Source organism: Chiloscyllium punctatum, chromosome 21, assembly GCF_047496795.1.
Source record: "Chiloscyllium punctatum isolate Juve2018m chromosome 21, sChiPun1.3, whole genome shotgun sequence".
Classification (NCBI taxonomy): domain Eukaryota; kingdom Metazoa; phylum Chordata; class Chondrichthyes; order Orectolobiformes; family Hemiscylliidae; genus Chiloscyllium; species Chiloscyllium punctatum.
In genome coordinates this window covers 74,624,025-74,696,113 of record NC_092759.1, presented here as the reverse complement: position 1 = coordinate 74,696,113, position 72,089 = coordinate 74,624,025, and positions in this window count along the sequence as shown.

The following is a 72,089-nucleotide window of genomic DNA, read 5'->3' as shown; positions in this document are numbered from 1 at the left end:
CTCTGACTCTCTCTGACAAACCCGGAGAAACACTGCCACACTCTCTGACAATCTCTGACACATTGTGACACTCTCTGAGGCACTTGGACGGCTCTGACATTCTCTGACACCCTCTGAGACACATGGCGATACTCTCTGACTCTCTCTGACACTCGCTGAAACACACTGTCACACTCTGACACATTGTGACACTCTCTTACTCTCTTTCTGATAACCTGTGACACTCTCTGACACTCTCTGAGACACACTGTGACACTCTCTGACGCTCTCTGATGCACTGAGACACTCTCTGACACACTGTCACATTCTCTGACTCTCTCTCTGACACACTGTTACACTCTGAGACAAACTGTGACACTCTCTGACAGACTGTGACACCCTGTGACACTCTCTGACTCTCTCTGACACACTATGAGAAACACTGCCACATTCTCTGACCCGCTCTGAAACACACTGTGACACTCTCTGAGACACATAGGGATACTCTTTGACTCTCTCTGAGACACGCTGTGAGACTCTCTGAGATACACGATGACATTCTCTGTCTCTCTGAGACACGCATTGATACTCTCTGGCACTCTCTGAGAAACACAGTGATATTCTTTAAGTCTCTCTGAGACACGCAGAGACCTCTCTGACTCTCTTCGGGACACGCTGTGACACTCTGAGACACACTGTGACATTCTCTGATTCTTTCTGATGCACTTTGAGAAACATTGCCACATTCTCTGACTCTCTCTGACAGACACTGTGACACCCTCTCACTCTCTCTGAGACACACAAGCATACTCTCTAACTGTCTCTGAGAAACACTGTGACACTCTCTGACTCTCCTCTGACACACTGTGGCAAAGTCTGACACACTGTGACACTCTCTGATGCACTGGGACGGCTCTAACATTCTCTGACACTCTCTCAGACACACAGCGATACTCTGTGACTCTATCTGACACTCTCTGAGACACACTGTGACACTCTCTGATCGACTGCGACACATTTTACCCCTCTCTGAGCGCACTGTGACACTCTGACACAATCAGAGACAGTCTGTGACACTCTCTGACACACTGTGATAAACCGTGCGTCTCTCTCTGTCACTCTCTGAGACACACTGTGACACTCTCTGACACGTTCTGAGACACACTGTGACACTGTCTGACTCTCTCTGAGACACACTGTGATACTCTCTGACACAATCTGAGACAGTCTATGACAGTCTCTGACAGACTGTGATAAACTGTGACTCTCTCTGAGACACACTGTGACACTCTGACACAATCTGAGACAGTCTGTGACACTCTCTGAAAGACTATGATGAACTATGACACTCTCTCTCTCTCTCGCTCTGAGACACACATTGACACTCTCTGACACAATGTGACACTCTCTGAGATACTGTCAAACTGTCTGACTCTCTCTGAGATACACTGTGACACTCTCTGACACACTCTGAAACTCTCTGACTCTCTCTCTGACGCACTGTGACACTCTCTGACACTGCGATAAACACTGTGACACACTCTGATTCTCTCTGACACTCTCGCAGACACAGTGTCACACTCTCTGACGCTCTCTGAGACACACAGTGATACTCTCTGTCTCATTCTGAGACACACTGTGACATTCTCTGACTCAATGTGACTCTCTCTGAGACACACAGTGATTCTCTCTGTATCGCTCTGAGACGCACTGCGACACTGACAAAAAGTGACACTCTCTGAGACAGTGTGACACTCTCTGACTCTCTCTGAGACACTGTGACACTCTCTGACTCTCTGTGAGACACACTGTGACAATCTGACAAACACTCTAAAACTCTCTGACACATTGTGACACTCTCTGTCTCTCTTTCTGATAACCTGTGACACTCTCTGAAACACTGTGACACTCTCTGACTCTCTCTGAGACACACTGTGGCACTATCCGACAGACTGTGAAATCCCGTGACACACTCTGACTCTCTGACACCCTGTGACACTCTCTGAAACACTGTGAGACTTGCCGACACTCTCTGAGACACAGTGACACTCTCTGACTCTCTCTCAGACGAACTGTGACGCTCTATGACTCTCTCTGAGACACACTATGACACTCTCTGTCACGCTCTGAGACACACTGTGACACTACCTGACAGACTGTGATACCCCTGACACACTCTGACTCTCTGACACCCTGTGACACTCTCTGAAACACTGTGAGACTTGCTGATACTCTCTGAGACACAGTGACACTCTCTGACTCTCTCTCTCTGATGCACTTTGACGCTCTCTGTCTCTCTCTGAGACAAACTAAGACACTCTCTGACACGCTCTGAGACACTCTATGACACTCTCTGACGCACTGAGACATTCTCTGACAAATGTCACACTCTCTGACCATCTCTGCCTGAGACACTGTGACACTCAGAGATAAACTATGACACGCTTTGACAGACTGTCGCTCCTGTGATACTCTCTGACTCTCTCTGACAAACCATCAGAAACACTGTCACACTCTCTGACTCTCTCTGACACTCTGAAAAACTATGACACTCTGGCTCTCTCTGACACTTTCTGTGACATACTATGACACTCACTGACACTCTGTGTCACTCTCTGATTCTCTCTCTGACACCCTGTCACACTCTCTGACACGCTGACACACACTGTGACACTCTGTGACTTTCTCTCGGACCCACTGTGACACTCTCTTACACACTGACACACTCTCTGACTCTCTCTCTCTGACACACTGCGACACTCTCTGACTCTCTCTCTGACGCACTGAGACACTCTCTGATACTCCGTCACACTCCCTGACTCTCTCTCTCTGACACACTGTGACACGCTCTGACAGACTGTGACACCCTGTCACACTCTCTGACTCTCTCCGACACACGATGAGAAACACTGAGTCACACTCTCTGACTCTCTCTGAGACACACTGTGACACTCTGTCACACACTGAGACACACTGTGACACTCTCTGAGACTCTCTCTGAGACTCTCGGTCTCTCACTGAGACACTGTGTCACTCTATTTCTCTCTCAGAGTCACTTTGACACTCTCTGATTCACACTGTGACACTCTCTGAGACACATAGTGATACTCTTTGACTCTCTCTGAAACACACTTTGACACTCTCTGATACTCTCTGAGACTCTCTCTGACATTCTCGGTCTCTCACTGAGACACTGTGTCACACTATTTCTCTCTCGGAGTCACTGTGAGACTCTCTGAGACACACTGTGGCACTCTCTGAGACACTCCGTGAAACACTTTGAACTCTCTGACACTGAGACACACGCTGAGACACACTCTGACACACTGCGACTCTCTCTGAGACACGCTGTGGCACTCTCTGACACCCTCTGAGACGCACTGTGACACTCTCTGTGATAAACTGTGACACTCACTGACACTCTGGGACACGCATTGGTACTCTCTGACACCCTCTACGACACACGGTGATACTATCCAAAACTCTTAGGGACTCACTGTGACATTCTCTGACAGATTGTGACACTCCCACGGTCACACTGTGACAATCTCTGACACACAGTGACACTCTCTGACTCTTTCTGATGCCCTATGAGAAACACTGCCACACTCTCTGACTCACTCTGAGACACACAGAGATACTCTCTGACTCTCTCTCAGACAAACTGTGACACTCTCTGACTCTCCTCTGACACACTGTGTGAATGTCTGATACTCTGTGACACTCTGACGCACTGGAACGGTCCTAGATTCTCTCTGACGCTCGCTGAAACACACTGTGACACTCTCTAACTCTCTCTGACACTCCATTACACTCTCTGAGACACACTGTGACAGTTTCTAGCAGACGGTGACACACTGTAACACTCTCTGACTCTCTCTGAGACGCTCTCTGACACTCTCTGATGCAATCTGAGACAGTCTGTGAGACTCTCTGACGCACTGTGATAAACTGTGTCTCTCTCTGTTTCTCTCTGACACTCTCTGAGACACACTGTGACACTCCCTGAGACACACTGCGACACTCTCTGACTCTCTGAGACACACAGTGATATTCTCTAACTTTCTCTGAGACATACTGTGACACTCTCCGACACACTCTGACACGCTCTGGTTATCTCTCTGACACACTGTGACAATCTCTGCCACACTGTGACAATCTCTGTCAAACTGTGACACTTGCTGACCCTCTCTGAGACACACTGTGACACTTTGTGCCTACCTCTGACACTCTGAGACATGCGCTGACAAGCTGTGGCACTGTCTGACTCTCTCCGACACTCTCTGAGACGCGCTGTGACACTCTCTGACACACTGTGACACTCTCCGACACTCTCTCAGACACCCTGTGACACTCTCTGAAGCACTGTGACACTTTGTGACTACCTCTGACACTCTGAGACATGCTCTGACAGAATGTGACACTCTCTGATTGTCTCGGACACTCTCTGAGACACATTGTGACACTTTGTGACTACCTCTGACACTCTGAGACATGCTCTGACAGTCTATGACACAATGACTCTCTCTGACACTCTCTGATACGCGCTGTGACACCTTCTGACACACTGTGACACTCTCTGTCACTCTCTCTGACACACAGTGACACTCTCTGCCACACTGCGACACTTGCGGACCCTCTGTGAGACACACTTTGAAACTTTGTGACTACCTCTGACACTCTGAGACATGCTCTGACAGGCTGTGACACTCTCGGACTCACTCTTTGACACCCTGTGACACTCATTGAAGTACTGAGACACTTTGTTGACACTCTGTGACTCTCTCTGATGCATTGTGACACTTTCTGACTCTCTGAGACAGACTGTGACAGACTCTGACACCCTCTGAGTCACACTATGGCACTCTCTGACTCTCTCCCTGATGCACTGCGACATTCTCTGACACACTATCACACTCTCTGACTCCCTCGCTCTGACGCACGTGACACTCTGAGACAAACTTGGACACGCTCTGACAGACTGTGAAACACTGTGACACTCTCTGACGCTCTCTGACACACTATGAGAAACACTGCCACACTCTCGAACTCTCTCTCTCTGACACTCTCTGAGACACACTGTGACACTCTCTGAGACACACTTTTGCACTTCCTGAGACACACCGGGAAACACTTTGACACTCTCTGACCGTCTGAGACACACTCTGACAGACTGTGACATTCTCTGACCGTCTGACACACACTCTGACACACTGTAACACTCTCTGGCACACTGTGACACTCTCTGGCACACTGTGAGACTCTCTGACGCTCTGAGACACACTGACAAATTCTGACTCCCTCTGACACTCTGAGAAATGCTCTGACAGACTGTGACGCTGTCTGCCTCTCACTGAGACTCTCTGACACACTGTGAGACTCTCTGACAGACCGTGACACTCTCCGACTCACTCTCTGACACCCTGTGACACTCACTGAAATACTGTGATACATGTCTGACACTCTCTGATTCTCTCTGACGGACTGTGACACCTTCTGACTCCCTCTGAGACACACTGTGACACTCTCTGACTCTCTCCCTGATGCACTGCGACACTATCTGAGACACACTATCAGACTCTCTGTCTCTCTCACTCTGACACGCGTGACACGCTGAGACAAGCTCGGAGACTCTCTGACAGACTGTGAAACCCTGTGGCACTCACTGATGCTCTCTGACACATTATGAGAAACACTGCCACACTCTCGGACTCTCTGTTATTCTATGAGACATACTGTGACCCTCTCTGAGACACACTGTGGCACTTTCTGGAACACACTGTGGCACTTTCTGAGACACATCGTGAAACACTTTGACACTCCCTGACCGTCTGAGACACGCTCTGAGAGACTGTGACACTCTCTGACTCTCTCTCTCTCTGACACCCTGTGACACTCTCTGTCACACTGTGACACTCTCCGACACTCTGAGACACGCATTGATACTCTCTGAGACAAACAGTGATATTCTCTAACTCTCTCTGAGGCACACTGTGACACTCTGACACACTGTGACACTCTCTGACTCTCCTCTGACACACGGAGATACTCTCTGACTCACTCTGGGACACATTGTGAGACTCTCTGACTTTCTCTGAGACACACAGAGATGCTCACTGACTCTCTCTGAGACACCCTGTGACAGTCTGACTCTCCTCTGACACATTGTGACAATGTCTGACACTCTGTTACACTCCCTGCCACACTGATGCTCTCTGACATTTTCTGACACTCTCTGAAACTCATTCTGACACTCTCTAACTCTCTCTGACACTCTATTACACTCGCTGAGGCACACTGTGACACTCTCTGACAGACTGTGACACACTGTAACACTCAAGGACACGCTCTGAGACACACAATAACACTCTGACACATTCTGAGATAGTCAGTGATACTTTCATTCAGACTGTGGAAAACTGTGACTCTCTCTGTCTCTCTCTGACATGCTCTGAGACACACAGTGACACTCTCTGTCTCTCTCTGACACTCTCTGAGGCACGCTCTGACACTCTCTGACACAATGTGACACTCTCTGAGACATTGTGACACACTCTGAGACACACAGTGATATTCTCTAACTCTCTCTGAGACATATTGTGATACTCTCTGACACACTGTGACACGCTCTGGCTATCTCTCTGACACACTGTGAGACTCTCTGAAACTCTGAGAAACACTGTGACACTTTGTGACTACCTCTTACACTCTGAGACATGCTCTGACAGTCTGTGACACAATGACTCTCTCTGACACTCTCTGAGACGCGCTGTGACACTCTCTGACACACTGTCACACTCTCGGACACTCTCTCTGACACCCAGTGAAACTCTCTGTCACACTGTGACACTTGCGGACCCTCTCTGAGACACACTGTGACACTTTGTGATTACCTCTGACACTCTGAGACATGCTCTGACAGACCGTGATACTCTCTGACTCACTCTTTGACACCCTGTGACACTCATTGAAATACTGAGACACATTGCTGACATTCGCTGACTCTCTTTGATACATTGTGAGACTCTCTGACTCTCTCTGAGACACACTGTGACAGACTTTAACACCCTCTGAGTCACACTATGGCACTCTCTGACTCTCTCCCTGATGCACTGCGACACGCTCTGAAACACTATCACACTCTCTGACTCTCTCTCTCTGACACACGTGACACTCTGAGACAAACGTGGAAACACTGTGACACACTCTGACACACTGTGACACTCTCTGACACAATGTGACACTCTCTGACACTCTCTCTGACTCCCTGTCACACTCTGTGAAGCACTGTGACACTTGCTGATCCTCTCTGATACACACTGTGATACTTTGTGACTACCTCTGACACGCTGAGACATGCTCTGACAGAATGTGATACTCTCTGACTCTCTCGGACACTCTCTGAGACACATTGTGACACTCTCTGACACACTGTGACACTCTTTGACTTTCTCTCTGACACTTTGACACTCTCTGACATGCTCCGAGACGCACTGTCACACTCTCTGACTCTCTCTGAGATACACTGTGACACTCTCTGACAGAATCTGAGACAGTCTGTGACACGCTGACAGACTGTGATAAACTGTGAGTCTCTCTGTCTCTCTCTGATACTCTCTGAGATACGCTGTTCCAGTCTCTGGCTCTCTCTGAGACACACAGTGATACTCTCTGTCTCGCTCTGAGACACACTGTGACACAGCCCGACACCATGTGACACTCTATGAGATACTGCAACACTCTCAGACTCTCTCTGAGACTCACTGTGACACTCCCTGACCCACTCTGAAACTCTCTGAATCTCTCTTCCTGACAAATTGTGACAATCTCAGACACACTGTGACACTTTCTGACTCCATCCGACACTCTGAGACACTCTCTGACAGATTGCGACACTGTCTGACTCTCTCTGACACTCTCTGAGACACACAGTGACTCTCTCTGACACACTGTGACACTCTCTGACTCTCTTTCTGACACACTGTGACACTCTCTGTCACACAGCGACACTCTCTGAGACACACTGTGGCACTTTCTGAGACACACTGTGGCACTTTCTGAGACACATCGTGAAAAACTTTGACACTCTCTGACCATCTGAGACACGCTCTGACAGACTGTGACACTCTCTGACTCTCTCTCTGACACTCTGTGACACTCTCTGTCACACTGTGACACGCTCTGACACTCTGAGACACGCATTGATACTCTCTGAGACAAACAGTGATATTCTCTAACTCTCTCTGAGACACACTGTGACACTCTGACACACTGTGACACTCTCTGACTCTCCTCTGACACACGGAGGTACTCTCTGACTCACTCTGAGACACATTGTGAGACTCTCTGACTTTCTCTGAGACACACAGAGATGCTCACTGACTCTCTCTGAGACACCCTGTGACACTCTGACTCTCCTCTGACACATTGTGACAATGTCTGACACTCTGTTACACTCTCTGACACACTGCGATGCTCTCTGACAATTTCTGACACTCTCTGAAACTCATTCTGACACTCTCTAACTCTCTCCGACACTCTATTACACTCTCTGAGGCACACTGTGATACTCTCTGACAGACTGTGACACACTGTAACACTCAAGGACTCTCTCTGAGACACACAATAACACTCTCTGACACATTCTGAGATAGTCAGTGATACTTTCATTCAGACTGTGGAAAACTGTGACTCTCTCTGTTTCTCTCTGACATGCTCTGAGACACACAGTGACACTCTCTGTCTCTCTCTGACACTCTCTGAGGCACGCTCTGACACTCTCTGACACAATGTGACACTCTCTGAGACACTGTGACACACTCTGAGACACACAGTGATATTCTCTAAATCTCTCTGAGACATATTGTGACACTCTCTTACACACTGTGACACGCTCTGGCTATCTGTCTGACACACTGTGACAATCTCTGTCACACTGTGAGACTCTCTGACACTCTGAAACACACTGTGACACTTTGTGACTACCTCTGACACTCTGAGACATGCTCTGACAGTCTGTGACATAATGACTCTCTCTGACACTCTCTGAGACGCGCTGTGACACTCTCTGACACACTGTGACACTCTCTGACACTCTCTCTGACACCCAGTGACACTCTCTGTCACACTGTGACACTTGCGGACCCTCTCTGAGACACACTGTGACACTTTGTGACTACCTCTGACACTGTGGGACATGCTCTGACAGACCGTGACACTCTCTGAATCACTCTTTGACACCCTGTGACACTCATTCAAATACTGAGACACATTGCTGACACTCTCCGACTCTCTCTAATGCATTGTGACACTTTCTGACTCTCTCTGAGACACACTGTGACAGACTCTGACACCCTCTGAGTCACATTATTGCACTCTCTGACTCTCTCCCTGATGCACTGCGACACGCTCTGAAACGCTATCACACTCTCTGACTATCTCTCTCTGACACACGTGACACTCTGAGACAAACGTGGAAACACTGTGACACACTCTGACACACTGTGACACTCTCTGACACAATGTGACACTCTCTGACACTCTCTCTGACTCCCTGTCACACTCTCTGAAGCACTGTGACACTTGCTGATCCTCTCTGATACACACTGTGATACTTTGTTACTACCTCTGACACTCTGAGACATGCTGTGACAGAATGTGACACCGTCTGACTCTCTCGGACACTCTCTGAGACACACTGTGACACTCTCTGACACAATGTGACACTCTTTGAATTTCACTCTGATACTTTGACACTCTCTGACATGCTCTGAGACGCACTGTGACACTCTCTGACTCTCTCTGAGATACACTGTGACACTCTCTGACAGAATCTGAGACAGTCTGTGACACGCTGACAGACTGTGATAAACTGTGAGTCTCTCTGTCTCTCTCTGATACTCTCTCAGATACGCTGTTCCAGTCTCTGACTCTCTCTGAGACACACAGTGATACTCTCTGTCTCGCTCTGAGACACACTGTGACACACTCTGACACCATGTGACACTCAATGAGATACTGCAACACTCTCAGACTCTCTCTAAGACTCACTGTGACACTCCCTGACACACTGTGACACTCTCTGACTCTCTTTCTGACACACTGTGTCACTATCTGTCACACTGTGACACTCTCTGACACTCTGAGACACGCGTTGATACTCTCTGACACTCTCTAAGACACACCCTAATATTCTCTAAGTGTCTCTGAGACACAATGTGACACTCTGACACACTGTGACACTCTCTGACTCTCCTCTGACACACAGAGATACTCTCTGACTCACTCTGAGACACACTGTGACACTCACTGACTCTCCTCTGACACACCGAGATACTCTCTGACACTCTCTGAGACACACTGTTACACTCTCTGACTTTCTCTGAGACACACAAAGATGCTCACTGACACTCTCTGAGACACCCTGTGACACTCTCTGAGACACACTGTGGCACTTTTTGAGACACACCGTGAAATACTTTGAAACTCTCTGACCGTCTTAGACACACTCTGACAGACTGTGACACTCTCTGATGCTGTCTGACACGCACTCTGACACTCTCTGAGATACACGATGACACTCTCTGACACTCTGACACACTGTGACACTCTCTGACACTTTCTGAGACCTACTGAGCCACTCTCTGTTATACATTGACACTGTCTCACTGTCTCTGAGACACAATGTGACATTCTCTGACTCACTGTTACACTGTCTAACTCTCTCTGACACTGCGACACTCTCTGACATTCTCTGAGACACACTGTGACTCTCTCTGACGGACTGTGTCATACTGCAACACTCTCTGAAAATCTCTGAGACATGCTGTGACACTCTTGGACACTCTCTGACGCTGCCTGAGAGCATTGCGACACGCTCTGATTGACTGTGACACACTGCGACACTCTCTGACAAACTGTTACACTCTTCTAGACACTGTGACAGCTTCTGACACTCTCAGAGACATACTGTATCCCTCTCTAAGACACTGTGATAATCTCTGACTCCCTCTGACACATACTGTGATACCCTCGGACTGTCTGTGACACACTGTGACACTCCCTCACTCTCTCTGACACTCCCTGAGACACACTGTGACTCTCTCTGAGACACACTCTGACCCTCTTTGACACTCTCTGTAACACACTGTGATCGTCTCTGACTTTCTCTGACACTCTCTGACACCCACTGTGACACTCTCTGACACTGTCTGAGTCATACTGTGCCATTGTCTGATAAACCTGGACACTCTCTCACTGTCTCTGAGACAGACTGTGATATTCTCTGACTCAATGTGACAGACTCCACCTCTCTCTGACACTCTCTGAGACACACTGTGACAATCTCTGACCCAATGTGACACTCTCTGACACTCTCTCTGACACCCCGTGACACTCTCTGAAGCACTGTGAGACATGCTGACCCTGTCTGAGACACACTGTTACCCTTTGTGACTACCTCTGACTCTCTGAGACATGCTCTGACAGACTGCAACACCCTCTGACTCTCGGACACTCTCTGAGGCAAACTGTGACACACTCTGACACGATGTGACACTCTCTGAATCTCTCTCGGACACTCTCTAAGACACACTGTGACACATTCTGACACTCTCTGACTTTCTCTCTGACACACTTTGACACTCTCTGACACACTCTGAGACACACTGAGACACTCTCTGACCTATTCTGAGTCAGTCTGTGACACTCTGACAGACTGTGATAAACTGTGAATCTCTCTGTCTCTCTCTGATACTCTCTGAGATACGATGTGCCAGTCTCTGACTCTCTCTGAGACACACAGTTATACTCCATGTCTCGTCTGAGACACACTGTGCCAGTCTCTGACACACTATGATAAACTGTGTCTCTCTCTGTCTCTCTCTGACACTCTCTGAGACGCACAGTGATACTCTCTGTCTTTCTCTGAGACACACTGCGACACTCTCTGACTCTCTGTGACACACAGTGATATTCTCTAACTCTCTCTGAGACATACTGTGACACTCTCCGACACACTCGGACACGCTCTGGCTATCTCTCTGACACACTGTGACAATATCTGTCACACTGTGAGACTCTCTGGCGCTCTGAGACACACTGTGACACTTTGTGACTACCTCTGACACTCTGAGACATGCTCTGACAGGCTGTGACACTCTCTTAGACACACTGTGGCACTTTCTGAGACACACCGGGAAACACTTTGACACTCTCTGACCGTTTGAGACACACTCTGACAGAGTGTGACATTCTCTGACCATCTGAGACACACTCTGACACACTGTGACAGTCTCTGGCACACTGTGACACTCTCTGACTCTCTGAGACACACTGACAAACTCTGACTCCCTCTGACACTCTGAGAAATGCTCTGACAGATTGTGACGCTCTCTGCCTCTCACTGAGACTCTCTGACACACTGTTACACTCTCTGACAGACCGTGACACTCTCTGACTCACCCTTTGACACCCTGTGACACTCACTGAAATACTGTGACACATGTCTGATCTTTGATTTTCTCTGACGGATTGTGACACATTATGACTCTCTCTGAGACACACTGTGACACTCTCTGACTCTCTCGCTGATGCACAGCGACACTCTCTGAGACACACAATCACACTCTCTGTCTCTCTCACTCTGACACGCGTGACACTCTGAGACAAGCTTGGACACTCTCGGACAGACTGTGAAACCCTGTGACACTCTCTGATAATCTCTGACACACTATGAGAAACACTGCCACACTCTCGGACTCTCTCTGACACTCTCTGAGACACACTGTGGCACTTTCTGAGAAACAACGTGAAACACTTTGACACTCTCTAAACGTCTTAGACACACTCTGACAGACTGTCACACTCTCTGATGCTGTCTGAGACACACTCTGACACTCTCTGAGATACGCGATGACACTCTCTGACACTCTGACACACGCATTGATACTCTCTGACAATCTCTGAGACACAGAGTGATAACCTCTAACTCTCTCTCTGAGACACTCAGTGATACTCTCTGACTCTCTCTGAGACACAGTGTGACACTCACTGACAGACTCTGACTCTCGGACACTCTCTGAGACACACTGTGACACTCTCTGACTCTCTCTGGGACACACTGTGACACTTTGTGACTACCTCTGACACTCTGAGACATGCTCTGACAGACTGCGACACCCTCTGACTCTCGGACACTCTCTGAGACACACTGTGAAACTCTCTGACACAATGTGACACTCTCTTTCACTCTCTCTGACATGCTGTGACACTCTCTGTCACACTGTGACACTTGCTGACCCTCTCTGAGACACACTGTGATACTTTGTGACTACCTCTGACACTCTGAGACATGCTCTGACAGAATGTGACACTCTCTTATTCTCTCGGACACTCTCTGAGACACACTGTTACACTCACTGACACACTGCGACACTCTCTGACTCTCTCTGAGATACACTGTGATACTTTGTTACTACCTCTTACACTCTGAGACATGCTCTGACAGAATGTGACACTCTCTGATTGTCTCGGACACTCTCTGAGACACACTGTGACACTCTCTGACACACTGTGACACTCTTTGACTTTCTCTCTGACACTTTGACAATCTCTGACATGCTCTGAGACGCACTGTGACACTCTCTGACTCTCTTTGAGATACACTGTGACACTCCATGACAGGATCTGAGACAGTCTGTGACACGCTGAAAGACTGTGATAAACTGTGAGTGTCTCTGTCTCTCTCTGATACTCTGCGAGATACGCTGTGCCAGTCTCTGACTCACTCTGAGACACACAGTGATACTCTCTGTCTCGGTCTAAGACACACTGTGGCACACTCTGACACAATGTGACACTCTACGAGATACTGCAACACTCTCAGACTCTCTCTGAGACTCACTGTGACACTCCCTGACACACTCTGAAACTCTCTGAAGCTCTCCTGCCGACAAATTGTGACAATCTCTGACACACTGTGACACATTCTGACTCCATCTGACGCTCTGAGACACTCTCTGTCACACTGAGACACTCTCTGACACTCTGAGACACGCATTGATACTCTCTGACACTCTCTAAGGCACACAGTGATATTCTCTAACACTCTCTGAGACACTCTGTGGCACTCTGACACACTGTGACACTCTCTGACTCTCCTCTGACACACAGAGATACTCTCTGACTCACTCTGAGACACACTGTGACACTCTCTGACTCTCCTCTGACACACCGAGATACTCTCTGACTCACTCTGAGACACACTGTGACACTCTCTGATTTTCTCTGAGACACACAAAGATGCTCACTGACACTCTCTGAGACACCTTGTGACACTCTCTGAGACACACTGTGGCACTTTTTGAGACACACCGTGAAATACTTTGACACTCTCTGACCGTCTTAGACAGACTCTGACAGACTGTGACACTCTCTGATGCTGTCTGAGACACACTCTGACACACTGTGACATTCTCTGACACTGTCTGACACACACTCTGACACTCTCTGAGATACACGATGACAGTCTCTGATACTCTGAGACAAGCATTGATACACTCTGACACTCTGAGCCACAGAGTGATATTCTCTAACCCTCTCTGAGAAAGGCAGTGATACTCTCTGACTGTCTTCAAGACACACTGTGACACTCTCTGACACACTGTGACACTCTCTGACTCTCCTCTGAACCACAGAGATACTCTCTAACTCTCGCTGAGACACAATGTGACACTCTCTGACTCTCCTCTGACACACCGAGATACTCTCTGACTCACTCTGAGACACACTGTGACACTCTCTGACTTTCTCTGAGACACACAAAGATGCTCACTGACACTCTCTGAGACACCCTGTGACACTCTCTGAGACACACTGTTGCATTTTTTGAGACACACCGTGAAATACTTTGACACTCTCTGACCATCTTAGAGACACTCTGACAGACTGTGACACTCTCTGATGCAATCTGAGACACACTCTGCCACGCTGTGACACTCTCTGACAGTGTCTGACACACACTCTGACACTCTCTGAGATACACGATGTCACTCTCTGACACTCTGAGACACGCACTGATACTCTCTGACACTCTCAAACACAGAGTGATACTCTCTAACTCTCTCTGAGACATACAGTGATACTCTCTGTCTCGCTCTGCGACACACTGTGACACTCTCTGACGCTCTCTGACACACTCTGAGAAACACTGCCACACTCTCGGACTCTCTCTGACACTCTCTGAGACACACTTTGACACTCTCTGAGACACACTGTGGCACTTTCTGAGACACACCGTGAAACACTTTGACACTCTCTGACCGTGTTAGACACACTCTGACAGACTGTGACAATCTCTGATGCTGTCTGAGCCACACTCTGACACACTGTGACACTCTCTGATGCTGTCTGAGACACACTCTGACACTCTCTGAGATACACGATGACATTCTCTGACACTCTGAGACACGCATTTATACTCTCTGACACTCTCTGAGACACACTGTGACACTCACTGACACACTGTGACACTCTCTGACTCTCTCTGACACACACTGTGACACTCTCTGTCTCTCTCTGAGACACACCGTGACACTTTGTGACTACCTCTGACAAATTGAGACATGCTCTGACAGGCTGCGTCACCCTCCGACTCTCGTACACTCTCTGAGACACACTGTGACACACTCTGACACACCGTGGCACTCCCTGACGCACTGTGACACTCTGCCACTCTCTCTGACTCCCTGTCACACTCTCTGAAGCACTGTGTCACTTGCTGACCCTCTCTGAGACGCACTATGAAACTTTGTGACTACCTCTGACACTCTGAGACATGCTCTGACAGAATGTGACACCCTCTGATTCTCTCGGACACTCTCCGAGACACACTGTGACACTCTCTGACACACTGTGACACTCTTTGACTTTCTCTCTGACACTTTGACACTCTCTGACATGCTCTGAGATGCACTGTGACACTCTTTGACTCTCTTTGAGATACACTGCGACACTCTCTGGCAGAATCTGAGACAGTCTGTGACACGCTGACAGACTGTGATAAACTGTGAGTCTCTCTGTCTCTCTCTGATACTCTCTGAGATACGCTGTGCCAGTCTCTGACTCGCTCTGAGACACACAGTGATACTCTCTGTCTCGCTCTGAGACACACTGTGACACACTCTGACACCATGTGACAATCTATGAGATACTGCATCACTCTCAGACTCTCTCTGAGACTCACTGTGACACTCCCTGACACACTCTGAAACTCTCTGAAGCTCAATTGCTGACAAATTGTGACAATCTCGGACACACTGTGACACCTTCTGACTCCATCTGACGCTCTGAGACACTCTCAAACAGATTGTGACACTCTCTGACTCTCTCTAGCACTCTCTGAGACACACAGTGACACTCTCTGTCATACTGTGACATACTCTGACACTCTGAGACACGCGTCGATACTCTCTGATACTCTCTAAAACACACAGTGATATTCTCTAACTCTCTCTGAGACACACTGTGACACTCTGACACACTGTGACACTCTCTGACTCTCCTCTGACACACCGATCTACTCTGACTCACTCTGAGACACACTGTGACACTCTCTGACTTTCTCTGAGATGCACATAGATGTTCACTGACACTCTCGGAGACACCATGTGCAACACTCTCTGAGACACACTGTGGCACTTTTTGAGACACACCGTGAAATACCTTGACACTCTCTGACCGTCTTAGACACAGTCTGACAGACTGTGACACTCTCTGACACTGTCTGAGACACACTCTGACACACTGTGACACTCTCTGACACTGTCTGACACACACTCTGGCACTCTCTGAGATACATGATGACACTCTCTGACACTCTGAGACACGCATTGATACTCTCTGACACTCTGAGACACAGAGTGATACTCTCTAACTCTCTCTGAGACTCACTGTGACACTCCCTGGCAAACTCTGAAACTCACTGAATCTTTCTTGCTGACAAATTGTGACAATCTCTGACACACTGTGACACTTTCTGACTCCATCTGACATTCTGAGACACTCTCTGACAGATTGTGACACACTCTGACTCCCTCTGGCACTCTCTGAGACACACAGTTACACTCTCAGACACACTGTGACACTCGCTGACTCTCTCTCTGACACCCTGTGACACTCTCCGTCACACTGTGACACTCTCTGACACTCTAGGACACGCATTGATACTCTCGGACGCTCTCTAAGACACACAGTGATATTCTCTAAATCTCTCTGAGACACACTGTGACACTCTGACACACTGTGACACTCTCTGACTCTCCTCTGACACACCGAGATACTCTCTGACTCACTCTGACACACACTTTGACACTCTCTGATATTCTCTGAGACACACAAAAATGCTCACTGACACTCTCTGAGACAACCTGTGCATCACTCTCTGAGATACACTGTGGCACTTTTTGAGACACACCGTGAAATACTTTGACACTCTCTGACCGTCTTAGACACACTCTGACAGACTGTGACACTCTCTGATGCAGACTGAGACAAACTCTGACACACTGTGACACTCTCTGACACTGTCGGACACACACTCTGACACTCTCTGAGATACACGATGATACTCTGAGACACGCATTAATACTCTCTGACACTCTGAATCACAGTGTGATATTCTCTAACTCTCTCTGAGACACACAGTAATACTCTCTGTCTCGCTCTGAGAAACACTGTGACACTCTCTGACGCTCTCTGACACACTCTGAGAAACACTGCCACACTCTCGGACTCTCTGACACTCTCTGAGACACACTGTGACACTCTCTGAGACACACTGTGGCACTTTCTGAGACACACCGTGAAACACTTTGACACTCTATGACCGTCTTAGACACACTCTGACAGACTGTGATACTCTCTGATGCTGTCTGAGACACACTCTGACACTCTCTGAGATACACGATGACACTCTCTGACACTCTGAGACACGCATTGATACCCTCTGAAAGTCTCTGAGACACACTGTGACACTCACTGACACACTGTGAAACTCTCTGACACACACTGTGACACTCTCTGAATCTCTCTGAGACACACTGTGACACTTTGTGACTACCTCTGACACTCTGACACATGCTCTGACAGACTGCGACACCCTCTGACTCTCGGACACTCTCTGAGACACACTGTGACACACTCTGACAACCTGTGACACTCTCCGAAGCACTGTGACACTTGCTGACCCTCTCTGAGACACACTGTGACACATTGTGACTACCTCTGACACTCTGAGACATGCTCTGACAGAATGTGACGCTCTCTGATTGTCTCAGACACTCTCTGAGAAACACTGTGACAATCTCTGACATACTGTGACACTCTTTAACTTTCTCTCTGACACTTTGACACTCTCTGACATGCTCTGTGACGCACTGTGACACTCTCTGACTCTCTTTCAGATACACTGCGACACTCTCTGGCAGAATCTGAGACAGTCTGTGACACGCCGACAGACTGTGATAAACTGTGAGTGTCTCTGTCTCTCTCTGATACTCTCTGGGATACGCTGTGCCAGTCTCTGACTCGCTCTGAGACACACAGTGATACTCTCTGTCTCGCTCTGAGACACACTGTGACACACTCTGACACCATGTGACAATCTATGAGATACTGCAACACTCTCAGACTCTCTCTGAGACTCACTGTGACACTCCCTGACACACTGTGAAACTCTCTGAAGCTCACTTGCTGACAAATTGTGACAATCTCTGACACACTGTGTTACCTTCTGACTCCATCTGACGCTCTGAGACACTCTCAGACAGATTGTGACACTCTCTGACTCTCTCTGGCACTCTCTGAGACACACAGTGAAACACTTTGACACTCTCTGACCGTCTTAGGCACACTCTGACAGACTGTGACACTCTCTGCTGCTGTCTGAGACACACTCTGACACTCTCTGAGATACACGATGACTCTCTCTGACACTCTGACACACGCATTGATACTCTCTGACACTCTCTGAGACACAGAGTGATAATCTCTAACTCTCTCTGAGACACAGTGTGACACTCACTGACACCCTCTGACTCTCGGACACTCTCTGAGACACACTGTGGCACTCTCTGACTCTCTCTGGGACACACTGCGACACTTTGTGACTACCTCTGATACTCTGAGACATGCTCTGAAAGACTGCGACACCCTCTGACTCTCGGACACTCTCTGAGACACACTGTCAAACTCTCTGACACAATGTGACACTCTCTGACACTCTCTCTGACACCCTGTGACACTCTCTGAAGCACTGTGACACTTGCTGACCCTCTCTGAGACACACTGTGATACTTTGAGACTACCTCTGACACTCTGAGACATGCTCTGACAAAATGTGACACTGTCTGATTCTCTCGGACACTCTCTGAGACACACTGTGACACTCACTGACACACTGTGACACTCTCTGAATCTCTCTGACACACACTGTGACACTCACTGACACACTGTGACACTCTCGGACTCTCTCTGAGACACACTGTGACACTTTGTTACTACCTCTGACACTCTGAGACATGCTCTGACATAATGTGACACTCTCGGATTGTCTCGGACACCCTCTGAGACACACTGGGATACTCTCTGACACACTATGAAACTCTTTGACTTTCTCTCTGACACTTTGACACTCTCTGGCATGCTCTGAGATGCACTGTGACACTCTCTGACTCTCTTTGAGATACACGGTGACACTCTCTGACAGGATCTGAGATGCACTGTGACACTCTCTGACACTCTCTGAGATACACGATGACACTCTCTGACACTCTGACACACGCATTGATACTCTCTGACACTCTCTGAGACACAGAGTGATAATCCCTAACTCTCTCTGAGACACAGTGTGACACTCACTGGCACCCTCTGACTCTCGGACACTCTCTGAGACTCACTGTGGCACTCTCTGACTCTCTCTGGGACACACTGCGACACTTTGTGACTACCTCTGACACTCTGAGACATGCTCTGAAAGACTGCGACACCCTCTGACTCTCGGAAACTCTCTGAGACACACTGTGAAACTCTCTGACAAAATGTGACACTCTCTGACACTCTCTCTGACACCCTGTGACACTCTCTGAAGCACTGTGACACTTGCTGTCCCTCTCTGAGACACACTGTGATCCTTTGTGACTACCTCTGACACTCTGAGACATGCTCTGACAGAATGTAACACTCTCTGATTCTCTCGGACACTCTCTGAGACACACTGTGACACACACTGACACACTGTGACACTCTCTGAATCTCTCTGACACACACTGTGACACTCACTGACACACTGTGACACTCTCTGACTCTCTCTGAGACACACTGTGACACTTTGTTACTACCTCTGACACTCTGAGACATGCTCTGACAGAATGTGACTCTCTCTGATTCTCTCGGACACTCTCTGAGACACACTGTGATACTCTCTGACACACTGTGAAACTCTTTGACTTTCTCTCTGACACTTTGACAATCTCTGCCATGCTCAGAAATGCACTGTGACACTCTCTGACTCTCTTTGAGATACACGGTGACACTCTCTGACAGGATCTGAGACAGTCTGTGACACGCTGACAGACTGTGATAAACTGTGAGTGTCTCTGTCTCTCTCTGATACTCTCTGAGATACGCTGTGCCAGTCTCTGACTCGCTCTGAGACACACAATGATACTCTCTGTCTCGCTCAGAGACACACTGTGACACATTCTGACACCATTTGACACTCTATGAGATACTACAACATTCTCAAACTCTCTCTGAGAATCACTGTGACACTCCCTGACACACTCTGAAACTCTCTGAAGCTCTCCTGCTGACACATTGTGACAATCTCTGACACACTGTGACACTTTCTGACGTCATCTGACGCTCTGAGACACTCTCTGTCACACTGAGACACTCTCTGACACTCTGAGACACGCATTGATACTCTCTGACACTCTCTAAGACACACAGTGATATTCTCTAACACTCTCTGAGACACTCTGTGACACTCTGACACACTGTGACACTCTCTGACTCTCCTCTGACACACCAATCTACTCTGACTCACTCTGAGACACACTGTGACACTCTCTGACGCTCTCTGACACACTATGAGAAACACTGCCACACTCTCGGACTCTCTCTGACACTCTCTGAGACACACTGTGGCACTTTCTGAGACACACCGTGAAACACGTTGACACTCTCTGACCATCTTAGACACATTCTGACAGACAGTGACACTCGCTGATGCTGTCTGAGACAAACTCTGACACTCTCTGAGATACACGGTGACATTCTCTGACACTCTGTGACACGCATTGATACTCTCTGACACTCTCTGAGACACACTGTGTCACTCACTGACACTCTGTGACACTCTCTGACTCTCTCTGACACACACTGTCACACTCTCTGTCTCTCTCTGAGACACACTGTGACACTTTGTGACTACCTCTGCCAAATTGAGACATGCTCTGACAGGCTGCGACACCCTCTGACTCTCGGACACACTCTAAGACTTTCTGTGACACACTCTGACACACCGTGACACTCTCTGACGCATTGTGACACTCTGACACTCTCTCTGACTCCCTGTGACACTCTCTGAAGCACTGTGACACTTGCTGACCCTCTCTGAGACACACTGTGACACTTTGTGACTACCTCTGACACTCTGAGACATGCTCTGACTGAATGTGACACTCTCTGATTCTCTCGGACACTCTCTGAGACACACTGTGACACTCTCTGACACACTGTGACACTCTGTGACTTTCTCTCTGACACTTCGACACTCTATGACATGCTCTGAGATGCACTGTGACACTCTCTGCCTCTCTTTGAGATACACTGCGACACTCTCTGGCAGAATCGGAGACAGTCTGTGACACGCTGACAGACTGTGATAAACTGTGAGTCTCTCTGTCTCCCTCTGATACTCTCTGAGATACGCTGTGCCAGTCTCTGACTCGCTCTGAGACACACAGTGATACTCTCTGTCTCGCTCTGAGACACACTGTGACACACTCTGACACCATGTGACAATCTATGAGATACTGCAACACTCTCAGACTCTCTCTGAGACTCACTGTGACACTCCCTGACACACTCTGAAACTCTCTGAAGCTCAATTGCTGACAAATTGTGACAATCTCGGACACACTGTGACACCTTCTGACTCCATCTGACGCTCTGAGACACTCTCAAACAGATTGTGACACTCTCTGACTCTCTCTGGCACTCTCTGAGACACACAGTGACACTCTCTGTCATACTGTGACATACTCTGACACTCTGAGACACGCGTCGATACTCTCTGATACTCTCTAAAACACACAGTGATATTCTCTAACTCTCTCTGAGACACACTGTGACACTCTGACACACTGTGACACTCTCTGACTCTCCTCTGACACACCGATCTACTCTGACTCACTCTGAGACACACTGTGACACTCTCTGACTTTCTCTGAGATGCACATAGATGTTCACTGACACTCTCGGAGACACCATGTGCAACACTCTCTGAGACACACTGTGGCACTTTTTGAGACACACCGTGAAATACCTTGACACTCTCTGACCGTCTTAGACACAGTCTGACAGACTGTGACACTCTCTGACACTGTCTGAGACACACTCTGACACACTGTGACACTCTCTGACACTGTCTGACACACACTCTGGCACTCTCTGAGATACATGATGACACTCTCTGACACTCTGAGACACGCATTGATACTCTCTGACACTCTGAGACACAGAGTGATACTCACTAACTCTCTCTGAGACTCACTGTGACACTCCCTGGCAAACTCTGAAACTCACTGAATCTTTCTTGCTGACAAATTGTGACAATCTCTGACACACTGTGACACTTTCTGACTCCATCTGACATTCTGAGACACTCTCTGACAGATTGTGACACACTCTGACTCCCTCTGGCACTCTCTGAGACACACAGTTACACTCTCAGACACACTGTGACACTCGCTGACTCTCTCTCTGACACCCTGTGACACTCTCCGTCACACTGTGACACTCTCTGACACTCTAGGACACGCATTGATACTCTCGGACGCTCTCTAAGACACACAGTGATATTCTCTAAATCTCTCTGAGACACACTGTGACACTCTGACACACTGTGACACTCTCTGACTCTCCTCTGACACACCGAGATACTCTCTGACTCACTCTGACACACACTTTGACACTCTCTGATATTCTCTGAGACACACAAAAATGCTCACTGACACTCTCTGAGACAACCTGTGCATCACTCTCTGAGATACACTGTGGCACTTTTTGAGACACACCGTGAAATACTTTGACACTCTCTGACCGTCTTAGACACACTCTGACAGACTGTGACACTCTCTGATGCAGACTGAGACAAACTCTGACACACTGTGACACTCTCTGACACTGTCGGACACACACTCTGACACTCTCTGAGATACACGATGATACTCTGAGACACGCATTAATACTCTCTGACACTCTGAATCACAGTGTGATATTCTCTAACTCTCTCTGAGACACACAGTAATACTCTCTGTCTCGCTCTGAGAAACACTGTGACACTCTCTGACGCTCTCTGACACACTCTGAGAAACACTGCCACACTCTCGGACTCTCTGACACTCTCTGAGACACACTGTGACACTCTCTGAGACACACTGTGGCACTTTCTGAGACACACCGTGAAACACTTTGACACTCTATGACCGTCTTAGACACACTCTGACAGACTGTGATACTCTCTGATGCTGTCTGAGACACACTCTGACACTCTCTGAGATACACGATGACACTCTCTGACACTCTGAGACACGCATTGATACCCTCTGAAAGTCTCTGAGACACACTGTGACACTCACTGACACACTGTGAAACTCTCTGACACACACTGTGACACTCTCTGAATCTCTCTGAGACACACTGTGACACTTTGTGACTACCTCTGACACTCTGACACATGCTCTGACAGACTGCGACACCCTCTGACTCTCGGACACTCTCTGAGACACACTGTGACACACTCTGACAACCTGTGACACTCTCCGAAGCACTGTGACACTTGCTGACCCTCTCTGAGACACACTGTGACACATTGTGACTACCTCTGACACTCTGAGACATGCTCTGACAGAATGTGACGCTCTCTGATTGTCTCAGACACTCTCTGAGAAACACTGTGACACTCTCTGACATACTGTGACACTCTTTAACTTTCTCTCTGACACTTTGACACTCTCTGACATGCTCTGTGACGCACTGTGACACTCTCTGACTCTCTTTCAGATACACTGCGACACTCTCTGGCAGAATCTGAGACAGTCTGTGACACGCCGACAGACTGTGATAAACTGTGAGTGTCTCTGTCTCTCTCTGATACTCTCTGGGATACGCTGTGCCAGTCTCTGACTCGCTCTGAGACACACAGTGATACTCTCTGTCTCGCTCTGAGACACACTGTGACACACTCTGACACCATGTGACAATCTATGAGATACTGCAACACTCTCAGACTCTCTCTGAGACTCACTGTGACACTCCCTGACACACTGTGAAACTCTCTGAAGCTCACTTGCTGACAAATTGTGACAATCTCTGACACACTGTGTTACCTTCTGACTCCATCTGACGCTCTGAGACACTCTCAGACAGATTGTGACACTCTCTGACTCTCTCTGGCACTCTCTGAGACACACAGTGAAACACTTTGACACTCTCTGACCGTCTTAGGCACACTCTGACAGACTGTGACACTCTCTGCTGCTGTCTGAGACACACTCTGACACTCTCTGAGATACACGATGACTCTCTCTGACACTCTGACACACGCATTGATACTCTCTGACACTCTCTGAGACACAGAGTGATAATCTCTAACTCTCTCTGAGACACAGTGTGACACTCACTGACACCCTCTGACTCTCGGACACTCTCTGAGACACACTGTGGCACTCTCTGACTCTCTCTGGGACACACTGCGACACTTTGTGACTACCTCTGATACTCTGAGACATGCTCTGAAAGACTGCGACACCCTCTGACTCTCGGACACTCTCTGAGACACACTGTCAAACTCTCTGACACAATGTGACACTCTCTGACACTCTCTCTGACACCCTGTGACACTCTCTGAAGCACTGTGACACTTGCTGACCCTCTCTGAGACACACTGTGATACTTTGAGACTACCTCTGACACTCTGAGACATGCTCTGACAAAATGTGACACTGTCTGATTCTCTCGGACACTCTCTGAGACACACTGTGACACTCACTGACACACTGTGACACTCTCTGAATCTCTCTGACACACACTGTGACACTCACTGACACACTGTGACACTCTCGGACTCTCTCTGAGACACACTGTGACACTTTGTTACTACCTCTGACACTCTGAGACATGCTCTGACATAATGTGACACTCTCGGATTGTCTCGGACACTCTCTGAGACACACTGGGATACTCTCTGACACACTATGAAACTCTTTGACTTTCTCTCTGACACTTTGACACTCTCTGGCATGCTCTGAGATGCACTGTGACACTCTCTGACTCTCTTTGAGATACACGGTGACACTCTCTGACAGGATCTGAGATGCACTGTGACACTCTCTGACACTCTCTGAGATACACGATGACACTCTCTGACACTCTGACACACGCATTGATACTCTCTGACACTCTCTGAGACACAGAGTGATAATCCCTAACTCTCTCTGAGACACAGTGTGACACTCACTGGCACCCTCTGACTCTCGGACACTCTCTGAGACTCACTGTGGCACTCTCTGACTCTCTCTGGGACACACTGCGACACTTTGTGACTACCTCTGACACTCTGAGACATGCTCTGAAAGACTGCGACACCCTCTGACTCTCGGAAACTCTCTGAGACACACTGTGAAACTCTCTGACAAAATGTGACACTCTCTGACACTCTCTCTGACACCCTGTGACACTCTCTGAAGCACTGTGACACTTGCTGTCCCTCTCTGAGACACACTGTGATCCTTTGTGACTACCTCTGACACTCTGAGACATGCTCTGACAGAATGTAACACTCTCTGATTCTCTCGGACACTCTCTGAGACACACTGTGACACACACTGACACACTGTGACACTCTCTGAATCTCTCTGACACACACTGTGACACTCACTGACACACTGTGACACTCTCTGACTCTCTCTGAGACACACTGTGACACTTTGTTACTACCTCTGACACTCTGAGACATGCTCTGACAGAATGTGACTCTCTCTGATTCTCTCGGACACTCTCTGAGACACACTGTGATACTCTCTGACACACTGTGAAACTCTTTGACTTTCTCTCTGACACTTTGACAATCTCTGCCATGCTCAGAAATGCACTGTGACACTCTCTGACTCTCTTTGAGATACACGGTGACACTTTCTGACAGGATCTGAGACAGTCTGTGACACGCTGACAGACTGTGATAAACTGTGAGTGTCTCTGTCTCTCTCTGATACTCTCTGAGATACGCTGTGCCAGTCTCTGACTCGCTCTGAGACACACAATGATACTCTCTGTCTCGCTCAGAGACACACTGTGACACATTCTGACACCATTTGACACTCTATGAGATACTACAACATTCTCAAACTCTCTCTGAGAATCACTGTGACACTCCCTGACACACTCTGAAACTCTCTGAAGCTCTCCTGCTGACACATTGTGACAATCTCGGCCACACTGTGACACCTTCTGACTCCATCTGACACTCTGAGACACTCTCTGACAGATTGTGACACTCTCTGACTCTCTCTGGCACTCTCTGAGACACACAGTAACACTCTCTGACACACTGTGACACTCGCTGACTCTCTCTCTGAGAGCCTGTGACACTCTCCGTCACACTGTGACACTCTCTGACACTCTGGGACACGCGTTGATACTCTCTGACACTCTCTAAGACACACAGAGATACTCTCTGACTCATTCTGAGACACACCGTGACACTCTCTCACTCTCCTCTGACACATCGAGATACTCTCTGACTCACTCTGAGACACACTTTGACACTCTCTGACATTCTCTGAGACACACAAAGATGCTCACTGACACTCTCTGAGACACCCTGTGCGTCACTTTTTTAGACACACCGTGAAATACTTTGACACTCTCTGACCGTCTTAGACACAGTCTGACAGACTGTGACACTCTCTGATGCTGTCTGAGACACACTCTGATACACTGTGACGCTCTCTGACACTGTCTGACACACACTCTGACACTCTCTGAGATACACGATGACACTCTCTGACACTCTGAGACACGCATTGATACTCTCTGACACTCTGAATCACAGTGTGATATTCTCTAACTCTCTCTGTCTCGCTCTGAGACACACTGTGACACTCTCTGACGCTCTCTGACACACTCTGAGAAACACTGCCACACTATCGGACTCTCTGACACTCTCTGAGACACACTGTGACATTCTCTGAGACACACTGTGGCACTTTCTGAGACACACCGTGAAACACTTTGACACTCTCTGACCGTCTTAGACACACTCTGACAGACTGTGACACTCTCTGGTGCTGTCTGAGACACACTCTGACACACTCTGACACTCTCTGATGCTGTCTGAGACACACTCTGACACTCTCTGAGATACACGATAACACTCTCGGACACTCTGAGACACGCATTGATACCCTCTGACACTCTCTGAGACACACTGTGACACTCACTGACACACTGTAATACTCTCTGACACACTCTGTGATACTCTCTGACTCTCTCTGAGACACACTGTGACACTTTGTGACTACCTCTGACACTCTGAGACATGCTCTGACAGACTGCGACACCCTCTGACTCTCGGTCACTCTCTGAGACACACTGTGAAACACTCTGACACACTGTGACACTCTCTGACACATTGTGACACTCTGACACTCTCTCTGACATCCTGTGACACTCTCGGAAGCACTGTGACACTTGCTGCCACTCTCTCAGACACACTGTGACACTTTGTGACTACCTCTGACACTCTGAGACATGCTCTGACAGAATGTGACACCCTCTGATTTTCTCGGACACTCTCTGAGACACACTGTGACACTCTCTGACACACTGTGAAACTCTCTGAATCTCACTTGCTGACAAATTGTGACAATGTCTGACACACTGTGACACTTTCTGACTCCATCTGACGCTCTGAGACACTCTCTGACAGATTGTGATACTCTTTGACTCTCTCTGGCACTCTCTGAGACACACAGTGACACTCTGTCACACTGTGACACTCTCCGACACTCTCTAAGACACACAGTGATATTCTCTAACTCTCTCTGAGACACACTGTGACACTGACACACTGTGACACTCTCTGACTCTCCTCTGACACACAGAGATACTCTCTGACTCACTCTGAGACACACTGTGACACACTCTGACTCTCTTCTGACTACTGTGACACTCTCTGACACTGTCTGTCACACACTCAGACACTCTCTGAGATACACGATGACACTCTCTGACACTCTGAGACACGCATTGATACCCTCTGACACTCTCTGAGACACACTGTGATACTCTCCGACTCTCTCTGAGACACACTGTGACACTTTGTGACTACCTCTGACACTCCGAGACATGCTCTGAAAGACTGCGACACCCTCTGACTCTCGGACACTCTCTGAGACACACTGTGACACACTCTGACACACTGTGACACTCTCTGACACAATGTGACACTCTCTGACACGCTCTCTGACACCATGTGACACTCTCTGAAGCACTGTGACACTTGCTGACCCTCTCTGAGACACACAGTGACACTTTGTGACTACCTCTGACACTCTGAGACATGCTCTGACAGACTGCGACACCCTCTGACTGTCGGACACTCTCTGAGGCACACTATGACACACTCTGACACGCTCTGACACTCTCTGAATCTCTCTCGGACACTCTCTAAGACACACTGTGACACATTCTGACACTCTCTGACTTTCACTCTGACACACTTTGACACTGTCTGACACGCTCTGAGACACAGCGTGACAATCTCTGACACTGTCTGAGACATAGTGTGCCACTGTCTGATAAACTTTGACACTCTCTCACTGTCTCTGGGACAGACTGTGATATTCTCTGACTCAATGTGACAGACTCCACCTCTCTCTGACACGCTCTGAGACACACTGTGACACTCTCTGACACAATGTAACACTCTCTGACACTCTCTCTGACACCCTATCACACTCTTTGAAGGACTGTGACACTTGCCGACCCTCTCTGAGACACACTGTGACACTTTGTGACTACCTCTGACACTCTGAGACATGCTCTGACAGAATGTGACACTGATTCTCTCGGACACTCTCTGAGGCACACTGTGACACACTCTGACACACTGTGACACTCTCTGACTCTCGCAGACACTCTCTGAGACACACTGTGACACATTCTGACAATCTATGACTTTCACTCTGACACTCTGACACTCTCTGAGACACAGTGTGATACTCTCTGACAGAATCTGAGACAGTCTGTGACACTCTGACAGACTATAATAAACTGTGAGTCTCTCTGTCTCTCTCTGATACCCTCTGAGATACGCTGAACCAGTCTCTGACTCTCTCTGAGACACCCCGTGATACTCTCTGTCTGGCTCTGAGACGCACTGTGACACTCTTTGAAAAAATGTGAATCTCTCTGAGACTAACTGTGACACTCCCTGACACACTCTGAAACTCTCTGAATCTCTGCTCTCTGACACATTGTGACACTCTCTGACACACGGTGACACTTTCTGACTCCATCTGACACTCTGAGACACTCTCTGACAGAATGTGACACTCTCTGACTCTCTCTGACACTCTCTGAGACACACTGTGACACTCTCTGACACCCTCTGAGACACACTGCGACACTCTCTGACACTGAGACAGACTGTAAAACTCTCTGACACACTGTGACCCGCTCTGAGACACACTGTGACAAGCTCTGAGACACACTGTAACACTCTTTGACGCACTCTGAGATACACGGTGACACTCTCTGACACGCTCCGAGACACGCTGTGACACTCTCTGACACACTGTGACACTCTTCTAGACACTGTGATACCTTCTGACACTCTCAGAGACATACTGTATCCCTCTCCAAGACACTGTGATAATCTCTGATGCTCTCTGAGACATACTGTGATACTCTCAGACTGCCTGTGACACACTGTGACACTTCCTCACTCTTTCGGACTCTCCGTGAGACACACTGTGACACTCTCTGAGGCACACTCTGGCGCTCTTTGACACTCTCTGACTTTCTCTGACACACAGTGTAATACTCTCTGACACTGTCTGAGACATACTGTACCACTCTCTGTTGTACATTGACACTCTCTCACTGTCTCTGAGACACACTGTGACATTCTCTGACTCACTGTTACACTCTCTAACTCTCTCTGACACTCTGCGATACTCTCTGACATTCTCTGAGACACACTGTGACTCTCTCTGACGGACTATGTCTCAGTGTGACATTCTCGGACACTCTCTGACACTGTCTGAGACATACTGTGCCACTGTCTGATATACTTGGACACTCCCTCACTGTCTCTGAGACAGACTGTTACATTCTCTGACTCAATGTGACACACTCCACATCTCTCTGACACACACTAAGACACACTGTGATACACTGCGACACTCTCTGACAATCTCTGAGACACACTGTGACACTCTCTGACACCCTCTGAGACACACTGTGACACTCTCTGACACTTACTGAGACACACTGTAAAACTCTCTGACACACTGTGACACGCTCTGAGACACACTGTAACACTCTTTGACGCACTCTGAGATGCGCGGTAACACTCTCTGACACGCTCCGAGACACGCTGTGACACTCTCTGACACACTGTGACACTCTTCTAGACACTGTGACACCTTCTGACACTCTCAGGGACATACTGTATCCCTCTCCAAGACACTGTGATAATCTATGACTCTCTCTGAGACATACTGTGACACTCTCGGACTGACTGTGACACACTGTGACACTCCCTCACTCTCTCTGACACTCCCTGAGACACACTGTGACTCTCTCTGAGACACGCTCTGACACTCCTTGACACTCTCTGTAATACACTGCGATAGTCTCTGACTTTCTCTGACACTCTCTGACACCCAATGTGACACTCTCTGACAATGTCTGAGACATACTGTGAAACTGTCTGACAAACATTTACACTATCTCACTGTCTCTGAGACAGACTGTGACAATCTCTGACATTCCCTGACACTTTCTGATACACAGTGACTCTCTCTGACACTGTCTCAGACACACCGTGACACTCTCTGACTCTCTGAGACACACTGTGACACTTTTTGTCTCTCTCTGACCGATTGTGAGACAGTGAGACAGACTGTGACACTCTCTGTCTGACAGTGACTCACTGCGACACTCTCTGACACTCTCTGAAACAGACTGTGACACTCTCTGAGGAACATTGCGACACTCTCTTACAGACTGTGACACACTGCGACACTCTCTGACACACTGTTACACTCTTTTAGACACTGTGACACCTTCTGACACTCTCAGAGACATACTGTATCCCTCTCTAAGACACTGTGATAATCTCTGATGCTCTCTGAGACATACTGTGATACTCTCGGACTGCCTGTGACACACTGTGACACTCCCTCACTCTTTCTGACTCTCCCTGAGACACACCGTGACACTCTCTGAGACACACTCTGGCGCTCTTTGACACTCTCTGACTTTCTCTGACACACAGTGTAATACTCTCTGACACTGTCTGAGACATACTGTACCACTCTCTGTTATACATTGACACTCTCTCACTGTCTCTGAGACACACTGTGACATTCTCTGGACTCACTGTTACACTCTCTAACTCTCTCTGACACTCTGCGATACTCTCTGACATTCTATGAGACACATTGTGACTCTCTGACGGACTATGTCTCACTGTGACATTCTCGGACACTCTCTGACACTGTCTGAGATATACTGTGCCACTGTCTGATAAACTTTGACACTCACTCACTGTCTCTGAGACAGACTGTGACTTTCTCTGATTGAATGTGACACACTCCACCTCTCTCTGACACTCACTAAGACACACTGTGATACACTGTGACACTCTCTGACATTCTCTGAGACACACTGTGACTCTCTCTGACAGACTATGATACACTGCGACACACTCTGACAATCTCTGAGACATGCCATGGCACTCTCGGAGATCTCTGACACTCTCTGAAACAAACTGTGACACTCTCTGACCGACAGTGACACACTGTGACACTCTCTGACATTCTCTGAGTCACACTGTGACACTCTCTGACTGACTGTGCAAATCTCTGACATTCTCTGACACGCTTTTAGATACACTGTGACTCTCTGACACTCTCTGAGATACACTGACATTCTTTGACAGACTGTGACACACTGCGACACTTCTTACACTCTCTGAATCAGACCGTGACCCTCTCTGACAGTCTCCGAGGCACACTGTGACATTCTCTGACTGACGGTGACAATCTCTGAGATTCTCTGACTCGTTCTGAGACACACTGTGACAATCTCTGACTCTCTCTGAAACGTTCTGTGGCACTATCTGAAAGACTGCGAAACACTGTGACACATTTTGACTCTCTGTAAACAACTTTGACAGTCTCTGACTCTTTGAGACATGCTGTTCCACTCTCGTACACACTGTGCCACTCTGTGACTCTCTCTGTCACTCTCTGAGAAACGTTGTGACACTCTCAGACAGACTGTGTGACACACTGTGACACTCTGTGAGACACACTGTGACATTCTCTGACACACCTTTCCACTCTTCTAGACACTGTGACACCTTCTGACACTCTCAGAGACATACTGTATCCCTCTCTAAGACTCTGTGATAATCTCTGACTCTCTCTGAGACATACTGTGATAATCTGCGACTGACTGTGACACCCTGTGACACTCCCTCACCCTTTCTGACACTCCCTGAGACACAATGTGACTGTCTCTGAGACACACTCTAACCCTCTTTGACACTCTCTGTAACAAACTGTGATAGACTCTGACTTTCTCTGACACTCTCGGGCACCCACTGTGACACTCTGTGACACTGTCTGAGACATACTGTGCCACACTCTGATAACATTTGACACTCTCCTACTGTCTCTGAGACACACTGTGACATCCTCAGAGTCAATGTGACACTCTCTATCTCTCTCTAACACTCTCGGAGACACACTGTGACACATTGCGACACTCTGTGACATTCACTGAGACACACTGTGACTCTCTCTGACTGACTGTGACAATCTCTGACATTCTCTGACAGACTGTGACACACTGCGACAATTCTGACACTCTCTGAAACAAACCGTGACCCTCTCTGACAGTCTCTGAGGCACACTGTGACACTCTCTGACTGACTGTGACAATCTCTGACATTCTCTGACACGCTCTGAGACACACTGTGACACTCTCTGACACACTCTGAGACACACTGTTACACTCTCTAACTCTCTCTGAGATGCACTGTGATACTCTCTGGCTCTCTCTGACCAACTGTAAGACACTCTGAAACAAACTGTGACACTCTCTCACTGACTGTGACAATCTCTGACATTCTCTGACACGCTCTGAGACACACTGTGACACTCTCTGACACACTCTGAGACACACTGTTACACTCTCTAACTCTCTCTGAGATGCACCGTGATACTCTCTGGCTCTCCCTGACCAACTGTAAGACACTCTCTGAAACAAACTGTGACACTCTCTCACTGACTGTGACAATCTCTGACATTCTCTGACACGCTCTGAGACACACTGTGACACTCTCTGACACACTCTGAGACACACTGTGACACTCTCTGACTGACTGTGACAATCTCTGACATTCTCTGACAGACTGTGACAATCTCTGACATTCTCTGACAGACTGTGACACATTGCGACACTTCTGACACTCTCTGAAACAGACCGTGACCCTCTCTGACAGTCTCTGAGGCACACTGTGACACTCTCTGCCTGACTGTGACAATCTCTGACATTCTCTGACACGCTCTGACACACACTGTTACACTCTCTAACTCTCTCTGAGATGCACTGTGATACTCTCTGGCTCTCTCTGACCAACTGTAAGACACTCTCTGAAACAAACTGTGACACTCTCTCACTGACTGTGACAATCTCTGACATTCTCTGACACGCTCTGAGACACACTGTGATACTCTCTGGCTCTCTCTGACCAACTGTAAGACACTCTCTGAAACAAACTGTGACACTCTCTGACCGGCAGTGACAGACTGTAACAATCTCTGACACACTCTGAGATAGACTGTGACTCTCTGACACTCTTTGAGACACGCTGTGACACTCTCTGACTGACTGTGACAATCTCTGACATTCTCTGACTGACTGTGTCACACTGCGGCACTTCTGACACTCTCTGAAACATACCGTGACCCTCTCTGACAGTCTCTGAGACACACTGTGAAAATCTCTGGCTCTCTCTGACCGACTGTACGACACCATCTGAAAGAAACTGTGACACTCTCTGATTGACTGTGACAATCTCTGACATTCTCTGACACGCTCTGAGACAAACTGACACTCTCTGATTCTCTCTGACAATGTCTGAGTCACACTGAGACACTCCCTGACTCTCTCTGACACTCTCTGAACGACTGTGAGACGCTGGGACACACTGTGATAATCTCAGATCGACACTGACACTCTGTGAGTCTCTCTGAGACACATTGTGACACTCTGACACTCTGTGAGCCACACTGTGACACTCTCTGACACACTGTTACACGCTTTTAGACACAGTGACACCTTCTGGCACTCTCAGAGACATATTGTATCTCTCTCGAAGACACTATGATAATCTCTGACTCTCTCTAACACATACTGTGATAGCCTCGGACTGTCTGTGACACACTGTGACACTCCCTCACTCTCTCTGACACTCCCTGAGACACACTGTGACTCTGTCTGAGACACACTCTGACCCTCTTTGATACTCTCTGTAACACACTGTGATAGTCTCTGACTTTCTCTGACACTCTCTGACACCCACTGTGACACTCTCTGACACTGTCTGAGACATACTGAGCCACTGTCTGATAAACTTTGACACTCTCTGACATTCTCTGAGACACACTGTGACACTCTCTGACTGACTGTGACGATCTCTGACATTCTCTGACACGCTCTGAGACACACTCTGACACTCTCTGACTCTCTCTGACCGACTGCAAGACACTCTCTGAAACAAACTGTGACACTCTCTGACCGGCAGTGACAGACTGTGACAATCTCTGACACCCTCTGAGATACACTGTGACTCTTTGACACTCTCTGAGACATGCTGTGACACTCTCTGACTGACTGTGACACTCTCTGACATTCTCCGAGATACACTGTGATACTCTCTGACTGACTGACAATCTCTGACATTCTCTGACAGACTGTGACAATCTCTGACATTCTCTGACAGACTGTGACACATTGCGACACTTCTGACACTCTCTGAAACAGACCGTGACCCTCTCTGACATTCTCTGAGGCACACTGTGACACTCTTTGACTGACTGCGACAATCCTTGACATTCTCTGACACGCTCTGAGACACACTGTGACACTCTCTGACTCTCTCTGAGACACACTGTGAAAATGTCTGGCTATCTCTGACCAACTGTAAGACACTCTCTGAAAAAAACTGTGACACTCTCTGACTGACTGTAACAATCTCTGACATTCTCTGACACGTTCTGAGACAAACTGACACTCTCTTTCTCTCTCTGACACTGTCTGAGTCACACTGTGACATTACCTGACTCTGACTCTCTCTGACACGCTCTGAACGACTGCTAGACGCTGACACAAACTGTGATACTCTCCGATCGACACTGACACTCTGTTAGTCTCTCTGAGACACACTGTGAAACTCTCTGACACACTGTTACACTCTTCTACACACTGTGACACCTTCTGACACTCTCAGAGACATACTGTATCCCTCTCTAAGACACTGTGATAATCTCTGAATCTCTCTGACACATACTGTGATACTCTCGGGCTGACTGTGACACACTGTGACTCTCCCTCACTCTCTCTGACTCTCCATGAAACACAGTGTGACACTCGCTGAGACACACTGTGACACTCTCTGAGACACACTGTGAAACACTCTGACCCTCTTTGACACTCTCTGTAACACACAGTGATAGTCTCTGACTTCCTCTGACACTCTCTGACACCCACTGTGACACTCTCTGACACTTTCTGAGACATACTGTGCCACTGTCTGATAAACTTTGACACTCTCTCACTGTATCTGATACACACTGTGACATTCTCTGACTCAATGTGACACTCTAACTCTCTCTGACACTCTCTGATGCACACTGTGACATATTGTGACACTCTGTGACATTCACTGAGACACACTGTGACATACTCCAACCCTCTCTGATACTCTCTGAAACGTTCTGTGACACTCTCTGACAGACTGCGACACACTGTGACAATCTCCGACGGACTGTGACACACTGCGACACTTCTGACACTCTGAAACAGACCGTGACCCTCTCTGACAGTCTCTGAGGCACACTGTGACACTCTCTGAAAGACTGTGACAATCTCTGACATTCCTTGACACGCTCTGAGCCACACTGTGTCACTCTGTGACACTCTCTGAGACACACTGTGAGACTCTCTGGCTCTCTCTGACCGACTGTAAGACACTGAGACACACTGTGACACTTTCTGACCGACACTGACTCACTGTGACACTCTCTAAGACTCACCATGACACACTCTGACCCTCTTAGACACTCTGAGACAGACTGTGACTATCTCTGACACTCTGAAACACACTGTGACCCACTCTGATAGAGTGTGACTCAGTGTGATACTTTTTGACTCTCTGCGACACTCTCTGAGAAACACTGTGACTGTCTCTTTGCCTCTCTGCGACACATTGTGCCACTCTCTGAGACGCACTGTGACACACTCTGTGCCACTTTGAAACTCTCTGAGACACAGTGGCACTCTCTGACACACTCTGACTCTCTTTCTGATACACTGTTAAAACCTCTGACACACTGTGACACTCTCTGAAACTTTGAAACACACTGTGACACATTCTGAATAACTCTGACACACTGGGACACGCTGTGACACTCTCTGACATCCTGTGACATTCTCTGACTCTCTCTCTGACACCCTGTGACCCTCTCTGAAACACTGCGAGACTTGCTGAAACACTCTGAGACACAGTGACACTCTCTAACTCTCTGAGACACACAGTGACTCTCTCTGACACACTGTCATACTCTCTGACTCTCTGTCAGACACCCTATGACACTCTCTGACACACTGTGACATTTGCTGACACTCCTGAGGCACACTGTGACACTCTTCATCTCTCGCTAATGCTCTCAGAGACTCACTGTGACACTCTCTGACTCTCTCTGACACACTCTGAAATAAACTGTGACACTCTTTGACAGACTGTGACACTTTGACTCTCACTGACACTGCCTGAGAAACACTGTGACATTCTGACTCTCTTTGACACTCTCTGACTGCATGTGAGACACTGTGACACTCTCTGATACACTGTGACACTCTCTGAGACACACTGTGACATAATCTGACCCTCTCTGACACTCTCTGAAATACACTCTGACACTCTCTGAGACACACTGTGACATACTCTGACACTCTCTGAAACACACTGTGGCACTCTCTGACTCTCTCTGACACTCTCTGAAATCTTCTGTGAAACTCGCTGACAGACTGCGACACACAGTGACACTTTTTGACACTCTCTGTAACTCTCTGAGAACAACTATGACAATCTCTGACTCTTTGAGACATACTGTTCCACTCTTTTACACACTGTGCCACTCTCTGACTCTGTGTCACTCTCTGGAAAACACTGTGACACTCTCAGACAGACTGTGTGACACACTGTGACACTCTCTGACACTCCCTGAGACACACTGTGACTCTCGCTGAGACACACTCTGACCCTCTTTGACACTCTCTGTAACACACTGTGATAGTCTTTGACTTTCTCTGACACTCTCTGACACTGTCTGAGACATACTGTGCCACTGTCTGGTAAACTTTGACACTCCCTCACTGTCTCTGAGACAGACTGTGACATTCTCTGACTCAATGTGACACACTCCACCTCTCTCTGACACCCACTGAGACACACCGTGACACACTGTGACACACTGCGACACTCTCTGAGATTCTCTGAGACACACTGTGACTCTCTGTGATAGCCTTGGACACACTGCGACACACTCTGACAATCTCTGAGACATGCAATGACACTCAGAGATCTCTGACAGTATCTGAAACAAACTGTGACACTCTCTGACCGACAGTGACACACTGTGACACTCTCACACACACTCTGAGATACACAGTGACACTCTCTGACTGACTGTGACAATCTCTGACATTCTCTGACAGAATGTGACACATTGCGACACTTCTGACACTCTCTGAAACAGACCGTGATCCTCTCTGACAGTCTCTGAGGCACCCTGTGACACTCTCTGACTGACTGTGACAATCTCAGACATTCTCTGACACGCCCTGAGACAACCTGACACTCTCTGACTCTCTCTGACACTGTCTGAGTCACACTGTGACACTCCCTGACTGTCTCTGACGCTCTCTGACCGACTGTTAGACGCTGAGACACACTGTGATACTCTCAGATCAACACTGACACTCTGTGAGTCTCTCTGAGACACATTGTGACACTCTCTGACACTCTGTGAGCCACACTGTGACACTCTCTGACACACTGTTACACGCTTCTGGCACTCTCAGAGAAATGCTGTATCCCTCTCTAAGACACTGTGATAATCTCTGAATCTCTCTGAGACATACTGTGATACTCTCGGACTGACTGCGACACACTGTGACAGTCCCTCACTCTCTCTGACACTCCCTGAGACACACTGTGACTCTCTCTGAGACACACTCTGACCCTCTTTGACACTCTCTGTAACACACTGTGATAGTCTCTGACTTTCTCTGAAACTCTGACACCCACTGTGACTGAGGCACACTGTGACAGACTGTGACAATCACTGACATTCTCTGATACACGCTGACACTCTCGGACTCTCTCTGACATTGTCTGAGACACATTGTGACACTTTCTGACCCTCTGAGACACACTGTGACACGTTTTGTCTCTCTCTGACCGATTGCGATATAGTGAGATACACTCTGACACTCTGTCTGACAGTGACTCACTGCGACACTCTCTGACACTCTCTGAAACAGACTGTAACACTCTCTGAGGCACACTGTGTCACTCTCTGACTGACTGTGACACACTGTGGTAATCGCTGACATTCTCTGACACTCTCTGAGACACACTGACACTCTCTGACACTCTGACACTGTCTGAGACACATGTGACCCTCTCTGACTCTCTCTGAAACTCTCTACCACTATCTGAGTCAGACTGTGACACTCTCTGACAGACTGTGATACACTTTGGCACTCTCTGTCTCTCTCTGACAATCTCTGAGACAGACTGTGACACTCTCTGACACATTCTGACAGTCTGTGACTCTCTCTCTGGCACACTGTTACACTCTTTAAGACATTGTGTCACTTTCTGACACTCTCAGAGACATATGGTTTCCCTCTCTAAGACACTATGATAATCTCTGACACTCTCTGACACAGACGGTGATACTCTCTGACAGACTGTGACACACTGTGGCACTCCATGACTCTCTCTGACAATCCCTGAGACACACTGTGACACTCTCTGAGACACACCGTGACACACTCTGACCCTCTTTGCCACTCTCTGACATTCTCTGAACCCGCATGTGACACTCTCTGACACTGTCTGAGACATACTGTGCCACTCTCTGTTACACATTGACACTCTCTCACTGTCTCTGAGACACACTGTGACATTCTCTGACTCACTGTTACACTCTCTAACTCTCTCTGACACTCTGCGACACTCTCTGACATTCTATCAGAAACATTGTGACTCTCTCTGACACACTGTGTCAAACTGCGACACTCTCTGAAAATCTCTGAGACATGTTGTGACACTCTCGGACACTCTCTGACACTGCCTGAGAACACTGCGACACGCTCTGATGGACTGTGACACACTGCGACACTCTCTGACACACTGTTACACTCTTCTAGACACTGTGACACATACTGACTCTCTCAGAGACCCACATATCCCTCTCTAAGACACTGTGATAATCTCTGACTCTCTCTAAGACATACTGTGATACTCTCGGACTGTCTGTGACACATTGCGACACTCCCTCACGCTTTCTGACACTCGGTGAGACACACTGTGACTCTCTCTGAGACTCAGTCTGACCGTCTTTGACACTCTCTCGAACACACTGTGATAGTCTCTGACACTGTCTGAGACTCACTGTGCCACTCTCTGATAAACCTTGACACTCTCTCACTGTCTCTGAGACACACTGTGACATTCACTGGATCAATGTGACACTCTCTAACTCTCTCTCTCTGACACTCTCTCAGACACACTGCGACACATTGCAATACTGTAATTTTCTCTGAGACACACTGTGACTCCCTCTGATAGACTGTGACACACTGCGACACACTCTGACAATCTCTGAGACATGCTTTGACACTCTGACACTGCCTGAGACACACTGTAACTCTCTCTGACAGAGTGTGACAAACTGCAACACACTCTGACAAGCTCTGAGACTTGCTGTCATACTCTCGGAGATCTCTGACACTCTGTGCAATAAACTGTGACACTCTCTGACACTCTCTAAAGCACAATGTGGCACATTCTGACTCTCTCTGACACTGTCCGGCAAACACGGTATCACTCTCATACACTCTCTGAGACACACTGTGACATTCTCTGACCGACAGTGACACACTGCGACACTCTCTGACCGACAGTGACACACTGCGACACTCTCTGACACTTCCTGAAACAGACTGTGACACTCTTTGACACTCTCTGAGGCACACTGTGACACTCTCTGACATACTATGACAGACTGTGACAATCGCTGACATTCTCTGACACGCTCTGAGACACACTGACACTCTCTGAATCTCTCTGACACTGTCTGAGACACAGTGTGATACTCTCTGAGAGACTGTGTGACACACTGTGACACTCTCTGACACACTGTTACACTCTTCTAGACACTGTGGCACCTTCTGACACTCTCAGAGACATACTGTATCCCTCTCTAAGACACTGTGATAATCTCTGACTCTCTCTGAGACATACTGTGATACTCTCGGACTGACTGTGACACACTGTGACTCTCCCTCACTCTCTCTGACACTCCCTGAGACACACTGTGACTTTCTCTGAGACACACTCTGACCCTCTTTGACACTCTCTGTAACACACTGTGATAGTCTCTGACTTTCTTTGACACCCTCTGACACCCACGGTGACATCTCTGAAACTGTCTGAGACATACTGAGCAACTCTCTGATAAACTTTGACACTCTCTCACTGTCTCTGAGACACACTGTGACATTCTCTGACTCGATGTGACACTCCCTAACTCTCTCTGACACTCTATGAGAACACTGTGACATTCACTGAGACACACTGTGAATCTCTCTGACAGACTGTGACACACTGAGACACATATTCTTTGCCTCTTTGAAACTCTCTGACAAACACTTATGCACTCTCTGAGACACACTGTGACACAGTCTGAACCAAATTGATACTCTCTGTAACACTCTGTGATAGTCCCTGACTTACTCTGTAACTCTGACACCCACTGTGGCTGAGGCACACTGTGACAGACTGTAACAATCTCTGACATTCTCTGACACTCTCTGATACACGGTGACACTCTCTGAATCTCTCTGATAATGTCTGAAACACTTTGAGACACTCTCTGACCCTCTGAGACACACTGTGACACTCCCTCACTCTCTCTGACACTCCCTGAGACACACTGTGACTCTCTCTGAGACACACTGTGATACACTCTGACCCTCTTTGACAGTCTCTGATTTTCTCTGACACGCACTGTGCCACTCTCTGTTATACATTCACACTCTCTCACTGTCTCTGAGACACTCTCTGACACTGCCTGAGAACACTGCGACACGCTCTGATGGACTGTGAAACACTGCGACACTCTCTAACACACTGTTACACTCTTCTAGAAACTGTGACACCTTCTGACACTCTCAGAGACATACTGTATCCCTCTCTAAGACACTGTGATACTCTCAGACTGACTATGACACGCTGTGACACTCTCTCACTCTCTCTGACACTCCCCGAGACATACTGTCACTCTCTCTGAGACACACTCTGACCCTCTTTGACACTCTCTGTCACACACTGTGATAGTCTCTGACTTTCTTTGACACTCTCTGACACACACTGTGACACTCTCTGACATTGTCTGAGACATACTGTGCCACTGTCTGATAATGTTTGACACTCTCTCACTGTCTCTGAGACAGACCGTGACATTCTCTGACTCAATGTGACACACTCTACCTCTCTCTGACACTCACTGAGACACACTGTGCCTCTCTCTAACAGGCTATGACACTGCAACGCACTCTGATAATCTCTGAGCAATGCTGTGACGCTCTTGGAGATCTCTGACACGTTCTGAAACAAACTCACACTCTCTGACCGACAGTGACACACTGTGACACTCTCTTACATTCTCTGAGACACACTGTGAGACTCTCTGACTGACTGTGACAATCTCCGACATTTTCTGACACGCTCTGAGACACACTGTGACACTCTCTGACTCTCTCTGAGACACACTGTGATACACTCTGACCTTCTCTGAGACACACTGTGACACTCTCTGATTGACTTTGACAATCTCTGACATTCTCTGACAAGCTCTGAGACACACTGTGACACTCTCTGACACTCTCTGCGATACACTGTGATACTCTCTGGCTCTCTCTGACCGACTGTAAGACAGTCTCTGAAACAAACTGTGACACTCTCTGACTGACTGTGACAATCTCTGACATTCTCGGACATTCTCTGACACTCTTTGAGACAAACTTTGGCACTCTATGACACTCTCTGAAACGTTCTGTGGCACTCTCTGACAGACTGCGAAACACTGTGACACATTTGACACTCTGTAACTCTCTGAGAACACATTTGACAATCTCTGACTGTTTGAGTCATGCTGTTCCAATCTCTTACACACTGTGCCACTCTGTGACTCTCTCTGTCACTCTCTGAGAAACACTGTGACACTCTCTGACAGACTGTGTGACACACTGTGACACTCTGTGAGACACACGGTGACACTCTCTGACAGACTGTGTGACGCACTGTGACACTCTGTGAGACACACTGAACACTCTCTGACACACTGTCACGCTCTTCGAGACACTGTGACACCTTCTGACACTCTCAGAGACATAATGTATCCCTCTCTAAGACACTGTGATAATCTCTGACTCTCTCTGAGACATTCTGTGATACTCTCGGACTGACTGTGACACACTGTGAAACTCCCTCATTCTCTCAGACATTCCCTGAGACACACTGTGACTCTCTCTGAGACACACTCTGACCTTCTTTGACACTCTCTGTAACACACTGTGATAGTCTCTGACTTTCACTGACACTCTCTGAAACCCACGGTGACACTGTCTGACACTGTCTGAGACATACTGTGCAACTCTCTGATAAAGTATGACACTCTCTCACTGTCTCTGAGACACACTGTGGCATTCTCTGACTCAATGTGACACTCCCTAACTCTCTCTGACACTCTCTGAGATACACTGTGACACATTGCGACACTGTGACATTCACTGAGACACTTTGTGACTCTCTCTGACAGACTGTGACACACTGACACACACATTCTAAGCCTCTTTGAAACTCTCTGAGACACAATGTTGCACTCTCTGAAACACACTGTGACACACTCTGACCCTCTTTGACACTCTCTGTAACACACTGTGATAGTCAATGACTTACTCTGAAACTCTGACACCCACTGCGACTGAGGCACACTGTGACTGATTGTGACGATCTCTGTCATTCTCTGACACGTTCTGAGACACACTGTGACACTCTCTGACCCTCTCTGAGGCACACTGTGACACTCTCTGACAGACTGTGACACACAGTGGCAATCGCTGACATTCTCTGATACTCTCTGAGACACACTGACACTCTCTGACACTCCCTGACACTGTCTGAGACACATGTGACACTCTCTGACTCTCTCTACCACTATCTGAGTCAAACTGTGACACTCTCGGACAGACTGTGATACACTTTGGCACTCTCCGCCAGTCTCTGACACTCTCTGACACATTTTGACACTCTGTGACTCTCTCTTTCTGACACACTGTGACACTCTTTAAGACATTGTGACATTTCTGACACTCTCAGAGACATATGGTATCCCTCTCTAAGACACTATGATAATCTCGGACGGTCTCTGAGACAGACTGTAATACTCTCTGACAGACTGTGACACACTGTGGCACTCCATGACTCTCTCTGACAAACCCTGAGACACACTGTGACACTCTATGAGACACACTGTGACACACTCTGATACTGTCTGAGACATACTTTGCCACTGTCTGATAAACTTTGTCACTCTCTCACTGTCTCTGTGACAGACTGTGAAAGTCTCTGAGTCAATGTGACACACTACACCTCTCTCTGACACTCACTGAGACACACGGTGACACACTCCGACAATCTCTGAGACATGCTGTCACACTCTCGGAGATCTCTGTCACTCTCTGTAACAAACTGTGACTCTCTTTGACACTCTCTAAAGCACAATGTGACTCACTCTGACTCTCTCTGACACTGTCTGACACACAACATAACACCCTTATACACTCTCTGAGACACACTGTGACATTCTCTGACCGTCAGTGACACACTGTGACACGCTCTGACCAACGGTGATACACTGCGACACTCTCTGACACTTCCTGAAACAGACTATGACACTCTTTGACACTCTCTGAGGCACACTGTGACACTCTCTGACAGACTGTGACACACTGTCACACATTGCGACACTCTGTGACATTCACTGAGACACACTGTGACTCTCTCTGACAGACTGTGACATCCTGAGACACACTCTGACATTCTCTGAGAAATACTGTGCCACTCTCTGATAAATTTTAACACTCTCTCACTGTCTCTGAGACACACTGTGACATTCACTGATTCAATCTGACACTCTCTCACTCTCTCCGACACTCTCTGATACACACTGTGACACATTGCAACACTCTGTGACTTTCCCTGAGACACACTGTGACACTCTCTGACATTCTCTGAGACACACTGTGACTCCCTATGACAGACTGTGACACACTGAGACACACTCTGACAATCTCTGCGACATGCTGTGACACTCTCGGAGATCTCTGACACTCTCAGAAACAAACTGTGTAAGTCTCTGACCGATAGTGACACACTGTGACACTCTCTGACATTCTCTGAGACGCACGGTGACACTCTCTGACTGACTGTGACAATCTCTGATATTCTCTGACACGCTCTGAGACACACTGTGACATTCTCTGAGACACACTGTGATACTCTCTGGCTCTCTCTGACCGACTGTAAGACACCCTCTGAAACAAACTGTGACACTCTCTGACTGACATTGACACAGTTTGACACTCTCGAAGACTCACTGTGACACACTTTCACCCTCTCTGACACTCTGAGACAGACTGTGACACTCTCTGACACTCTCTGAAACACACTGAGAACCTCTCTGATAGAGTGTGACTCTGTGTCACACTTTTTGACTCTCTCTGACACACTATTGCACTCTCTGAGACACACCGTGACACACTCTGACCTTCTTTGACACTCTCTGTAACACACTGTTACAGTCTCTGACTTTCTCTGAAACCCTGACACCCACTGTGACTGAGGCACACTGTGACAGACAGTGACAATCTCTGACGTTCTCTGACACACTCTGATACACGGTGACACTCTCTGTCTCTCTCTGACATTGTCTGAGACACATTGTGACACTCTCTGACGCTCTGAGACACACTGTGACACGTTTTGTCGCTCTCTGACCGATTGTGAGACAGTGAGACACACTCTGACATTCTCTGAGACAGACTGTCATACTCCCTGACAGACTGTGACACACTGAGACTCACTCTGACAATCTCTGCGACATGCTGTGACACTCTTGGAGATCTGAGAGTGACTTACTGCGACACTCTCTGACACTCTCTGAAACAGACTGTGACCCTCTCTGAGGCACACTGTGACACTCTCTGACAGACTGTGACACACTGTGGCAATCGCTGACATTCTCCGACACTCTCTGAGACACACTGACACTCTCTGACTCTCCCTGACACTGTCTGAGACGCATGTGACCCTCTCTGACTCTCTCTGACACTCTCTACCGCTATCCGAGTCAGACTGTGACACTCTCGGACAGACTGTGATACACCTTGGCACTCTCTGCCTCTCTCTGACACTCTCTGAGACAGACTGTGACACTCTCTGACACGTTTTGACATTCTGTGACTCTCTCTCTCTGACACACTGGGTCACTCTTTCCACATTATGACACTATCTGACACTCACAGAGACATATGGTATTCCTCTCTAAGACACTATAATAATCTCTGACACTCTCTGACACAGACTGTGATACTCTCTGACAGACTGCGACACACTGTGCCACTCCATGACTCTCTCTGGCAATCCCTGAGACACACTGTGACACTCTCTGAGACACACCGTGACACACTCTGACCCTCTTTGACACTCTCTGACTTTCTCTGACACTGTCTGAGACATACTCTGCCACTCTCTGTTATACATTGACATTCTCACACTGTGTCTGAGACACACGGAGACATTCTCTGACTCACAGTTACACTCTCTAACTCTCTCTGACACTCTGCGATACTCTCTGACATTCTCTGAGACACACTGTGACTCTCTCTGACATACTGTGACACACTGAGACACACTCTGACAATCTCTGTGACATGCTGTGACACTCTCGGAGATCTCTGACATTGTCTGAAACAAACTGTGACACTCTCTGACCGACAGTGACACACTGTGACACTCTCTGACATTCTCTGAGACACACTGTGACACTCTCTGACTGACTGTGACAATCTCTGATATTCTCTGACACGCTCTGAGACACACTGTGATACTCTCTGGCTCTCTTTGACCGACTGTAAGACACTCTCTGAAACAAACTGTGACACTCTCTGACTGACATTGACACAGTTTGAGACTCTCTCAGACTCACTGTGACACACTTTCACCCTCTTTGACACTCTGAGACAGACTGTGACACTCTGTGACACTCTCTGAAACACACTGAGACCCTCTCTGATAGAGTGTGACTCAGTGTGACACTTTTTGACTCACTCTGACTCTCTCAGAGAAACACTGTGACTGTCTCTGAAACGGTCTGAGACACATTGTGACAGTCTCTGACTCTCTCTGAGACACACTGTGACTCTCTCTTTCTCTGCGACACATTGTGCCACTCTCTGAGATGCACTGTGACACATTCTGAGCCTATTTCAAACTCTCTGAGACACACTGTTGGACTCTCTGAGACACACTGTGACACACTCTGATCCTCTTTGACACTCTCTGTAACACACTGTGATATTCTCTGACTTTCTCTGAAACTCTGACACCCACTAGACTGAGGCACACTGTGACAGACTGTGACAATCTCTGACATTCTCTGACACTCTCTGATACACGGTGACAGTGTCTGCCTCTCTGACATTGTCTGAGACACATTGTGACACTCTCTGACGCTCTGAGACACACTGTGACACGTTTTGTCTCTCTCTGACCGATTGCGAGACAGTGAGACACACTCTGACATCCTCTGAGACAGACTGTCATACTCTCTGACAGACTGTGACACACTGAGACTCACTCTGACAATCTCTGCGACATGCTGTGACACTCTCGGAGATCTGAGAGTGACTCACTGCGAGACGCTCTGACACTCTCTGAAACAGTCTGTGACCCTCTCTGAGGCACACTGTGATACTCTCTGACTGACTGTGACACACTGTCGTAATCCCAGCATTCTCTGACACTCTCTGAGACACACTGACACTCTCTGACACTGTCTGAGACACATGTGACACACTCTGACTCTCTCTGACACTCTCTGAGATACACTGTGACACTATCTGACACATTGTGACACTCTGTGACTCTCTGTCTGACATTCTGTGACACTCTTTAAGTCATTGTGACACTTTCTGACACATGTGGTATCCCTCTCTAAGACACTATGATAATCTGGAACGCTCTCTGACACAGACTGTGATACACTCTGACAGACTGTGACATTCTGTGGCACTCCATGACTCTCTCTGACAATCCCTGAGACACACTGTGACACTCTCTGAGACACACCGTGACACACCCTGACCGTCTTTGACTCTCTCTGACTTTCTCTGACACCCTCTGTGACACTCTCTCACACTGTCTGAGACATACTGTGCCACTCTCTGTTATACATTGCCATTCTCTCACTGTCTCTGTGACACACTGTGACATTCTCTGACTCACTGTTCCACTCTCTAACTCTCTCTGACACTCTGCGATGCTCTCTGACATTCTCTGAGACACATTGTGACTCTCTCTGACGGACACAAGTCGACACTTTCTGAAAATCTCTGAGACATGCTGTGACACTCTTGGACACTCTCTGACACTGCCTAAGAACACTGCGACACGCTCTGATGGACTGTGACACACTGCGACACTCTCTGACACACTGTTACACTCTTCCAGACACTGTGACAGCTTCTGACAATCTCAGAGACATACTGTATCCCTCTCTAAGACACTGTGATAATCTTTGACTCTCTGAGACATACTGTGATACACTCGGACTGCCTGTGACACTCTGTGACACTCCCTCACTCTCTCTGACACTCCCTGAGACACACTGTGACTCTCACTGGGATACACTCTGACCCTCGTTGACACTGTCTGTAACACACTGTGATAGTCTCTGACTTTCTCTGACACTCTCTGACATCCACTGTGACACTCTCTGACACTGTCTGAGACATACTATGCCACTGTCTGATAAACCTTGACACTCTCTCACTGTCTCTGAGACACACTGTGACATTCTCTGACTCAATGTGACACACTCCACCTCTCTCTGTCACTAACTGAGACACACTGTGACACACTGCGACACTCTCTGACATTCTCTGAGACACACTGTGACACTCTCTGACAGACTATGACACTGCGACACACTCTGACAATCTCTGAAATATGCTGTGACACTATCGGAGATCTCTGACACTGTCTGAAACAAACTGTGACACTCTCTGACCGACAGTGACACACTGCGACACTCTCTGACATTCTCTGAGACACACTGTGACACTCTCTGTCTGACTGTGACACACTGCGACACACTCTGACAATCTCTGAGATATGCTGACACTCTCGGACTCACTCTGACACTGGTTGAGGCACACTGTGACGCTCTCTGAAAGACTGTGACACACTGTGGCCATCTCTGACATTCTCTGAGACACACTGTGATACTCTCTGACTGACTGTGACAATCTCTGACATTCTCTGAACGACTGTGACACATTGCGACACTTCTGACACTCTCTGAAACAGACCGTGACCCTCTCTGACAGTCTTTGAGGCACACTGTGACACTCTCTGACTGACTGTGACAATCTCTGACATTCTCTGACACGCTCTGAGACACACTGTGACACTTTCTGAATCTCTATGAGACACACAGTGATACTCTCTGGCTCTCTCTGACCAACTGTACGATACTGTCTGAAACAACCTGTGACATTCTCTGACTGACTGTGACAATCTCTGACATTCTCTGACATGCTCTTAGATACACTGTGACTCTCTGACATTCACTGAGACGGACTGTGATACTCTCTGACTGACTGTGACAATCACTGACATTCTCTGACAGATTGTGACACACTGCGACACTTCTGACACTCTCTAAAACAGACCGTGACCCTCTCTGACAGTCTCTGAGACACACTGTGATACTCTCTGACTGACTGTGACAATCTCTGACATTCTCTGACTGACTGTGACAATCTCTGACATTCTCTGACAGATTGTTACACACTGCGAAACTTCTGACACTCTCTGAAACAGACTGTGACCCTCTCTGACTGTCTCTTAGGCACACTGTGACACTCTCTGACTGACTGTGACAATCTCTGTCATTCTCTGACACGCTCTGAGACACACTTTGACACTCTCTGACTCTTTCTGAGACTCACTGTGATACTCTCTGGCACTCTCTGACCAACTGTACGACACTATCTAAAAATAACTGAGACACTCTCCGACTGACTGTGACAATCTCTGACATTCTCTGACGGACTGTGACACACTACAACACTTCTGACACTCTCAGAATCAGTCCGTGACCCTCTCCGACACGCTCTGAGATACACTGTGACACTCTCTGACTGACTGTGACAATCTCTGACATTCTCTAACAAGTTCTGAGACACACTGTGACACTCTCTGACTCTCTCTGACCGACTGTAAGACACTCTCTTAAACAAACTGTGACACTCTCTGACTGACTGTAACAATCTCTGACATTCTCTGACACGCTCTGAGACACACCGTGACACACTCTGACCCTCTGTGACACTCTCTGTAACACACTGTGATAGTCTCTGACTTTCTCTGACACTCTCTGACACCCACTGTGACACTCTCTGACACTGTCTGAGACATACTGTGCCACTCTCTGATAAACCTTGACACTCTCTCACTGTCTTTGAGACACACTGTGACATTCTCTGACACATTCTGACACTCTCTAACTCTCTCTGACACTCTCAGAGACACACTGTGACACATTGCGACACTCTGTGACATTCACTGAGACACACTGTGACTCTCTCTGACAGACTGTGACACACCGAGACACACTCTGACACTCTCTGAGACATACTGTGACACATTGCAAAACTCTGTGACTTTCTCTGAGACACACTGTGACTCTCTCTGACATACGGTGACGCACTGCGACACACTCTGACATTCTCTGAGACACACTGTGACTCTCTCTGACAGACTGTGACACACTGAGACACACTCTGACAATCTCTGAGACATGCTGTGACACTCTCTGACATGCCTGAGATACACTGTAACTCTCTGACAGACTGTGACAAACTGCAACACTCTCTGACAAGCTCTGAGACATGCTGTCACACTCTCGGAGATCTCTGACATTCTCTGTAACAAACTGTGACACTCTCTGACACTCTCTAAAGCACAATGTGACTCACTCTGTCTCTCTCTGACACTGTCTGACACACAACGTAACACGCTCATACACTCTCTGAGACAGACTGTGACATTCTTTAGCCGACAGTGACACACTGTGACATTCTCTGACCAACAGTGACACACTGCGACACTCTCTGACACTTCCTGAAACAGAATATGACACGCTTTCACGCTCTCTGAGGCACACGGTGACACTCTCTAACAGACTGTGACACATTGTGACACTCTGTGACATTCACTGAGACACTCTGTGACTCTCTCTGATAGACTGTGACACACTGTGACAGACTCTGACATTCTCTGAGGCATAATGTGCCACTGTCTGATAAACTTTGACACTCTCTCACTGTCTCTGAGACACACTGTGACATTCACTGATTCAATCTCACACTCTCTAACTCTCTCCGACACTCTCTGATACACACTGTGACACATTGCAACACTCTGTGACTTTCTCTGAGACACACTGCGACACTCTCTGACAGACTGTGACACACTGAGACACACTCTGACAATCTTTGCGACATGCTGTGACACTCTCTGACTGACTGTAACAATTTCTGATATTCTCTGCCATGCTCTGAGACACACTGTCACATTCTCTGAGACACACTGTGATACCCTGTGGCACTCTCTGACCGACTGTAAGACACCCTCTGAAACAAACTGTGACACTCTCTGACTGACATTGACACAGTTTGACACTCTCTAAGACTCACTGTGACACACTTTGACACTCTGAGACAGACTGTGACACTCTCTGACACTCTCTGAAACACAGTGAGACCCTCTCTGATAGAGTGTGAGTAAGTGTGACACTTTATGGCTCTCTCTGACACTCTCTGAGAAACACTGTGACTGTCTCTGACACACTCTGAGACCCACTGTGACATTCTCCGACTGACTGTGACACACTGCGACACACTCTGACAATCACTGAGATATGCTGACACTCTCAGAATCACTCTGAAACTGCCTGAGGGACACTGTGACACTCTCTGATAGACTGTGACACACTGTGACAATCTTTGACATTCTCTGACTGACTTTGTCAATCTCTGACATTCGCTGACAGACTGTGACACATTGTGACACTTCTGACACTCTCTGAAACAGACGGTGACCCTCTCTGACAGTCTCTGAGGCACACTGTGACACTCTCTGACTGACTGTGACAATCTCTGACATTCTCCGACACGCTCTGAAACACACTGTGACACTCTGACTCTCTCTGAGACACACTGTGACACTCGCTGACAGTCTCTGAGACACAGTGTGACACTCTTTGACTGACTGAGACAATCTCTGCCATTCTCTGACACGCTCTCAGACACACTGAGCAAGTCTCTGACTCTCTCTGAGGCACACTGTGACACTCTCTGACAGACTGTGACACACTGTCACACATTGCGACACTCTGTGACATTCACTGAGACACACTGTGACTCTCTGTGACAGACTGTGACACACTGAGACACACTCTGACATTCTCTGAGACATACTGTGCCACTGTCTGATAAACGTTAACACCCTCTCACTGTCTCTGAGACACACTGTGACATTCACTGATTCAATCTGACACTCTCGAACTCTCTCCGACACTCTCTGATACACACTGTGACACATTGCAACACTCTGTGACTTTCTCTGAGACACACTGCGACACTCTCTGACAGACTGTGACACACTGAGACACACTCTGACAATCTCTGCGACATGCTGTGACACTCTCTGACTGACTGTAACAATCTCTGATATTCTCTGGCATGCTCTGAGACACACTGTCACATTCTCTGAGACACACTGTGATACTCTGTGGCACTCTCTGACCGACTGTAAGACACCCTCTGAAACAAACTGTGACACTCTCTGACTGACATTGACACAGTTTGACACACTCTAAGACTCACTGTGACACACTTTGACCCTCTTTGACACTCTGAAACAGACTGTGACACTCTCTGACACTCTCTGAAACACACTGAGACCCTCTCTGATAGAGTGTGTGTAAGTGTGACACTTTTTGGCTCTCTCTGACACTCTCTGAGAAACACTGTGACTGTCTCTGACACACTCTGAGACCCACTGTGACATTCTCCGACTGACTGTAACACACTGCGACACACTCTGCCAATCACTGAGATATGCTGACACTCTCGGACTCACTCTGACACTGCCTTAGGGACACTGTGACACTCTCTGATAGACTGTGACACACTGTGACAAATCTGACATTCTCTGAGACACACTGACTGTGACAATCTTTGACATTCTCTGACTGACTGTGTCAATCTCTGACATTCGCTGACAGACTGTGACGCATTGTGACACTTCTGACACTCTCTGAAACAGACCGTGACCATCTCTGACAGTCTCTGAGGCACACTGTGACACTCTCTGACTGACTGTGACAATCTCTGACATTCTCCGACACGCTCTGAAACACACTGTGACACTCTGACTCTCTCTGAGACACACTGTGACACTCGCTGACAGTCTCTGAGACACAGTGTGACACTCTCTGACTGACTGAGACAATCTCTGCCGTTCTCTTACACGCTCTGAGACACACTGAGCAAGTCTCTGACTCTCTCTGAGGCACACTGTGACACTCTGTGACAGACTGTGACACATTGCGACACTCTGTGACATTCACTGAGACACACTGTGACTCTCTCAGACAGACTGTGACACACTGAGACACACTCTAACGTTCTCTGACACATACTGTGCCACTGTCTGATAAACTTTACCACTTTCTCACTGTCTCTGAGACACACTGTGACATTCACTGATTCAAACTGACACTCTCGAACTCTCTCCGACACTCTCTGATACACACTGTGACACATTGCAACACTCTGTGAGTTTCTCTGAGACACACTGCGACACTCTCTGACATTCTCTGAGACACACTGTGACTCTCTATGACAGACTGTCACACACTGAGACACACTCTGACAATCTCTGCGACATGCTGTGACACTCTCGGAGATTTCTGACACTCTCAGAAACAAACTGTGAAAGTCTCTGACCGATAGTTACACACTGTGACACTCTCTGACATTCTCTGAGACACACTGTGACACTCTCTGACTGACTGTGACAATCTCTGATATTCTCTGACAAGCTCTGAGACACACTGTGACATTCTCTGAGACACACTGTGATACTCTCTGACTCTCTCTGACCGATTGTAAGACACCCTCTGAAACAAACTGTGACACTCTCTGACTGACATTGACATAGTTTGACACACTCTAAGACTCACTGTGACACACTTTGACCCTCTTTGACACTCTGAGACAGACTGTGACACTCTGACACTCTCTGAAACACACTGAGACCCTCTCTGATAGAGAGTGACTCAGTGTGACACTTTTTGACTCTCTCTGACACACTATTGCACTCTCTCAGACACACTGTGACACACCCTGACCTTCTTTGACACTCTGTAACACACTGTGATAATCTCTGACTTTCTCTGAAACTCTGACACCCACTGTGACTGAGGCACCCTGTGACAGACTGTGACAATCTCTGACATTCTCTGACACTCTCTGATACACGGTGACACTGTCTGCCTCTCTCTGACATTGTCTGAGACACATTGTGACACTCTCTGACACTCTGAGACGCACTGTGACACGTTTTGTCTCTCTCTGACCGATTGTGAGACAGTGAGACACACTCTGACATCCTCTGAGACAGACTGTCATACTCTCTGACAGACTGTGACACACTGAGACTCACTCTGACAATCTCTGCGACATGCTGTGACACTCTCGGAGATCTGAGAGTGACGCACTGTGACACTCTCTGACACTCTCTGAAACAGTCTGTGACCCTCTCTGAGGCACACTGTGACACTCTCTGACTGACTGTGATACACTGTGGTAACCGCTGACATTCTCTGACACTCTCTGAGACACACTGACACGCTCTGACACTCCCTGACACTGTCTGAGACACATGTGACACTCTCTGACTCTCTCTGACACTCTCTGAGATATACTGTGACACTATCTGACACATTGTGACACTCTGTGACTCTCTGTCTGACATTCTGTGACACTCTTTAAGTCATTGTGACACTTTCTGACACATGTGGTATCCCTCTCTAAGACACTATGATAATCTGGAACGCTCTCTGACACAGACTGTGATACCCTCTGACAGACTGTGACACACTGCGGAACTCCATGACTCTCTCTGACAATCCCTGAGACACACTGTGACACTCTCTGAGACACACCGTGACACACTCTGACCCTCTTTGACTCTCTCTGACTTTCTCTGACACCCTCTGTGACACTCTCTCGCACTGTCTGAGACATACTGTGCCACTCTCTGTTATACATTGACACTCTCTCACTGTCTCTGAGTCACACTGTGACATTCTCTGACTCACTGTTCCACTCTCTAACTCTCTCTGACACTCTGCGACACTCTCTGACATTCTCTGAGCCACATTGTGACTCTCTCTGACGGACTGTGTCACACGTCGACACTTTCTGAAAATCTCTGAGACATGCTGTGACACTCCCGGACACTCTCTGACACTGCCTAAGAACACTGCGACACGCTCTGATGGACTGTGACACACTGCGACACTCTCTGACACACTGTTACACTCTTCTAGACACTGTGACAGCTTCTGACAATCTCAGAGACATACTGTATCCCTCTCTAAGACACTGTGATAATCTTTGACTCTCTGAGACATACTGTGATACACTCGGACTGCCTGTGACACTCTGTGACACTCCCTCACTCTCTCTGACACTCACTGAGACACACTGTGACTCTCTCTGGGACACACTCTGACCCTCGTTGACACTCTCTGTCACACACTGTGACAGTCTCTGACTTTCTCTGATACTCTCTGACATCCACTGTGACACTCTCTGACACTGTCTGAGACATCCTGTGCCACTGTCTGATAAACACTGTGACTGTCTCTGACACTGCCTGAGGCACACTGTGACACTCTCTGATAGACTGTGACACAATGTGACAATCTCTGACATTCTCTGAGACACACTGACTGTGACAATCTTTGACATTCTCTGACTGACTGTGTCAATCTCTGACATTCACTGACAGACTGTGACACTTCAGACACTCTCTGAAACAGACCGTGAGCCTCTCTGACAGTCTCTGAGGCACACTGTGACACTCTCTGACTGACTGTGACAGTCTCTGACATTCTCCGACATGCTCTGAGACACACTGTGACACTCTGACTCTCTCTGAGACAGACTGTGAAACTCTCTGACACTCACTGAGACACACTGTGACACTCGCTGACAGTCTCTGAGGCACAGTGTGACACTCTCTGACTGACTGTGACAATCTCTGACATTCTCTGACACGCTCTGAGATACACTGTGACTCTCGGACACTCTCGGAGACACACTGTGATACTCTCTGACTGACTGTGACAATCTCTGACATTCTCTGACACGCTCTGTGACACACTGTGACACTCTCTGACTCTCTCTGACTGTGACAATCTCTGACATTCTTTGACAGACTGTGACAAACTGCGACACTTCTGACACTCTCTGATTCAGACCGTGACCCTCTCTGACAGTCTCTGATGCACACTGTGACACTCTCTGACTGACTGTTACAATCTCTGACATTCTCTGACACGCTCTGAGACACACTGTGACACTCTCTGACTCTCTCTGACATTCTTTGAAACGTTTTGTGGCACTCTCTGACAGACTGCGAAACACTGTAACACATTTTGACTCTTTGTAACTCTCTGAGAACAACTTTGACAGTCTCTGACTCTTTGAGACATGCTGTTCCACTCTCTTACACACTGTGCCAATCTGTTACTCTCCCTGTCACTCTCTGAGAAACACTGTCACACTCTCTGACAGACTGTTAAACTCTTTAAGACACTGTGACACCTTATGACACTCTCAGAGATGTACTGTATCCCTCTCTAACACACTGTGATAATCTATGACTCTCTCTGAGACATACTGTGATACTCTCCGACTGACTGTGACACACTTTGACACACCCTCACTCTTTCTGACACTCCCTGAGACACACTGTGACACTCTCTGAGACACAGCGTAACACACTCTGACCCTCTGTGACACTCTCTGTAACACACTGTGATAGTCTCTGACTTTCTCTGACACTCTCTGACACCCACAGTGACACTCACTGACACTGTCTGAGACATACTGTGCAACTCTCTGATAATCGATAACACTCTCTCACAGTCTCTGAGACACACTGTGACATTCACTGACTCAATGTGACACTCTCTAACTCTATGAGACACACTGTGACACATTGCAACACTCTGTGACTTTCTCTGAGACACACTGTGACTCTCTCTGACAGACTGTGACAGACTGTGACACACTCTGACATACTCTGAGACACACTGTAACTCTCTCGGACAGAGTGTGACAAACTGCAACACACTCTGACAAGCTCTGAGACATGCTTTCATACTCTTGGAGATCTCTGACAAAATCTGTAACAAACTGTGTCACTCTCTGACACTCTCTAAACCACAATGTGACTCACTCTGACTCTCTCTGACACTGTCTGACACACAACGTAACACTCTCGTACACTCTCTGAGAAAGACTGTGACATTCACTGACCGTCGGTGACACACTGCGACACTCTCTGACAATTCCTGAAACAGACTATGACACTATTTGACACTCTCTGAGGCCCACTGTGACACTCTCTAACAGACTGTAACAAACTGTGACAATCGCTGACATTCTCTGACACGCTCTGAGACACACTGACACTCTCTGACTGACTGTGACAATCTCTGACCGACTGTGGGACGCTGGGACACACTGTGATACTCTCAGATCGACACTGACACTCTGTGACCCTCTCTGAGACACGCAGTGACACGCTCTGACACATTGTTACACTCTTTTAAACACTGTGACACCTTCTGACACTCTCAGAGAAATGATGTATCCCTCTCTAAGACACTGTGATGCTATCTGACTCTCTCTGAGACATACTGTTACACTCTCGGACTGACTGTGACACACTGTGACACTCCCTCACTCTCTCTGACACTCCCTGAGACACACTGTGACTCTCTCTGAGATACACTCTGACCCTCTTTGACACTCTCTGTAACACACTGTGATAGTCTCTGACTTTCTCTGACACTCTCTGACACCCACTGTGACACTCTCTGACACTGTCTGAGACATACTGTGCCACTCTCTGATAAACTTTGACACTGTCTCACTGTCTCTGAGACACACTGTGACATTCTCTGACACATTCTGACACTCTCTAAGTCTCTCTGACACTCTCAGAGACACACTGTGACACAATGCAACACTCTGTGACATTCACTGAGACAAACTGTGACTCTCTCTGAAGGACTGTGACACACTGAGACACACTCTGACATTCTCTGAGACATACTGTGCCACTCTCTGATAAACGTTAACACTCTCCCACTGTCTCTGAGACACACTGTGACATTCACTGACTCAATCTGACAGTCTCTAACTCTCTCTGACACTCTCTGATACACACTGTGACACATTGCAACACTCTGTGCCTTTCTCTGAGACACACTGTGACTCTCTCTGACAGACTGTGACACACTGCGACACACTCTGACATTCTCTGAGACAAACTGTTACTCTCTCTGACAGACTGTGACAATCTCTGATATTCTCTGACAGGCTCTGAGACACACTGTGACACTCTCTGACTGACTGTGACAATCTCTGATATTCTCTGACACGCTCTGAGACACACTGTGACACTCTCTGAGACACACTGTGATGCTCTCTGGCTCTCTCTGACCGACTGTAAGACACCCTCTGAAACAAACCATGACACTCTCTGACTGACATTGACACTGTTTGACACACTCTAAGATTCACTGTGACACACTTTCACACTCTTTGACACTCTGAGACAGACTGTGACACTCTCTGACACTCTCTGAAACACACTGAGACCATCTCTGATAGAGTGTGACTCAGTGTGACAGTTTTTGACTCTCTCTGACACTCTCAGAGAAACACTGTGACTGTCTCTGACACGCTCCGAGACACATTGTGACACTCTCTGACTCTCTCTGAGACACTGTGACTCTCTCTTTCTCTGTGACACATTATGCCACTCTCTGAGACGCACTGTGACACATTTGAGCCTCTTTGAAACTCTCTGTAACACACTGTGATAGTCTCTGACTTTCTCTGAAACTCTGACACCCACTGTCACTGAGGCACACTGTGACAGACTGTGACAATCTCTGACATTCTCTGACCCTCTCGGATACACGGTGACACTCTCTGCCTCTCTGCGACATTGTCTGAGACACATTGTGACACTCTCTGACGCTCTGAGACACACTGTAACACGTTTTGTCTCTCTCTGACCGAATGTGAGACAGTGAGACACACTCTGACATCCTCTGAGACAGACCCTCATACTCTCTGACAGAATGTGACACACTGAGACTCACTCTGACAATCTTTGCAACATGCTGTGACAATCTCGGAGATCTGAGAGTAACTCACTGCGACACTCTCTGACACTCTCTGAAACAGACTGTGACCCTCTCTGAGGCACACTGTGACACTCTCTGACTGACTGTGACACACTGTGGTAATCTCTGACATTCTCTGACACTCTCTGAGACACACTGTGACTCTCTCTGACAGACTGTGACACAGTGTGACACACTCTGACTTTCTCTGAGACACATTGTAACTCTCTCTGACAGAGTGTGACAAACTGCAACACTCTCTGACAAGCTCTGAGACATGCTGTCACACTCTCGGAGATCTCTGACACTCTCTGTAACAAACTTTGTCACTCTCTGACACTCTCTAAACCACAACGTGACTCACTCTGACTCTCTCTGACACTGTCTGACACAGAACGTAACGCTCTCATACACTCTCTAAGACAAACTGTGACATTCTCTGACCGTCAATGCCACACTGCGACACTCTCTGACCGTCAGTGACATACTGCGACACTCTCTGACACTTCCTGAAACAGACTATGACACTCTCTGAGGAACACTGTGACACTCTCTGACAGACTGTAACACACAGTGACAATCGCTGACATTCTCTGACACGCTCTGAGACACACTGACACTCTCTGACTGACTGTGACACACTGTGATACTCTCAGATCGACACTGACACTGCGTGACCCTCTCTGACACATTCTGACACTCTCTAACTCTCTCTGATACTCTCAGAGACACACTGTGACCCAATGCAACACTCTGTGACATTCACTGAGACACACTGTGACTCTCTCTGAAGGACTGTGACACACTGAGACACACTCTGACACTCTCTGAAACAGACTGTGACACTCTCTGTGGCACAGTGTGACTCTCTTTGACCGAAAGTGACACACTGTGACAATCGCTGACATTCATGAAACTCTCTGAAACACACTGATACTCCCTGACTCTCTCTGACAATCTCTGAGACACACTGTGTAACTCTCTCTCTCTCTCTGAATCTCTCTAACCGACTGTGAGACACTGAGACACACTGTGACACTCTCTGACCGACACTGACACACTGTGACACACTCTGTCCCTGTTTGACACTCTCGGTGACAGACTGTGACTCTCTCTGACACTCTCTGAAACACATTGCAACACTCTTTGATAGAATGAGACACAGTGTGACACTTTTTGACCCTCTCTGAGACTCTGAGACTCACATGACACTCTCTGACACTTTCTGAGACATTCTGTTCCACTCTCTAACACACTGTGACACTTTATGACCCTCTCGGAGACACATTGTGACACTCTCTGACTGTCTCTGAGACGCAGTGTGACACTACCTGAGGCTCTCTGAAACTCGATGAGACAAAAGGCGACACTCTCTGACTCTCATTGACACTCTGTGACACTCCCTTACATTCTCTGAGACACACTTTGAATCTCTCTGACAGACTGTGACACAATTTGAAATTCTCTCACTCTCTCTGCCACTCTCTGCCACTATCTGAATCAGACTGTGACACTCTCTGACAGACTGTGATACACTGACACTCTGTCTCTCTCTGACACTCTCTGAGACACACAGTGATACTCTCTGTCTCTCACTGAGACACAGTGTGACACTCTCTGACACCTTCTGACACTCTGTGCCTCTCTCCCTGACACACTGTGACACTCTTTAAGACACTGTGACACCGTCTGACACTCTCAGAGACATACTGTATCCCTCTCTAAGACACTGTGATAATCTCTGACTCTCTCTGAGACATACTGTGATACTCTCTGACAGACTGTGACACACTCTGACACTCCCTGACTCTCTCTGACACGCTCTGAGACACGCTGTGACACTCTCTGACTCTCTCTGACATTCTCTGAAACGTTCTGTGGCACTCTCTGACAGGCTGCGAAACACTGTGACACATTTTGACACTCTGTATCTCTCTGAGAACAACTTTGACAATCTCTGACTCTTTGAGACATGCTGTTCCAATCTCTTACACACTGTGCCACTCTGTGACTCTCTCTGTCATTCTCTGAGAAACACTGTGACACTCTCTGACAGACGGTGTGACACACTGTGACACTCTGTGAGACACACTGTACACTCTCTGACACACTGTTACACTCTTCTAGACACTGTGACACCTTCTGACACTCTCAGAGACAAAACGTATCCCTCTCTAAGACACTGTGATAATCTCTGACTCTCTCTGAGACATACTGTGATACTCTCTGACAGACTGTGACACACTCTGACACTCCCTGACTCTCCCTGAGACACTGACACTCTGACTCTCTGACACTGTCTGACACACAACGTGACACTCTCATACACTCTCTGAGACACACTATGACACGTTCTGTCTCTCTCTGATCGATTATGAGACAGTGAGACACACTGCGACACTCCCTGACCGACAGTGACACACTGTGACACTCTCTGACAGACTGTGACACACTGCAACACTCTCTGACACTCCCTGCGACTCACTGTGACACTCTCTGAGAAACACGGTGACACACTCTGACCCTCTTTGACACTCTCTGTAACACACTGTGACACTCTCTGACTTTCTCTGACACTCTGACACTGTCTGAGACATAATTTGCCACTCACTGATACACTTTAACACTCTCTCACTGTCTCTGAGACACACTGTGACATTCTCTGACTCACTGTGACACCCTCTAACTCTCTCTAACACTCTCTGAGACACACTGTGACACATTGCAACGCTGTGAATTTCTCTGAGACACACTGTGACTCCCTCTGACAGACTGTGACACACTGCAACACACTCTGACAATCTCTGAGACATGCTGTGACACTCTCGGACACTCTCTGAGGCACACTGTGAGACACTCTGAATCTCTCTGACACTGTCTGACACACAACGTGACACTCTCATACACTCTCTGAGACACACTATGACACGTTCTGTCTCTCTCTGATCGATTATGAGACAGTGAGACACACTGTGACACTCCCTGACCGACAGTGACACACTGTGACACTCTCTGACAGACTGTGACACACTGCAACACTCTCTGACACTTTCTGACACAGACTGTGACTTTCTTCGACACTCTCTGAGGCACACTGTGACACTCTCTGACAGACTGTGACACACTGTTACAATCACCGACATTCTCTGACACGCTCTGAGACACACTGTGACACTCTCTGACTCTCTCTGAATCTCTCTAACCAAATGTGAGACACTGAGACAAACTGTGACACTCTCTGAGACAGACTGTAACACACATCTGACCCTGCTTGACACTTTCTGAGACAGTCTGTGACTCTCTCTGACACTTGCTGAAACACATTGTGACACTCTCTGATAGAATGTGACACAGTGTGACACATTTTGACTCTCTCTGACACTCTCTGATACCCACGTAACACTCTGCGACACTGTCTGAGTCATACTGTTCCACTCTCTAACACACTGTGACACATTATTACCCTCTCGAAGATACACTGTGACACTCTCTGATGGTCTCTGAGACCTACTGTGACAGTCTCTGACCCTCTCTGACACTCGCTGAAACACACTGTGATACTCTCTGACTCTCTTTGACACTCTCTGACACTCCCTGTGAGACACTCTGCGAATCTCTGACAGACTGTGACACACTGTGAATCTCTCTGACTCTCTCTGTCACTCTCTGACACTATCTGAGACAGACTGCGATACGCTCTGACAGACTGTGATACACTGTGACACTGTCTGCCTCTCTCTGACACTCTCTGTGACACACAATGATATTCTCTGAATCTCTCTGAGACAGTGTGACACTCCCTGATACATTCTGACTCTCTCTGATGCTCTCTCTGACACACTGTGATACTCTGACACTCTGAGACACACTGTGACACTGTCTCCCTGAGACACATTGTGACACTCTGAGACAGACTGTGAAACACTTTGACACTCTCTGACTCTCTGAGACACACTTTGACACGCTCTGACACACTGTGACTCTCTCTAACAGAATGTGACACACTGTGACTCTCTCTGAAAGACTGTGACTCTCTCTGATACTCTGAGGCACTTTGTAACACTCTGACAGACTGTTACACACTGTGACACTATCTGACTCTCTCTGATACTCTCAGAGACACACTGTGAAACTCTTTGAATCTCTCTGACACACCCTGAAACACACTGTGACAGTCTCAGATAGACTGTGACACAGTGTGACATTTTTGGACTCTCTCTGAGACTCACATGACACTCTCTGACACTCTGAGTCATCCTGTGCCACTCTCTAACACACTGTGACACTTTATGACCCTCTCGGAGACACACTGTGACAGTCTCTGACTGTCTCTGAGACATACTGTGACACTCTCTGACCCTCTCTGACACTCGCTGAAACATGCTGTGACACTCTCTGACTCTCTTTGACACTCTCTGACTCTCCCTTACACTCTCTGAGACACACTGTGACTCTCTCTGACAGACTGTGACACACTGTGGAATTCTCTGACTCTCTCTGCCACTCTCTGAGACACACTGTGACACTCTCTGACATCTCTGACACTGTGCGAGACACACTGTGACACTCTCTGACTCTCTCTGAATCTCTCCGACCAACTGTGAGACACTGAGACACACTGTAACACTCTGTGACCGACACTGACACACTGTGACACTCTCTGAGACATACTGTGATGCACTCTGACCCTGTTTGACACTTTCTGAGACAGACTGTGACTCTCTGACACTCTCGGAATCACACTGTGACACTCTCTGAGAGACTGTGACACAGCATGACACATTTTGACTCTCTCTGACACTCTCTGAGACTCACGTGACACTCTCTGAGTCATACTGTGCTACTCTCTAACACACTGTGACACTTTATGATCCTCTCGGAGACACACTGTAACACTCTCTGACTGTCCCTAAGACATATTGTGACACTCTCTGACCCTCTCTGACACTCTCTGAATCACACTGTGAATCTCTGAGAGACTGTGACACACTGTGAAACTCTCGGACCATCTCTGCCACTCTCCGACACTATCTGAGACAGACTGTGACACTGTCTGACAGACTGTGCTACACTGTGACACGCTCTGCCTCACTCTGACACTCTCTGTGACACACAATGATACTCTCTAACTCTCCCTGAAACACAGTGTGACACTCTCTGAGACATTTTGTCTCTCTCTGACGCTCTCTCTGACACATCGTGACAATCTCTGACACACTGTGACACTCTGACACTTTGAGACACACTGTGACACACTCTGAGACAGACTGTGAAAAACTTTGACACTCTCTGACTCTCTGAGACACACTCTGACACGCTCGGACACTGTGTGACTCTCTCTGAGAGAATGTGACACACTGTGACTCTCTGACAGACTGTGCCACTGTCTGACTCTCTCTGACACTCTCTGAGGCACGGCGTAACACTCTCTGACAGACTGTTACACACTGTGACACTCTCTGACTTTCTCTGACACTCTGACACTGTCTGAGACATAATTTGCCACTCACTGATACACTTTAACACTCTCTCACTGTCTCTGAGACACACTGTGACATTCTCTGACTCACTGTGACACCCTCTAACTCTCTCTAACACTCTCTGAGACACACTGTGACACATTGCAACGCTGTGAATTTCTCTGAGACACACTGTGACTCCCTCTGACAGACTGTGACACACTGCAACACACTCTGACAATCTCTGAGACATGCTGTGACACTCTCGGACACTCTCTGAGGCACACTGTGAGACACTCTGAATCTCTCTGACACTGTCTGACACACAACGTGACACTCTCATACACTCTCTGAGACACACTATGACACGTTCTGTCTCTCTCTGATCGATTATGAGACAGTGAGACACACTGTGACACTCCCTGACCGACAGTGACACACTGTGACACTCTCTGACAGACTGTGACACACTGCAACACTCTCTGACACTTTCTGACACAGACTGTGACTTTCTTCGACACTCTCTGAGGCACACTGTGACACTCTCTGACAGACTGTGACACACTGTTACAATCACCGACATTCTCTGACACGCTCTGAGACACACTGTGACACTCTCTGACTCTCTCTGAATCTCTCTAACCAAATGTGAGACACTGAGACAAACTGTGACACTCTCTGAGACAGACTGTGAAACACTTTGACACTCTCTGACTCTCTGAGACACACTTTGACACGCTCTGACACACTGTGACTCTCTCTAACAGAATGTGACACACTGTGACTCTCTCTGAAAGACTGTGACTCTCTCTGATACTCTGAGGCACTTTGTAACACTCTGACAGACTGTTACACACTGTGACACTATCTGACTCTCTCTGATACTCTCAGAGACACACTGTGAAACTCTTTGAATCTCTCTGACACACCCTGAAACACACTGTGACAGTCTGAGATAGACTGTGACACAGTGTGACATTTTTGGACTCTCTCTGAGACTCACATGACACTCTCTGACACTCTGAGTCATCCTGTGCCACTCTCTAACACACTGTGACACTTTATGACCCTCTCGGAGACACACTGTGACAGTCTCTGACTGTCTCTGAGACATACTGTGACACTCTCTGACCCTCTCTGACACTCGCTGAAACATGCTGTGACACTCTCTGACTCTCTTTGACACTCTCTGACTCTCCCTTACACTCTCTGAGACACACTGTGACTCTCTCTGACAGACTGTGACACACTGTGGAATTCTCTGACTCTCTCTGCCACTCTCTGAGACACACTGTGACACTCTCTGACATCTCTGACACTGTGCGAGACACACTGTGACACTCTCTGACTCTCTCTGAATCTCTCCGACCAACTGTGAGACACTGAGACACACTGTAACACTCTGTGACCGACACTGACACACTGTGACACTCTCTGAGACATACTGTGATGCACTCTGACCCTGTTTGACACTTTCTGAGACAGACTGTGACTCTCTGACACTCTCGGAATCACACTGTGACACTCTCTGAGAGACTGTGACACAGCATGACACATTTTGACTCTCTCTGACACTCTCTGAGACTCACGTGACACTCTCTGAGTCATACTGTGCTACTCTCTAACACACTGTGACACTTTATGATCCTCTCGGAGACACACTGTAACACTCTCTGACTGTCCCTAAGACATATTGTGACACTCTCTGACCCTCTCTGACACTCTCTGAATCACACTGTGAATCTCTGAGAGACTGTGACACACTGTGAAACTCTCGGACCATCTCTGCCACTCTCCGACACTATCTGAGACAGACTGTGACACTGTCTGACAGACTGTGCTACACTGTGACACGCTCTGCCTCACTCTGACACTCTCTGTGACACACAATGATACTCTCTAACTCTCCCTGAGACACAGTGTGACACTCTCTGAGACATTTTGTCTCTCTCTGACGCTCTCTCTGACACATCGTGACAATCTCTGACACACTGTGACACTCTGACACTTTGAGACACACTGTGACACACTCTGAGACAGACTGTGAAAAACTTTGACACTCTCTGACTCTCTGAGACACACTCTGACACGCTCGGACACTGTGTGACTCTCTCTGAGAGAATGTGACACACTGTGACTCTCTGACAGACTGTGCCACTGTCTGACTCTCTCTGACACTCTCTGAGGCACGGCGTAACACTCTCTGACAGACTGTTACACACTGTAACACTCTCTGACTCTCTCTGACACACTCTGAAACAGACTGTGACACTCTCTGACAGACTATCACACTCTCTGACTCTTTCTGACACTCTCTGACCGACTGTGAGACACTGTGGCACTCTCTGAGACACACTGTGACATACTCTGACCATCTCTGACACTCTCTGAAACACACTGTGTCACTCTGTGACTCTCTCTGACACTCTCTGAAACGTTCTGGGACACTCTGTGACAGACTGCGACACACTGTGCCACTTTTTGACTCCCTCTGACACTCTCCGAGACCCATTTTGACACTCTCTGACTCTCTCTGAGACATAATGTGCCACTCTCTGCATCTGTCTGTCACTCTCTGAGAAACACTGTGACACTCTCTGACAGACTGTGTGACATACTGTGACACTTTTTGACTCTGTATGAAGCACTCTGTGACACTCTCTGACTCTCTCTGGGATACACTGTGACACTCCCTGACTCTCTCTGACACACTCAGAGACACACTGTGACACTCTCTGACTCTCTCTGACAATCTCTGTAACACACTGTGACACTGTCTGACACACTGAGACACTCTCTGACTCTCGCGGACACTGTCTGAGACACACTGTGACACTCTCGGACACTCTCTGACCGACTGTGAGACACTGTGACACTTTTTGACTCTCTGTAACTCTCTGAGAACCACTTTGACAATCCCTGACTTTCTGAGACATACTGTTCCACTCTCTTGCACACTGTGCCACTCTCTGACTGTCTCTGTCACTCTCTGAGCAACACTGTGACACTCTCTGACAGTCTGTGTGACATACTGTGACACTTTCTGACTCTGTATGAAACACTCTCTGACACTCTGTGAGCTACACTGTGACACTCTCTGACACATTCTGACACTCTGTGACTCTCTCTCTGACACAGTGTGACAATCTCTGACACACTGTGACACTGTTTAAGACACTGTTACACCTTCTGACACTCTCAGAGACATACTGTATCCCTCTCTAAGACACTGTGATAATCTCTGACGCTCTCTGACACATACTGTGATACTCCCTGACAGATTGTGACACACTCTGACACTCCCTCACTCTCTCAGACACTCCCTGAGATACACTGTGACACTCCCTGAGACACACTGTGATACTCTCTGACTTTCTCTCACACCCACTGTGACACTCACTGACACTGTCTGAGACATACTGTGCCACACACTGATGCACATTGGCACTCTCTCACTGTCTCTGAGACACACTGTGACATTTTCTGACTCACTGTTGCACTCTCTAACTCTCTCTGACACTCACTGAGCCACACTGTGACACACTGCGACACTCCCTGACACTCTCTGAGACACACTGTGACTCTCTCTCACAATCAGTGACACACTGCGACACTCTCTGACAATCTCTGAGACATGCTGTGACACTCTTGGACACTCTCTGACATTGCCTGGGGCACACTGTGACACTCTCTGAGACACACTGTGACTCTCGGACAGACTGTGACACACTGCGACAATCTCTGAATCAGACTGTGACACTCTCTGAGGCTCACTGTGACTCTCTCTGACAGACTGCGACACACTGTCACTCTGACTCTCTCTGACACTCTCAAAGACACACTGTGACACTCTCTGACTCTCTCAGAGACACACTGTGACACTCTCTGACTCACTGAGGCTCAGTGTGACACTCTCTCACTGTCTCTGACACTCTCAGCGACACACTTTGACACTCTCCGACTTTCTCTGAGACATACTGTGCCAAAAGCTTGCACGCTGTGCCACTCGCTAAATCTCTGTCACTCTCTGAAAAACTCTGTGACACTCTCTGACTTTCTCTGAGACAAGCTGTGATAATCTCTGACTCTCTCTGGCACACTCTGAAACACACAGTGACACACTCAGACTCTCTCTGACACTCTCTGTAACACACTGTAACACTTTCTGACAGACTGTGACACTCGGTCTCTCTCACTGACACTCTCTGAGACACAGTGTGACACTCTCTGACTCTCACTGACACTGTCTGAGACACACTGTGACACTCTCTGCCTCTCTCTGACACTCTCTGACCAACTGTGAGACATTGTGACACTTTCTGAGATATTCTGTGACATTACCTGACACTCTCTGACACACTCTGAAACACACTGAGACACTCTCTGACTCTCTCAGTGACACACTGTGACACTTTCTGACTCTCTCAGAGACACACTGTGGCACTCTCTGACTCACTGAGGCTCAGTATGACACTCTCTCACTGTCTCTGACACTCTCAGAGACACACTGTGACACTCTCTGACTCTCTGACACACTCTGAAACACACTGTGACACTCTCTGACTCTCTCTCTGACACTCTCTGTAACATACTGTGACACTCTGACTCTCACTGACACTGTCTGACACACACTGTAACACTCTCCGATTCCCTCTGACCGGCTGTGAGACACAGTGACACTCTCTGATACAATATGACACTCTTGGAGGCACACTGTGACATACTCTGACCCTCTCTGAAACACACTGTGGCACTTTCTGACTCTCTTTGACACTTTCTGAATCCTTCTGTGACACTCTCTGACAGACTGCGACACACTGTACCACTTTTTTGACTGTCTCTGACACTCTCTGAGACCCACTTTGACACTCACTGACTCTCTCTGAGACACACTGTGCCACTCTCTGACTCTCTCTGTCACTCTCTGAGAAACACTGTGACACTCTGACAGACTGCGACACACTGTGTTACTTTTTGGCTCTGTATGAAACACTCTGTGACACTCTCTGACTCTCTCTCTGACACACTGTGACACTCTCTGACAGACTGTGACATCCACTGAGACACTGAGACACTTTCTGACACTCCGTGAGACACACTGTGACACTCTCTGACACACTGTGACACTCTTTAAGTCACTGTGACACTTTCTGACACTCTCAGAGACATATGTATCCCTCTCTAAGACACTGTGATAATCTCTGACGCTCTCTGAGACATATTGTGACATTCTCTGACAGACTATGACACACTGTGACACTCCCTGACTCTCTCTGACACTCCCTGAGACACACTGAGACACTCTCTGACCCTCTTTGACACTCTCTGTAACATACTGTGACACTCTCTGACTTTCTCTGACACTCTCCGACATCCACTGCGACTTTCTGTGAAATTAATTATCCATTTACTGTGAAAATAATTATCCATTTACTGTTAAGTTTAAAGAGAATGCTTTGTTTAAATCAATAATGTGCTGAGCTTTGTAAACGATGCTTTGATGAAGGGTTGCAGTTAGCTTATTTCTGTTTGATTTCTGTAAGCATTCAACTCGACCTTGCGATGGTCGAACTCAGTGAAAGCTGAATAACTGTTTCGTCTAGCACCAGGGGATGAGAGGATAACAACTTGAGTTTCCACAGTCTCTGCCCTTGAGAGTTTGGTAAGGAATGCTATAAGGCAGGTGTCTGCGCAAATGTTTGGGTACTCATTGCATTGAGGCATCTGACTTAGTGTAATGGGTCAATCTTGCAAAATTTTTAATGACGGCCCTTGCTTTGCTCTTGCTAATTATTGAGTCAAGTCGATTTAGTTTCCATGACTGTAAACGTGGGGGCTCATCCCGGGACCCCGCGACTGGATGAGATTCTGAAGATTCCCAGGAAGCGTACGTGCCAGTGCCTTGAACGTCTTTCACTTCATCTCGAGCGCTGAATTGACCCTTTTGCGTGAGAGGTCTGGGAATCTGTGGATTGCCCTACCGCCAGAGTTTCAAATCAAATAAGATCGGGTAATAGTCGTGTTTTACATAATCCTACATAGAGAGTCATTCTTAGAGAGTAAATACAGCAGGAAAAGGGTTCAGTGAACTCTCACGTGGTATTAGAGTAAAACCCCAGGGGAAGGGGATTGCTGTATGAAGAGTGTTTAGGAGACAGCAAGGTTAAGGCTGGTTTTAGACTTGGAACCACCACTGGCTGGGTTGCACTCACCGAAGACGAAGCAGGTACGTGGTTTCTTCGTTTACGAAAACCAAGGCCTTGAGGCGGACGCGCCCAATGTGAGAGGGGACCACCGGAGGTAAAAGCAAGTCAAAAGGGAATAGATAATGGTACTGCGAAAGAGAGACGGAGAGAGAGCTGAATACTTTTCCAGTGACATTAAAAATGGGCTCCAGCAAGAGCAAGCAAAGGGAGAGTCCACACAGGACTTGGAATGGCCAACCAAAAATGCAAAGACTTGCTCACTCGGCCCTGGAGGCTGAGTGACAGGGTGACTGACAGGGGAAGGCTGAGGTGGAGGTGGGCAGCCCACAAGGTACAGGTCAGCCTCTTTCCCTTACGCTTGGCAATGAAGACTCGCTTATGCTCATCTCTTCTCCTAACCTTTCGCTCACTGAGACAAATCACACCTCAATGTGCAG